General features: G+C 55.2%; 8 pseudogenes; all 8 read left to right on the top strand.

Annotated features, from left to right (window-relative positions):
- The first annotated feature begins 3,480 nt into the window (after positions 1-3,480).
- LOC133053668 (testis-specific Y-encoded protein 1-like) lies at positions 3,481-5,723 on the top strand (annotated as a pseudogene).
- A 4,747-nt stretch (positions 5,724-10,470) lies between these two features.
- On the top strand, positions 10,471-12,707 carry LOC133053654 (testis-specific Y-encoded protein 1-like; annotated as a pseudogene).
- A 4,740-nt stretch (positions 12,708-17,447) lies between these two features.
- LOC133053651 (testis-specific Y-encoded protein 1-like) lies at positions 17,448-19,684 on the top strand (annotated as a pseudogene).
- A 4,740-nt stretch (positions 19,685-24,424) lies between these two features.
- On the top strand, positions 24,425-30,134 carry LOC133053621 (testis-specific Y-encoded protein 1-like; annotated as a pseudogene).
- A 1,269-nt stretch (positions 30,135-31,403) lies between these two features.
- LOC133053519 (testis-specific Y-encoded protein 1-like) lies at positions 31,404-33,643 on the top strand (annotated as a pseudogene).
- A 4,905-nt stretch (positions 33,644-38,548) lies between these two features.
- On the top strand, positions 38,549-40,670 carry LOC133053620 (testis-specific Y-encoded protein 1-like; annotated as a pseudogene).
- An 11,786-nt stretch (positions 40,671-52,456) lies between these two features.
- On the top strand, positions 52,457-54,743 carry LOC133053573 (testis-specific Y-encoded protein 1-like; annotated as a pseudogene).
- A 3,692-nt stretch (positions 54,744-58,435) lies between these two features.
- On the top strand, positions 58,436-66,116 carry LOC133053619 (testis-specific Y-encoded protein 1-like; annotated as a pseudogene).
- The last annotated feature ends 4,318 nt before the right edge of the window (positions 66,117-70,434 follow it).

Raw genomic sequence — 70,434 nt, 5'->3', positions numbered from 1 at the left:
AAGGATACACGTGAGAGGTCCTGGGCCCGTGCTGCCCCGGATCAGCCCGTCAGGCAGCACGCTCCCTCCCGAAGGAGCACACACTGGCATGATCGAACACTACATGTCAGCTGTGCTGAGGTAGGCTGTCCGTGTGAAACCCCAGGCATCCTAGCAGGCACAGGGTGTGAGTGTGGCATGCCACCAGGAAATGCGAGGAGAGCCCATTAGTGCAGTGTACATGGCTGTCCCTCTGCCGGAGTGTGCCTGTGAGGCAGGGAATTGGGAGGACACAAGGATGGTGGGCTGGCTGCTTGTCCCAAGGGACCCTGGGACAGTGGGAGACAAGGAAGGCCCTGGGGTCCGCACAGAGCCTGCTGGTTTTCCGTGGTCCTGCCAAAGATACCTCATGGTTCGTGCTGAACCCGTTGAAGTGAATCCCTTCCCTCCTCTAGGGTCTTGCCCCTGGCTGTAAAGCCAGAGTGGCAAAGCTGACAGTCTGATCTTGAGGGTGGATTCTGGCAGTCTCGCTGGAGCAGAATCTCCAATTTGGTCTTAGGGGATCTGCACCAGGTGACACTCAGTTGGACCCTACTTTCCAGGTGACCGATTTCGATGTCCCTGGGCACTACTGGGGACTGCCTTCCTTAGTGCATGGGCTAGGTAGGCAAGGAGGGATGCCTGTCTTTCCAGAGTCCTACCTGGGCCTAGTGAGAGCAACTGAAATAAAGGCCTGGCATTTATCAAATGATTGAGGCCTTGGGTGCGATCAAGCCCTCTGGGTGCACTTGAGATAGAAATGGTGCTTTCTGCCCAAGAGGGTCATGAGCTGTGGGTCTTAAAGGGCCAGTTTCCCAGGACATCATCTGTTCGGGAACTCCGTGTGTCTGGGGAGTAATAAACTGAAGGGACTCGTTCTAGGGATGCCAGCTTCACTTTCTGGTCTCAGATCCCATGCCTTGTACTGGAAGAGACACTGTAGATGCACGTGCACCTTCTTCATGACATTGTATCTGTCCCAGGCCTGCCACGGTCTCTTGGGCCTGTTGGAGCCTTGGACATCTTGTTGGCCTTTTCCAGCTACAGGGAGGGAACGCTGGGGCACAGGAAGACAGGTGCACACAGAAAGCTCCAAGATAGGGAGCACAGGGACCCTCAGCCAGAATGCTGTGGGCCCTAAGGGATATAGGCATGCAATGGGGCACAGACTTGACAAAGCATGATGTAGAGAGGTGCACGCCAAGAAAGCAGTTTTCCAAGTCAGCTGAGCCCAAAGGCCCTTGTTTTCTGGTTCCCTTAAAGTAAGCACAGGCAATGGAATCATGCCAAGATCACTGGTACTGTGAACCTGCCCAAGGTTATGGGAGAATGTGGAACACAGGCATATATCACTCAGCTGTCCACACTGAGCACTTCCAGGTCTGCCAGATGCTCTGCATGTCCATCCCTGTCATGAACAATGCCAAGATCTTGTTAACGTTGAGCACAAGTCACAGAGATAGATTGAAAGCTGCCAGGATCAACGAGCAAGTGAAGGAAAATAACGGGGACAAAGAATGTCGGGTGCTTATGAAAATCCATGTTCCTGGACAAGAAACCCTGTCCTTCTGCACATGTGTAAGTCTCCTCTCAGGGATGTGAGTGTGGAAATGTGGATATGTGTGAATATTCGTGCGCAGAAGCGCCTACCAGTACACTTGTGAGGGTGAGCAGTCAGAAGACACCTAGCTAGGTGAGGCAAGAAAGGACAGCGGAAACATGAAGGGAACATAGACTCTTGGCAGCAGAAGCAGTGAAGCCAGGGGATCATGCCCTATGATCCCACTGAGTTAGCAAATTCTACATGGAAATAGACGCCTGCAGCCCGGAACTCTGACAGAAAGGAGAGGCAGGAGGAAATCACCTGGGCATGATCGTTGAGTGCAGAGGAGCCGAGACACAGATTGGGCTGTCGTCCCAGGCACAGAAGCTGCGGTGTGTGAGCCAACAGCCCTTTGGACAAAGAGCTATGAGGGGCTTGGCATTCTTCTTCAGTGCGGGGAATTGTTTCCATGTCCTGGCCAGAAGTATGAGCACCCCTTGCTTTTTGTGTAAGGTTTTAGAGATACAGCGCCACTGGAGCATAAGCACCTACTACCTGCACAACCATCGAGTGTGAGACATCTCTCTTTGTACCCTTTGCAGAACACAGATACCGCCTATGAGGACTATGGGAAGGATGGCTTAGGTTGATCGTCTTGCTGGTAGCAGCCCCACAGGTTTGGGCCACCAGGTATGCTGGGATGTGTTCTCACTTGGAGAACAGAACCTCTTTGAAAGGGCCTGGATAGGGTAAACGGGCCATCGTGCTGGCCTCCGGCACTGGTGTGTCGTGGAACTCAACGCGCTGGTGTCCTTAGCCTCTCACTGGTAGGCATTCCAGCAAGGTTCAGGTAGTTCCGTCATGCCAGCAGACCGTGACCCATTTCTCCCTCTGTGCAAGGTGTGGCCATATCGCCAGAGTCCTGTGCAGTGTTCATGTCTGCCCAGCGAGGGAGGGAGGGTCACCCGTCCCCTTCTGTGCTTCAGCAGTAACCACCCACCATGGGCTTTCCAGTTTGAGAGAGAACTCTCCGAACCTGTGGCCCAGAACAGTCTCATCTGCCATGGGTGTGACTCACTGAGGAGGAGAAGGGCTTGCCTTCACTCCAAGGTTAAGCGTCTCTTCTGAGCGCTGGTGTCCGGAGAATGGCAGAGGACCACAGCACCCCTTAGAGAGTCGGAGACACACAGACAGCATTCCCTGGTGCACACACAGCAGCATCACCAGAATCAGTGATAGGTGAGAAGCAGAGACAAAGAGAGAGATCTCTGTCCTATGGCTCTGGTGCCCCTGAAGAGTGGAGGTCAAGTGTTGCAAACGTTGTGGTTTGTACACACTCCCCTACCATCCAGACAGCAGCAGGATCCTGTCCCAGCAAGGAAACTATCCAGCCACTTTGCGCCCCTGCCTATCCTTTAGATACTCAGGGAGAGCTCCGAGGGATGGGCGGTCCCATGGGACACAGCAGTGTGCTTTTGGATTGCAGAGCGAGAACATGGCTTGAAATTCCAGAGGCCAATTCAATGCCAGCGCCTGCAGTAAGGCTAGATGCAATAGCCATGCCCTCCCTGAAGCCGAGTTGTGCCATGTGGGGGCTCTGGAGCCCAGGAAGCGGGGAAGCCACCCTCTGGTCTAGGGAAGTTTCCCTCAGGGTGCCGCACACTACCCTCTCTGCCATTGGTCTCAATTTGACCCAGCAGCCTGAGCCTGATTCACAGGCTACGGGTCCCGCGTGTTGGTCTAACCACCGTGCACCCTGTCGTGTACTGTCCAGAACCCCTTTCTACAACCTAAGGCCACCCGCAACACACCAGGCCCCACCTCCTGACCATTCAAATCTCACACCACCCCAAATAGCTAGCGAGCCACACCCGGTTACTTCAGCTGGGCCGCCATTGCACACAACTTGCTGTGCTATTATGTCCGGTTCTTTCACATCTGCCCCAGCTCGGGGTCACAGCCATGTCCCAGAGGAGCGTGAGAGGCGGCCAGAGGAAGGCGGGAGCGACCCGGGACTCCAGACCTTCTTAGATGGGAGCCCGGTTGCTCAGGGGGCAGTGGCCAGGGGGCATGCCGTCACGATGCCGTGCACGGCTGGAACTTTGCAGCCACCAGGTGGCACAGCAGGCGAAGAAGTCACCCTCTACGTGGTGGAGGCGGTGGAGGACAGTGGCGGGGACCCTGGTGGATGGAGAGCATTCCGGGATCGGGCAGGTGTGCCAGCTGCTGTCGGAAGACGTCATGGATGAGGTGGAGGTTGTGGCAGTTGACAAGCGGGATCAGGGGTCCTCCCAGGAGCTGGAGGAGAAGATGGTGGAGGAGCAGGGCCTGGAAAGACCTGGAGGCCCGAGTGAGAGGCCGGCGCCAAATGGGCTACAGGGACTGAGGGCCCTGCAGTTGGAAGTGAGCTCCCTGCATGAGGAAAACCGTCGGGCCTCCGTTCGCTTCATGCGCATGAACCATCTGAGCAGGAAGCGTCAGTTGGCTCGGAGAAGTGCCATTCTCCAGGGCATCCCTGGCTTCTGGGCCAAAGCTGTATCCATCCTGCTGCTCCTAGGTATTTGCCTGTCGGGAAGAGGAGGAGGAGGTGGAGCAGAAGCAGGTGTATGTGCAGGAGTGTGTGTGTGTGTGTGTGTGGCGAGGGCAGAGGTAGGGTGTTGCAGGCCGCTGACGAAAGTGTGGTCCTGGCATTGGCAGGTTCCAAATGCACAGCCGAGGTGTATCTGGTGAGAGCCATACCTGTAAGTGTCATAGCCGTGACTCAGGGTTTCCCCTTCAGGCCTGCATCTGAGGAGGATCAGTACCCAGGTCCTCTAGGTCAGGATGACCAGAGAGAGTTCACTACAGCAGGAAGTGCAGACATTTATTGTTGTAAATGTGGATGATACCAGGAAATAGCTGAGACATGGGATTTTCCACACACACACACACACACCCAGAGATACACACACATTCAGACACACATAGAAACACACACACACCCCAGTTTCTTTCAGATACAGTAGTCACAAAGACTGCAAGTCCTAACCATGTTACCAGTGACATGCTACAACCCAGCCAACACAGGCCAGGAGGCGGGCCGGAGAGGTGAGAAATAGCCCCTGCTTGTGGATTGCAGACCACCTGAGCTGCAGAACAGCACAGGGAACCCAGAGCCACGAGCAGGTCTGATGGTATGGCAGGGCCTGAAGATGTGAGTTGTGACCGGGCAAGCGGACGTGATCAGCATCCTTGCAGATGCCTGTTCCAGTGTCCTTCTCCAGGCCAGAATAGGGCTGTTGGCCCTGGCTCTTCTTTGCCCGGCATGTGGCCTGAATGTCTCCTTGACCCAAAGCAGATTATGAACCACTCTCAACTGTCAATCATAATCCACGCCCAGGATGAAGATTTTTTTAGGTACATGATTGACTTCAAGGTCAGTGAGGAAGGCTGAGGATGGGTCGGTATGGCACTTGACAGAGAGGTGGGGGATGGTGTTATCCACGGGCCTGTACTGTGAGACTTTGCAGAGGCGTCATGGAGGCTGTTAAGGCCGGCCTGGGAGGCAAGCTGAGGCACTTCAATGCTTGCACCTTTTCCCTCCTCCCTGTGCTGGCAGATGCAGGTGCGGAGCCATCCCTGGTCCCGCTGCAAGCTGATCTTCTCCTTTCGGGACAACCCGTACTTCTGGAACACGGTGATTGTTAAGGAATATTACCTTGACATCACTGGTAAACGTGGCTCCCAGGGTGGTGAGTGTGGGGACGCAAGAGGGCCGGGGTGAGGGTGTAGGTCGATACTTGAGCTGCTGCATCCACCCCTGTCTCCCCTGTCTTTCTACAGGGTATAGGGCACGACATTGCACACCAGTTCACTGGTTCTAGGACTATGAACAGGGAGCACCCAGCCGCAGGCTGGACACCAGGAGCCTGCACTTTCTCAATTGGCTGTCAGGCCACAACTGCCCAGAATCGAACAGGATTGCTGAGGTGGGTTTGGTTTGGGCCTACGCATAGTTGGTGATTGATGTTGGAGCTCTTGGCTTCTCACGGGAGGGTTACGGGCCTGGTCAGCCCCAGGCTGACCTTGCTCTTACTGCCATCAGATCATTGGCCAGGAAGTGTGGCACGATCTGCTGAAGTACAACCCCAGGGAGGAAACTTGTGCCACGAGGGGGAGCTGACAAAAACACAGGTGGTGAGAGGGTCTGCAGCGGGGCCCTGAGGGGACATCCGTGTAAAGGCTGGGGCACTGTCCTTTCCCAGATGGAAATGCTCAGGCTCATGCAAGCTGCCCGGGGAAACTGGGTTTGAGTCATGCACGTAGCAGGTGACGTGCTGAGACTGGAGGCTTGGGGACTCGGTGTGGCCGTGAGTGAAGGAAGTCTCCCTCCAAGGAGCTCTGCTTGCAATGCCAGAATCCTCGGTGATTCTGCTCGAGGCAGGATGAATGCCGTCTGTTTATCAGAATCATCCTTCGGTCAATCGCGCTATCCCCGGCCTTCTGCTGCTCAGAAATTTTGAGATTGTCTGGGTTCTTGCCTCCCGCCACTGCTCCTCGGATAGCCTATGACTGGAAGGGCGTCCTCCCTGGGCTGTCAGTGCACTTACGTACTGACTTTGGAGTCGTCTGTGAATTTCCACATCCACCACTAGCCTTATAACCGCCACCACACAGGCCATGCTGGGACCGACTTCAGGCGGCTTGGGAAAATACGGAAGAGCTGCGGGACGAGGTGGACAGTGGGCCCCAAGGGAAGGACATGGTGCCTTCTGATGCCATTTCCCACATTGCTGGGCACAGGCATCTTCAGCTATTGAGAGAGCTGTGTTCCCTGTTTGTGTTTGTGTCCCCTTGCCCAGAATGCGTGTGTATATACACACGTGGTCTTGTGTCACCTGTGTTAATGTGGGTCTGTGTCTGCGTGTGTGTGTGTTTCTGCCTCAGAGCAGACGCACAGATGAAGTTGTCAGGAGAGGAACTGCCAAGCAACGTGAAGAGGAAGCATGAGGCGTCACCAGACTGAGGGTCACTGTTCGACCTATCTCTGCAGTGATCCTGTCCAGGGTGGCAAAGAGGAAAGGATGGCCAATTCAGAGCATGGCTCCCATGTGTGCAACTAGACCAAAAAGGAAAACACGTTCACATTTTCTACCATGTTATTTTGTGTATTTGGACCAGGTGGAGGGTTGGGTGGTGAGAGCATTCACCCAGTGCCAATCAGGTGGGGTGGGGCTTTGAAACCACTGCCTGTGGACCACTGAGTCTGTGGCAGAGTGGGCCAGCTGATGGAAATGTTGGACGTGGCTATGGCAGGACCCGGGGTGGTGAGGACCCTAAGGTCCTGTAGAGAAGGGCAGAGACCCGAAGGAGGAGGACTCACAGAGAGCCTGCTGCCCTGGAGCCTTGTTCCACACACGTAAGAAGGATGCACGGGAGAAGTCCTGGGCCCATGCTGCCCAGGATCAGCTCTTCAGGCAGCACGCTCCCTACTGAAGGAGCACACACTGGCATGATCGAACACTACATGTCAGCTGTGCTGAGGTAGGCTGTCCGTGTGAAACACCAGGCATCCTAGCAGGCACAGGGTGTGAGTGTGGCATGCCACCAGGCACTTGCAACCTCCCTGGCAGTGCAGAAATGCAAGGAGAGCCCATGTGTGCAGTGTACATGTGTGTCCCTCTGCCGGAGTGTACCTGTGAGGCAGGGAAGTGGGAGGACACAAGGATGGTTGGCTGGCTGCTTGTCCCAAGGGACCCTGGGACAGTGGGAGACAAGGACGGCCCTGGGGTCCGCACAGAGCCTGCTGGTTTTCCGTGGTCCTGCCAAAGATACCTCATGGTTCATGCTGAACCCGTTGAAGTGAATCCCTTCCCTCCTCTAGGGTCTTGCCCCTGGCTGTAAAGCCAGAGTGGCAAAGCTGACAGTCTGATCTTGAGGGTGGATTCTGGCAGTCTCGCTGGAGCAGAATCTCCAATTTGGTCTTAGGGGATCTGCACCAGGTGACACTCAGATGGACCCTACTTTCCAGGTGACCAATTTCGATGTCCCTGGGCACAACTGGGGACTGCCTTCCTTAGTGCATTGGCTAGGTAGGCAAGCAGGGATGCCTGTCTTTCCAGAGTCCTACCTGGGCCTAGTGAGAGCAACTGAAATAAAGGCCTGGCATTTATCAAATGATTGAGGCCTTGGGTGCGATCAAGCCCTCTGGGTGCACTTGAGATAGAAATGGTGCTTTCTGCCCAAGAGGGTCATGAGCTGTGGGTCTTAAAGGGCCAGTTTCCCAGGGCATCATCTGTTCGGGAACTCCGTGTGTCTGGGGAGTAATAAACTGAAGGGACTCGTTCTAGGGATGCCACCTTCCCTTTCTGGTCTCAGATCCCATGCCTTGTACTGGAAGAGACACTGTAGATGCACGTGCACCTTCTTCATGACATTGTATCTGTCCCAGGCCTGCCACGGTTTCTTGGGCCTGTTGGAGCCTTGGGCATCTCGTTGGCCTTTTCCAGCTACAGGGAGGGAATGCTGGGGCACAGGAATACAGGTGCACACAGAAAGCTCCAAGATAGGGAGGACAGGGACCCTCAGCCAGAATGCTGTAGCCCCTAAGGGATATAGGCATGCAATGGGGCACAGACTTGACAAAGCATGATGTAGAGAGGTACACACCGAGAAAGCAGTTCTCCAAGTCAGCTGAGCCCAAAGGCCCTTGTTTTCTGTTTCCCTGAAGGAAAGCACAGGTAATGGAATCATGCCAAGATCACTGGTACTGTGAACCTGCCCAAGGTTATGGGAGAATGTGCAACACAGGCACAAGTCACTCAGCTGTCCACACTGAGCACTTCCAGGTCTGCCAGACACTCTGCATGTCCATCCCTGTCATGAACAATTCCAAGATCTTGTTAACATTGAGCACAAGTTACAGAGATAGAAATGAAATCTGCCAGGATCAACGAGCAAGTGAAGGAAAATAACAGGGACAAAGAATGTCGGGTGCTTATGAAAATCCATGTTCCTGGACAAGAAACCCTGTCCTTCTGCACATGTGTAAGTCTCCTCTCAGGGATGTGAGTGTGGACATGTGGACATGTGTGAATATTAGTGCGCAGAAGCGCCTACCAATACACTTGTGAGGGTGAGCAGTCGGAAGACACGTAGCTAGGTGATGCAAGAAAGGACAGCGGAAACATGAAGGGAACATAGACTCTAGCCAGAAGAAGCAGTGAAGCCAGGGAATCATGCCCTATGATCTCACTGAGTTAGCAAATTCTACATGGAAATAGACGCCTGCAGCTCGGAACGCTGACAGAAAGGAGAGGCAGGAGGAAATCACCTGGGCATGATCGTTGAGTGCAGAGGAGCCGAGACACAGATTGGGCTGTCGTCCCAGGCACAGAAGCTGCGGTGTGTGAGCCAACAGCCCTTTGGAAAAAGAGCTATGAGGGGCTTGGCATTCTTCTTCAGTGCGGGGCATTCTTTCCATGTCCTGGCCAGGAGCATGAGCACCCCCTGCCATTTGTGTAAGGTTTCAGAGATACAGCGCCACTGGAGCATAAGCACCTGCTACCTGCACAACCATCGAGTGTGAGACATCTCTCTTTGTACCCTTTGCAGAACACAGATACCGCCTATGAGGACTATGGGAAGGATGGCTTAGGTTGATCGTCTTGCTGGTAGCAGCCCCACAGTTTTGGGCCACTGGGTAGGCTGGGATGTGTTCTCACTTGGAGAACAGAACCTCTTTGAAAGGGCCTGGATAGGGTAAACGGGCCATCGTGCAGGCCTCCGGCACTGGTGTGTCATGGAAGTCAACGTGCTGGTGTCCTTAGCCTCTCACTGGTAGGCATTCCAGCAAGGTTCAGGTAGTTCCGTCATGCCAGCAGACCGTGACCCGTTTCTCCCTCTGCGCAAGGTGTGGCCGTATCGCCAGAGTCCTGTGCAGTGTTCATGTCTGCCCAGCGAGGGAGGGAGGGTCACCCGTCCCCTTCTGTGCTTCAGCAGTAACCACCCACCGTGGGCTTTCCAGTTTGAGAGAGCACTCTCCGAACCTGTGGCCCAGAACAGTCTCATCTGCCATGGGTTTGACTCACTGAGGAGGAGAAGGGCTTGCCTTCACTCCAAGGTTAAGCGTCTCTTCTGAGCGCTGGTGTCCGGAGAATGGCAGAGGACCACAGCACCCCTTAGAGAGTCGGAGACACACAGACAGCATTCCCTGGTGCACACACAGCAGCATCACCAGAATCAGTGATAGGTGAGAAGCAGAGACAAAGAGAGAGATCTCTGTCCTATGGCTCTGGTGCCCCTGAAGAGTGGAGGTCAAGTGTTGCAAACGTTGTGGTTTGTACACACTCCCCTACCATCCAGACAGCAGCAGGATCCTGTCCCAGCAAGGAAACTATCCAGCCACTTTGCGCCCCTGCCTATCCTTTAGATACTCAGGGAGAGCTCCGAGGGATGGGCGGTCCCATGGGACACAGCAGTGTGCTTTTGGATTGCAGAGCGAGAACATGGCTTGAAATTCCAGAGGCCAATTCAATGCCAGCGCCTGCAGTAAGGCTAGATGCAATAGCCATGCCCTCCCTGAAGCCGAGTGGTGCCACGTGGGGGCTCTGGAGCCCAGGAAGCGGGGAAGCCACCCTCTGGTCTAGGGAAGTTTCCCTCAGGGTGCCGCACACTACCCTCTCTGCCATTGGTCTCAATTTGACCCAGCAGCCTGAGCCTGTCGCACAGCCTACGGGTCCCACGTGTTGGGCTAACCACCGTGCACCCTGTCGTGGCCTCTCCGGAACCGCTTTCTAAACCTCAGGCCACCCGCGACACACCAGGCCCCACCTCCTGACCATTCAAATCTCACACCACCCCAAAGAGCTAGCGAGCCACACCCAGTTACTTCAGCCGGGCCGCCATTGCACACCACGTGCTGTGCTATTATGTCCGGTCCCTTCACATCTGCCCCAGCTCGGGGTAACAGCCATGTCCCAGAGGAGCGTGAGAGGCGGCCAGAGGAAGGCGGGAGCGACCCGGGACTCCGGACCTTCTTAGATGGGAGCCCGGTTGCTCAGGGGGCAGTGGCCAGGGGGCATGCCGTCACGATGCCGTGCACGGCTGGAACTTTGCAGCCACCAGGTGGCACAGCAGGCGAAGAAGTCACCCTCTACGTGGTGGAGGCGGTGGAGGACAGCGGGGGGACCCTGGTGGAGGGTGAGCATTCCGGGATTGGGCAGGTGTGCCAACCTCTGGGAGAAGACATCATGAATGAGGTGGAGGTTGTGGCAGATGACGAGCGGGATCAGGGGTCCTCCCAGGAGCTGGAGGAGAAGACGGTGGAGGAGCAGGGCCTGGAAAGACCTGGAGGCCCGAGTGAGAGGCCGGCGCCAAATGGCCTACAGGGACTGAGGGCCCTGCAGTTGGAAGTGAGCTCCCTGCATGAGGAAAACCGTCAGGCCTCCGTTCACTTCATGCGCATGAACCATCTGAGCAGGAAGCGTCAGTTGGCTCGGAGAAGTGCCATTCCCCAGGGCATCCCTGGCTTCTGGGCCAAACCTGTATCCTTCCTGCTGCTCCTAGGTATTTGCCTGTCGGGAAGAGGAGGAGGAGGTGGAGCAGAAGCAGGTGTATGTGCAGGAGTGTGTGTGTGTGTGTGTGTGTGGCGAGGGCAGAGGTAGGGTGCTGCAGGCCCCTGACGAAAGTGTGGTCCTGGCATTGGCAGGTTCCGAAGGCACAGCCGAGGTGTATCTGGTGAGAGCCATACCTGTAAGTGTCACAGCCATGACTCAGGGTTTCCCCTTCAGGCCTGCATCTGAGGAGGATCTGTACCCAGGTCCTCTAGGTCAGGATTACCAGAGAGAGTTCACTACAGCAGGAAGTGCAGACATTTATTGTTGTAAATGTGGATGATACCAGGAAATAGCTGAGACATGGGATTTCCCACACACACACACCCAGAGATACACACACATTCAGACACACATAGAAAAACACACACACCCCAATTTCTTTCAGATACCGTAGTCACAAAGACTGCAAGTCCTAACGATGTTACCAATGACATGCTACAACCCAGCAAACACAGGCCAGGAGGCGGGCCGGAGAGGAGAGAAATAGCGCCGGCTTGTGGGTTGCAGACCACCTGAGCTGCAGAATAGCACAGGGAACTCAGAGCCACGAGCAGGTCTGATGGTATGGCAGAGCCTGAAGTTGTGAGTCATGACCGGGTAAGCGTGTGTGCCCAGAATCCTTGCAGATGCCTGTTCCAGTGTCCTTCTCCAGGCCAGAATAGGGCTGTTGCCCCTGGCTCTTCTTGGCACGGCATGTGGCCTGAATGTCTCCTTGACCCAAAGCAGATTATGAACCACCCTCAACTGTCAATCATAATCAGCACCCAGGATGAAGATTTTTTTAGGTACATGATCGACTTCAAGGTCAGTGAGGGACGCTGAGGATGGGTCGGTATGGCACTTGACAGGGAGGTGGGGGATGGTGTTATCCACGGGCCTGTACTTTGAAACTTTGCAGAGGCGTCATGGAGGCTGTTAAGGCCGGCCTGAGAGGCAAGCTGAGGCACCTCAATGCTTGCACCTTTTCCCTCCTCCCTGTGCTGGCAGATGCAGGTGCGGAGCCATCCCTGGTCCCGCTGCAAGCTGATCTTCTCCTTTCGGGACAACCCGTCCTTCTGGAACACGGTGATTGTTAAGGAATATTACCTTGACATCACTGGTAAACGTGGCTACCTGGGTCGTGAGTGTGGGTACGCAAGGGGGCCGGGGTGAGGGTGTAGGTCGATACTTGAGCTGCCGCATCCGCCCCTATCTACCCTGTCTTTCTACAGGGTATAGGGCACGCCATTGCACACCAGTTCACTGGTTCTAGGACTATGAACGGGGAGCACCCAGCCACAGGCTGGACACCAGGAGCCTGCACTTTCTCAATTGGCTGTCAGGCCACAACTGCCCAGAATCGAACAGGATTGCTGAAGTGAGTATGGTTAGGGCCTGCGCAGAGTTGGCGATTGAGGTTGGAGCTCTTGGCTTCTCACGGGAGAGTTAGGTTCTAGTCAGCCCCAGGCTGACCTTGCTCTTACTGCCATCAGATCATTGGCCAGGACGTGTGGCACGATCCCCTGAAGTACTATCCCAGGGAGGCAACAGGTGCCACAAGGGGGAGCTGACAGAAACACAGGTGGTGAGGGGTCTGCAGCGGGGCCCTGAGGGGACATCCGTGTAAAGGCTGGGGCACTGTCCTTTCCCAGATGGAAATCCTCAACTCATGCCAGCTGGCCGGGGAACCAGGGTTTGAGTCATGCACGTAGCAGGTGACGTGCTGAGACTGGAGGCTTGGGGACTCATTGTGGCTGTGCGTGAAGGAAGTCTCCCTCCAAGCAGCTGTGCTTGCATGCCAGAATCCTCGGTGATTCTGCTCGAGGCAGGATGAATGCCGTCTGTTTATCAGAATCATCCTTCGGTCAATCGCGCTATCCCCGACCTACTGCTGCTCAGAAATTTTGAGATTGCCTGGGTCCTTCCCTCCCGCCCCTGCTCCTGGGATAGCCTATGACTGGAAGGGCGTCCTCCCTGGGCTGCCAGTGCACTTAGGTGCTGACTTTGGAGTCGTCTGTGAATTTCCACATCCACCACTCGCATTATAACCGCCACCATGCAGACCACGCTGGGACCGACTTCAGGCGGCTTGGGAAAATACGGAAGAGCTGCGGGACGAGCTGGACAGGGGGCCCCAAGGGAAGGACATGGTGCCTTCTGATGCCATTTCCCACATTGCTGGGCACAGGCTTCTTCAGTACTGAGAGAGCTGTGTTCCCTGTTTGTGTTTGTGTCCCCTTGCCCAGAATGTGTGTTTATATACACACATGGTCTTGTGTCACCTGTGTTAATGTGGGTCTGTGTGTGTGTGTGTGTGTTTCTGCCTCTGAGCAGACACAAAGATGAAGTTGTCAGGAGAGGAACTGCCAAGCGACGTGAAGAGGAAGCATGAGGCATCACCAGACTGAGGGTCACTGTTCGACATATCTCTGCAGTGATCCTGTCCAGGGTGGCAAAGAGGAAAGCATGGCCAATTCAGAGCATGGCTCCCATGTGTGCAACTAGACCAAAAAGGAAAACACGTTCACATTTTCTACCGTGTTATTTTGTGTATTTGGACCAGGTGGAGGGTTGGGTGGTGAGAGCATTCACCCAGTGCCAATCAGGTGGGGTGGGGCTTTGAAACCACTGCCTGTGGACCCCTGAGTCTGTGGCAGAGTGGGCCAGCTGATGGAAATGTTGGACGTGGCTATGGCAGGACCCGGGGTGGTGAGGACCCTAAGGTCCTGTAGAGAAGGGCAGAGACCTGAAGGAGGAGGAGTCACAGAGAGCCTGCTGCCCTGGAGCCTTGTTCCACACACGTGAGAAGGATACACGGGAGAAGTCCTGGGCCCGCGCTGCCCAGGATCAGCCCGTCAGGCAACACGCTCCCTCCCGAAGGAGCACACACTGGCATGATCGAACACTACATGTCAGCTGTGCTGAGGTAGGCTGTCCGTGTGAAACCCCAGGCATCCTAGCAGGCACAGGGTGTGAGTGTGGCATGCCACCAGGCACTTGCAACCTCCCTGGCAGTGCAGAAATGCGAGGAGAGCATATGTGTGCAGTGTGCATGTGTGTCCCTCTGCCGGAGTGTGCCTGTGAGGCAGGGAAGTGGGAGGACACAAGGATGGTGGGGCTGGCTGCTTGTCCCAAGGGACGCTGGGACAGTGGGAGACAAGGAAGGCCCTGGGGTCGGCACAGAGCCTGCTGGTTTTCCGTGGTCCTGCCAAAGATACCTCATGGTTCGTGCTGAACCCGCTGAAGTTAATCCCTTCCCTCCTCTAGGGTCTTGCCCCTGGCTGTAAAGCCAGAGTGGCAAAGGTGACAGTCTGATCTTGAGGGTGGATTCTGGCAGTCTCGCTGGAGCAGAATCTCCGATTTGGTCTTAGGGGATCTGCACCAGGTGACACTCAGATGGACCCTACTTTCCAGGTGACCAATTTCGATGTCCCTGGGCACAACTGGGGACTGCCTTCCTTAGTGCATGGGCTAGGTAGGCAAGCAGGGATGGCTGTCTTTCCAGAGTCCTACCTGGGCCTAGTGAGAGCAACTGAAATAAAGGCCTGGCATTTATCAAATGATTGAGGCCTTGGGTGCGATCAAGCCCTCTGGGTGCACTTGAGATAGAAATGGTGCTTTCTGCCCAAGAGGGTCATGAGCTGTGGGTCTTAAAGGGCCAGTTTCCCAGGGCATCATCTGTTCGGGAACTCCGTGTGTCTGGGGAATAATAAACTGAAGGGACTCGTTCTAGGGATGCCACCTTCCCTTTCTGGTCTCAGATCCCATGCCATGTACTGGAACAGACCCTGTAGATACACGTGCACCTTCTTCATGACATTGTATCTGTCCCAGGCCTGCCACGGTCTCTTGGGCCTGTTGGAGCCTTGGGCATCTCATTGGCCTTTTCCAGCTACAGGGAGGGAACGCTGGGGCACAGGAAGACAGGTACACACAGAAAACTCCAAGATAGGGAGGACAGGGACCCTCAGCCAGAATGCTGTGGGCCCTAAGGGATATAGGCATGCAATGTGGCACAGTCTTGACAAAGCATGTTGTAGAGAGGTATACACCGAGAAAGCAGTTCTCCAAGTCAGCTGAGCCCAAAGGCCCTTGTTTTCTGGTTCCCTGAAGGAAAGCACAGGTAATGGAATCATGCCAACATCACTGGTACTGTGAACCTGCCCAAGGTTATGGGAGAATGTGGAACACAGGCACAAGTCACTCAGCTGTCCACACTGAGCACTTCCAGGTCTGCCAGACGCTCTGCATGTCCATCCCTGTCATGAACAATGCCAAGATCTTGTTAACGTTGAGCACAAGTCACAGAGATAGAAGTGAAAGCTGCCAGGATCAACAAGCAAGTGAAGGAAAATAACAGGGACAAAGAATGTCGGGTGCTTATGAAAATCCACGTTCCTGGACAAGAAACCCTGTCCTTCTGCACATGTGTAAGTCTCCTCTCAGGGATGTGAGTGTGGACATGTGGACATGTGTGAACATTGGTGCACAGAAGCTCCTACCAGTACACTTGTGAGGGTGAGCAGTCGGAAGACACCTAGCTAGGTGACGCAAGAAAGGACAGCAGAAACATGAAGGGAACATAGACTCTAGCCAGAAGAAGCAGTGCAGCCAGGGAATCATGCCCTATGATCTCAATGAGTTAGCAAGTTCTACATGGAAATAGACGCCTGCAGCCCAGAACTCTGACAGAAAGGAGAGGCAGGAGGAAATCACCTGGGCATGATCATTGAGTGCAGAGGAGCCGAGACACAGATTGAGCTGTCGTCACAGGCACAGATGCTGCGGTGTGTGAGCCAACAGCCCTTAGGAAAAAGAGCTATGAGGGGCTTGGCATTCTTCTTCAGTGCTGGGCATGCTTTCCATGTCCTGGCCAGGAGCATGAGCACCCCTTGCCATTTGTGTAAGGTTTCAGAGATACAGCGCCACTGGAGCATAAGCACCTGCTACCTGCACAACCATCGAGTGTGAGACATCTCTCTTTGTACCCTTTGCAGAACACAGATACCGCCTATGAGGACTATGGGAAGGATGGCTTAGGTTGATCATCATGCTGGTAGCAGCCCCACAGGTTTGGGCCACCGGGTAGGCAGGGATGTGTTCTCACTTGGAGAACAGAACCTCTTTGAAAGGGCCTGGATAGGGTAAACGGGCCATCGTGCAGGCCTCCGGCATTGGTGTGTCGTGGAACTCAACGCTGGTGTCCTTAGCCTTTCACTGGTAGGCATTCCAGCAAGGTTCAGGTAGTTCCGTCATGCCAGCAGACCGTGACCCGTTTCTCCCTCTGCGCAAGGTGTGGCCGTATCGCCAGAGTCCTGTGCAGTGTTCATGTCTGCCCAGCGAGGGAGGGAGGGTCACCCGTCCCCTTCTGTGCTTCAGCAGTAACCACCCACCATGGGCTTTCCAGTTTGAGAGAGCACTCTCCGAACCTGTGGCCCAGAACAGTCTCATCTGCCATGGGTGTGACTCACTGAGGAGGAGAAGGGCTTGCCTTCACTCCAAGGTTAATCGTCTCTTCTGAGCGCTGGTGTCCGGAGAATGGCAGAGGACCACAGCACCCCTTAGAGAGTCGGAGACACACAGACAGCATTCCCTGGTGCACACACAGCAGCATCACCAGAATCAGTGATAGGTGAGAAGCAGAGACAAAGAGAGAGATCTCTGTCCTATGGCTCTGGTGCCCCTGAAGAGTGGAGGTCAAGTGTTGCAAACGTTGTGGTTTGTACACACTCCCCTACCATCCAGACAGCAGCAGGATCCTGTCCCAGCAAGGAAACTATCCAGCCACTTTGCGCCCCTGCCTATCCTTTAGATACTCAGGGAGAGCTCCAAGGGATGGGCGGTCCCATGGGACACAGCAGTGTGCTTTTGGATTGCAGAGCGAGAACATGGCTTGAAATTCCAGAGGCCAATTCAATGCCAGCGCCTGCAGTAAGGCTAGATGCAATAGCCATGCCCTCCCTGAAGCCGAGTGGTGCCACGTGGGGGCTCTGGAGCCCAGGAAGCGGGGAAGCCAGCCTCTGGTCTAGGGAAGTTTCCCTCAGGGTGCCGCCCACTACCCTCTCTACCGTTGGTCTCAATTTGCCCCAGCAGCCTGAGCCTGTCTCACAGCCTACGGGTCCCGCCTGTTGGGCTAACCACCGTGCACCCTGTCGTGGCCTCTCCGGAACCGCTTTCTAAACCTCAGGCCACCCGCGACACACCAGGCCCCACCTCCTGACCATTCAAATCTCACACCACCCCAAAGAGCTAGCGAGCCACACCCAGTTACTTCAGCCGGGCCGCCATTGCACACCACGTGCTGTGCTATTATGTCCGGTCCCTTCACATCTGCCCCAGCTCGGGGTAACAGCCATGTCCCAGAGGAGCGTGAGAGGCGGCCAGAGGAAGGCGGGAGCGACCCGGGACTCCGGACCTTCTTAGATGGGAGCCCGGTTGCTCAGGGGGCAGTGGCCAGGGGGCATGCCGTCACGATGCCGTGCACGGCTGGAACTTTGCAGCCACCAGGTGGCACAGCAGGCGAAGAAGTCACCCTCTACGTGGTGGAGGCGGTGGAGGACAGCGGGGGGACCCTGGTGGAGGGTGAGCATTCCGGGATTGGGCAGGTGTGCCAACCTCTGGGAGAAGACATCATGAATGAGGTGGAGGTTGTGGCAGATGACGAGCGGGATCAGGGGTCCTCCCAGGAGCTGGAGGAGAAGACGGTGGAGGAGCAGGGCCTGGAAAGACCTGGAGGCCCGAGTGAGAGGCCGGCGCCAAATGGCCTACAGGGACTGAGGGCCCTGCAGTTGGAAGTGAGCTCCCTGCATGAGGAAAACCGTCAGGCCTCCGTTCACTTCATGCGCATGAACCATCTGAGCAGGAAGCGTCAGTTGGCTCGGAGAAGTGCCATTCCCCAGGGCATCCCTGGCTTCTGGGCCAAACCTGTATCCTTCCTGCTGCTCCTAGGTATTTGCCTGTCGGGAAGAGGAGGAGGAGGTGGAGCAGAAGCAGGTGTATGTGCAGGAGTGTGTGTGTGTGTGTGTGTGTGGCGAGGGCAGAGGTAGGGTGCTGCAGGCCCCTGACGAAAGTGTGGTCCTGGCATTGGCAGGTTCCGAAGGCACAGCCGAGGTGTATCTGGTGAGAGCCATACCTGTAAGTGTCACAGCCATGACTCAGGGTTTCCCCTTCAGGCCTGCATCTGAGGAGGATCTGTACCCAGGTCCTCTAGGTCAGGATTACCAGAGAGAGTTCACTACAGCAGGAAGTGCAGACATTTATTGTTGTAAATGTGGATGATACCAGGAAATAGCTGAGACATGGGATTTCCCACACACACACACCCAGAGATACACACACATTCAGACACACATAGAAAAACACACACACCCCAATTTCTTTCAGATACCGTAGTCACAAAGACTGCAAGTCCTAACGATGTTACCAATGACATGCTACAACCCAGCAAACACAGGCCAGGAGGCGGGCCGGAGAGGAGAGAAATAGCGCCGGCTTGTGGGTTGCAGACCACCTGAGCTGCAGAATAGCACAGGGAACTCAGAGCCACGAGCAGGTCTGATGGTATGGCAGAGCCTGAAGTTGTGAGTCATGACCGGGTAAGCGTGTGTGCCCAGAATCCTTGCAGATGCCTGTTCCAGTGTCCTTCTCCAGGCCAGAATAGGGCTGTTGCCCCTGGCTCTTCTTGGCACGGCATGTGGCCTGAATGTCTCCTTGACCCAAAGCAGATTATGAACCACCCTCAACTGTCAATCATAATCAGCACCCAGGATGAAGATTTTTTTAGGTACATGATCGACTTCAAGGTCAGTGAGGGACGCTGAGGATGGGTCGGTATGGCACTTGACAGGGAGGTGGGGGATGGTGTTATCCACGGGCCTGTACTTTGAAACTTTGCAGAGGCGTCATGGAGGCTGTTAAGGCCGGCCTGAGAGGCAAGCTGAGGCACCTCAATGCTTGCACCTTTTCCCTCCTCCCTGTGCTGGCAGATGCAGGTGCGGAGCCATCCCTGGTCCCGCTGCAAGCTGATCTTCTCCTTTCGGGACAACCCGTCCTTCTGGAACACGGTGATTGTTAAGGAATATTACCTTGACATCACTGGTAAACGTGGCTACCTGGGTCGTGAGTGTGGGTACGCAAGGGGGCCGGGGTGAGGGTGTAGGTCGATACTTGAGCTGCCGCATCCGCCCCTATCTACCCTGTCTTTCTACAGGGTATAGGGCACGCCATTGCACACCAGTTCACTGGTTCTAGGACTATGAACGGGGAGCACCCAGCCACAGGCTGGACACCAGGAGCCTGCACTTTCTCAATTGGCTGTCAGGCCACAACTGCCCAGAATCGAACAGGATTGCTGAAGTGAGTATGGTTAGGGCCTGCGCAGAGTTGGCGATTGAGGTTGGAGCTCTTGGCTTCTCACGGGAGAGTTAGGTTCTAGTCAGCCCCAGGCTGACCTTGCTCTTACTGCCATCAGATCATTGGCCAGGACGTGTGGCACGATCCCCTGAAGTACTATCCCAGGGAGGCAACAGGTGCCACAAGGGGGAGCTGACAGAAACACAGGTGGTGAGGGGTCTGCAGCGGGGCCCTGAGGGGACATCCGTGTAAAGGCTGGGGCACTGTCCTTTCCCAGATGGAAATCCTCAACTCATGCCAGCTGGCCGGGGAACCAGGGTTTGAGTCATGCACGTAGCAGGTGACGTGCTGAGACTGGAGGCTTGGGGACTCATTGTGGCTGTGCGTGAAGGAAGTCTCCCTCCAAGCAGCTGTGCTTGCATGCCAGAATCCTCGGTGATTCTGCTCGAGGCAGGATGAATGCCGTCTGTTTATCAGAATCATCCTTCGGTCAATCGCGCTATCCCCGACCTACTGCTGCTCAGAAATTTTGAGATTGCCTGGGTCCTTCCCTCCCGCCCCTGCTCCTGGGATAGCCTATGACTGGAAGGGCGTCCTCCCTGGGCTGCCAGTGCACTTAGGTGCTGACTTTGGAGTCGTCTGTGAATTTCCACATCCACCACTCGCATTATAACCGCCACCATGCAGACCACGCTGGGACCGACTTCAGGCGGCTTGGGAAAATACGGAAGAGCTGCGGGACGAGCTGGACAGGGGGCCCCAAGGGAAGGACATGGTGCCTTCTGATGCCATTTCCCACATTGCTGGGCACAGGCTTCTTCAGTACTGAGAGAGCTGTGTTCCCTGTTTGTGTTTGTGTCCCCTTGCCCAGAATGTGTGTTTATATACACACATGGTCTTGTGTCACCTGTGTTAATGTGGGTCTGTGTGTGTGTGTGTGTGTTTCTGCCTCTGAGCAGACACAAAGATGAAGTTGTCAGGAGAGGAACTGCCAAGCGACGTGAAGAGGAAGCATGAGGCATCACCAGACTGAGGGTCACTGTTCGACATATCTCTGCAGTGATCCTGTCCAGGGTGGCAAAGAGGAAAGCATGGCCAATTCAGAGCATGGCTCCCATGTGTGCAACTAGACCAAAAAGGAAAACACGTTCACATTTTCTACCGTGTTATTTTGTGTATTTGGACCAGGTGGAGGGTTGGGTGGTGAGAGCATTCACCCAGTGCCAATCAGGTGGGGTGGGGCTTTGAAACCACTGCCTGTGGACCCCTGAGTCTGTGGCAGAGTGGGCCAGCTGATGGAAATGTTGGACGTGGCTATGGCAGGACCCGGGGTGGTGAGGACCCTAAGGTCCTGTAGAGAAGGGCAGAGACCTGAAGGAGGAGGAGTCACAGAGAGCCTGCTGCCCTGGAGCCTTGTTCCACACACGTGAGAAGGATACACGGGAGAAGTCCTGGGCCCGCGCTGCCCAGGATCAGCCCGTCAGGCAACACGCTCCCTCCCGAAGGAGCACACACTGGCATGATCGAACACTACATGTCAGCTGTGCTGAGGTAGGCTGTCCGTGTGAAACCCCAGGCATCCTAGCAGGCACAGGGTGTGAGTGTGGCATGCCACCAGGCACTTGCAACCTCCCTGGCAGTGCAGAAATGCGAGGAGAGCATATGTGTGCAGTGTGCATGTGTGTCCCTCTGCCGGAGTGTGCCTGTGAGGCAGGGAAGTGGGAGGACACAAGGATGGTGGGGCTGGCTGCTTGTCCCAAGGGACGCTGGGACAGTGGGAGACAAGGAAGGCCCTGGGGTCGGCACAGAGCCTGCTGGTTTTCCGTGGTCCTGCCAAAGATACCTCATGGTTCGTGCTGAACCCGCTGAAGTTAATCCCTTCCCTCCTCTAGGGTCTTGCCCCTGGCTGTAAAGCCAGAGTGGCAAAGGTGACAGTCTGATCTTGAGGGTGGATTCTGGCAGTCTCGCTGGAGCAGAATCTCCGATTTGGTCTTAGGGGATCTGCACCAGGTGACACTCAGATGGACCCTACTTTCCAGGTGACCAATTTCGATGTCCCTGGGCACAACTGGGGACTGCCTTCCTTAGTGCATGGGCTAGGTAGGCAAGCAGGGATGGCTGTCTTTCCAGAGTCCTACCTGGGCCTAGTGAGAGCAACTGAAATAAAGGCCTGGCATTTATCAAATGATTGAGGCCTTGGGTGCGATCAAGCCCTCTGGGTGCACTTGAGATAGAAATGGTGCTTTCTGCCCAAGAGGGTCATGAGCTGTGGGTCTTAAAGGGCCAGTTTCCCAGGGCATCATCTGTTCGGGAACTCCGTGTGTCTGGGGAATAATAAACTGAAGGGACTCGTTCTAGGGATGCCACCTTCCCTTTCTGGTCTCAGATCCCATGCCATGTACTGGAACAGACCCTGTAGATACACGTGCACCTTCTTCATGACATTGTATCTGTCCCAGGCCTGCCACGGTCTCTTGGGCCTGTTGGAGCCTTGGGCATCTCATTGGCCTTTTCCAGCTACAGGGAGGGAACGCTGGGGCACAGGAAGACAGGTACACACAGAAAACTCCAAGATAGGGAGGACAGGGACCCTCAGCCAGAATGCTGTGGGCCCTAAGGGATATAGGCATGCAATGTGGCACAGTCTTGACAAAGCATGTTGTAGAGAGGTATACACCGAGAAAGCAGTTCTCCAAGTCAGCTGAGCCCAAAGGCCCTTGTTTTCTGGTTCCCTGAAGGAAAGCACAGGTAATGGAATCATGCCAACATCACTGGTACTGTGAACCTGCCCAAGGTTATGGGAGAATGTGGAACACAGGCACAAGTCACTCAGCTGTCCACACTGAGCACTTCCAGGTCTGCCAGACGCTCTGCATGTCCATCCCTGTCATGAACAATGCCAAGATCTTGTTAACGTTGAGCACAAGTCACAGAGATAGAAGTGAAAGCTGCCAGGATCAACAAGCAAGTGAAGGAAAATAACAGGGACAAAGAATGTCGGGTGCTTATGAAAATCCACGTTCCTGGACAAGAAACCCTGTCCTTCTGCACATGTGTAAGTCTCCTCTCAGGGATGTGAGTGTGGACATGTGGACATGTGTGAACATTGGTGCACAGAAGCTCCTACCAGTACACTTGTGAGGGTGAGCAGTCGGAAGACACCTAGCTAGGTGACGCAAGAAAGGACAGCAGAAACATGAAGGGAACATAGACTCTAGCCAGAAGAAGCAGTGCAGCCAGGGAATCATGCCCTATGATCTCAATGAGTTAGCAAGTTCTACATGGAAATAGACGCCTGCAGCCCAGAACTCTGACAGAAAGGAGAGGCAGGAGGAAATCACCTGGGCATGATCATTGAGTGCAGAGGAGCCGAGACACAGATTGAGCTGTCGTCACAGGCACAGATGCTGCGGTGTGTGAGCCAACAGCCCTTAGGAAAAAGAGCTATGAGGGGCTTGGCATTCTTCTTCAGTGCTGGGCATGCTTTCCATGTCCTGGCCAGGAGCATGAGCACCCCTTGCCATTTGTGTAAGGTTTCAGAGATACAGCGCCACTGGAGCATAAGCACCTGCTACCTGCACAACCATCGAGTGTGAGACATCTCTCTTTGTACCCTTTGCAGAACACAGATACCGCCTATGAGGACTATGGGAAGGATGGCTTAGGTTGATCATCATGCTGGTAGCAGCCCCACAGGTTTGGGCCACCGGGTAGGCAGGGATGTGTTCTCACTTGGAGAACAGAACCTCTTTGAAAGGGCCTGGATAGGGTAAACGGGCCATCGTGCAGGCCTCCGGCATTGGTGTGTCGTGGAACTCAACGCTGGTGTCCTTAGCCTTTCACTGGTAGGCATTCCAGCAAGGTTCAGGTAGTTCCGTCATGCCAGCAGACCGTGACCCGTTTCTCCCTCTGCGCAAGGTGTGGCCGTATCGCCAGAGTCCTGTGCAGTGTTCATGTCTGCCCAGCGAGGGAGGGAGGGTCACCCGTCCCCTTCTGTGCTTCAGCAGTAACCACCCACCATGGGCTTTCCAGTTTGAGAGAGCACTCTCCGAACCTGTGGCCCAGAACAGTCTCATCTGCCATGGGTGTGACTCACTGAGGAGGAGAAGGGCTTGCCTTCACTCCAAGGTTAATCGTCTCTTCTGAGCGCTGGTGTCCGGAGAATGGCAGAGGACCACAGCACCCCTTAGAGAGTCGGAGACACACAGACAGCATTCCCTGGTGCACACACAGCAGCATCACCAGAATCAGTGATAGGTGAGAAGCAGAGACAAAGAGAGAGATCTCTGTCCTATGGCTCTGGTGCCCCTGAAGAGTGGAGGTCAAGTGTTGCAAACGTTGTGGTTTGTACACACTCCCCTACCATCCAGACAGCAGCAGGATCCTGTCCCAGCAAGGAAACTATCCAGCCACTTTGCGCCCCTGCCTATCCTTTAGATACTCAGGGAGAGCTCCGAGGGATGGGCGGTCCCATGGGACACAGCAGTGTGCTTTTGGATTGCAGAGCGAGAACATGGCTTGAAATTCCAGAGGCCAATTCAATGCCAGCGCCTGCAGTAAGGCTAGATGCAATAGCCATGCCCTCCCTGAAGCCGAGTGGTGCCACGTGGGGGCTCTGGAGCCCAGGAAGCGGGGAAGCCAGCCTCTGGTCTAGGGAAGTTTCCCTCAGGGTGCCGCCCACTACCCTCTCTACCGTTGGTCTCAATTTGCCCCAGCAGCCTGAGCCTGTCTCACAGCCTACGGGTCCCGCCTGTTGGGCTAACCACCGTGCACACTGTCGTGGCCTCTCCGGAACCCCTTTCTAAACCTCAGGCCACCCGCGACACACCAGGCCCCACCTCCTGACCATTCAAATCTCACACCGCCCCAAAGAGCTAGCGAGCCACACCCAGTTACTTCAGCCGGGCCGCCATTGCACACCACTTGCTGTGCTATTATGTCCGGTCCCTTCACATCTGCCCCAGCTCGGGGTCACAGCCATGTCCCAGAGGGGCGTGAGAGGCGGCCAGAGGAAGGCGGGAGCGACCCGGGACTCCGGACCTTCTTAGATGGGAGCCCGGTTGCTCAGGGGGCAGTGGCCAGGGGGCATGCCGTCGCGATGCTGTGCACGGCTGGAACTTTGCAGCCACCAGGTGGCACAGCAGGCAAAGAAGTCACCCTCTACGTGGTGGAGGCGGTGGAGGACAGCGGGGGGACTCTGGTGGATGGAGAGCATTCCGGGATGGGGCAGGTGTGCCAGCTGCTGGCAGAAGACGTCATGGATGAGGTGGAGGTTGTGGCAGATGACGAGCGGGATCAGGGGTCCTCCCAGGAGCTGGAGGAGAAGACGGTGGAGGAGCAGGGCCTGGAAAGACCTGGAGGCCCGAGTGAGAGGCCGGCGCCAAATGGCCTACAGGGACTGAGGGCCCTGCAGTTGGAAGTGAGCTCCCTGCATGAGGAAAACCGTCAGGCCTCCGTTCACTTCATGCGCATGAACCATCTGAGCAGGAAGCGTCAGTTGGCTCGGAGAAGTGCCATTCTCCAGGGCATCCCTGGCTTCTGGGCCAAAGCTGTATCCTTCCTGCTGCTCCTATGTATTTTCCTGTCGGGAAGAGGAGGAGGAGGTGGAGCAGAAGCAGGTGCATGTGCAAGAGTGGGTGTGTGTGGTTGTGTGGCGAGGTCAGAGGTAGGGTGCTGCAGGCCGCTGATGAAAGTGTGGTCCTGGGCATTGGCAGGTTCCAAAGGCACAGCCGAGGTGTATCTGGTGAGAGCCATACCTGTAAGTGTCACAGCCCTGACTCAGGGTTTCCCCTTCAGGCCTGCATCTGAGGAGGATCTGTACCCAGGACCTCTAGGTCAGGATGACCAGAGAGAGTACACTACAGCAGCAAACTGCAGACATTTATTGTTGTAAATGTGGATGATACCAGGAAATAGCTGGGACATGGGATTTTACACACACACACATACACACCCAGAGATACACACACATTCAGACACACATAGAAACACACACACACCCCAATTTCTTTAGATACCGTAGTCACAAGGACTGCAAGTCCTAACCATGTTACCAGTGACATGCTACTACCCAGCAAACACAGGCCAGGATGCGGGCCGGAGAGGTGAGAAATAGCCCATGCTTGTGGGTTGCAGACCACCTGAGCTGCAGAACAGCACAGGGAACCCAGAGCCACGAGCAGGTCTGATGGTTTGCCAGGGCCTGAATATGTGAGTCATGACCGGGCAAGCGCGAGTGCCCAGCATCCTTGCAGATGCGTGTTCCACTGTCTTTCTTCAGGCCAGAATAGGGCTGTTGCCCCTCGCTCTTCTTGGCACGGCATGTGGCCTGAATGTCTCCTTGACCCAAAGCAGATTATGAACAACCCTCAACTGTCAATCATAATCAGCGCCCAGGATGAAGATTTTTTTAGGTACATGATCGACTTCAAGGTCAGTGAGGGAGGCTGAGGATGGGTGGGTATGGCACTTGACAGGGAGGTGGGGGATGGTGTTATCCACGGGCCTGTACTGTGAGACTTTGCAGAGGCGTCATGGAGGCTGTTAAGGCCGGCCTGGGAGGCAAACTGAGGCACCACAGCTTGCACCTTTTCCCTCCTCCCTGTGCTGGCAGATGCAGGTGCGGAGCCATCCCTGGTCCCGCTGCAAGCTGATCTTCTCCTTTCGGGACAACCCGTACTTCTGGAACACGGTGATTGTTAAGGAATATTACCTTGACATCACTGGTAAACGTGGCTACCTGGGTCGTGAGTGTGGGTACGCAAGGGGGCCGGGGTGAGGGTGTAGGTCGATACTTGAGCTGCTGCATCCGCCCCTGTCTCCCCTGTCTTTCTACAGGGTATAGGGCACGCCATTGCACACCAGTTCACTGGTTCTAGGACTTTGAACGGGGAGCGCCCAGCCGCAGGCTGGACACCAGGAGCCTGCACTTTCTCAGTTGGCTGTCAGGACACAACTGCCCAGAATCGAACAGGATTGCTGAGGTGGGTTTGGTTTGGGCCTGCGCACATTTGGTGATTGATGTTGGAGCTCTTGGCTTCTCACGGGAGGGTTACGGGCCTGGTCAGCCCCAGGCTGACCTTGCTCTTACTGCCATCAGATCATTGGCCAGGAAGTGTGGCACGATCTGCTGAAGTACACCCCAGGGAGGAAACTTGTGCCACGAGGGGGAGCTGACAGAAACACAGGTGGTGATAGGGTGTGCAGCGGGGTCCTGAGGGGACATCCGTGTAGAGGCTGGGGCACTGTCCTTTCCGAGATGGAAATGCTCAGGCTCATGCAAGCTGGCCGGGGAAACTGGGTTTGAGTCATGCACGTAGCAGGTGACGTGCTGAGACTCGACGCTTGGGGACTCGGTGTGGCCGTGAGTGAAGGAAGTCTCCCTCCAAGCAGCTGTGCTTGCAATGCCAGAATCCTCGGATATATTGCTCGAGGTAGGGTGAATGCCATCTGTTTATCAGAATCATCCTTCGGTCAATCGCGCTATCCCCGGCCTTCTGCTGCTCAGAAATTTTGAGATTGTCTGGGTTCTTCCCTCCCGCCCCTGCTCCTGGGATAGCCTATGACTGGAAGGGCGTCCTCCCTGGGCTGCCAGTGCACTTAGGTGCTGACTTTGGAGTCGTCTGTGAATTTCCACATCCACCACTCGCCTTATAACCGCCACCACGCAGGTCACCTTGGGACCGACTTCAGCCCGGCTTGGGAAAATACGGAAGAGCTGCGGGACGAGGTGCACAGGGGGCCCCAAGGGAAGGACATGGTGCCTTCTCATGCCATTTCCCACATTGCTGGGCACAGGCGTCTTCAGCTACTGAGAGAGCTGTGTTCCCTGTTTGTGTTTGTGTCCCCTTGCCCAGAATGTGTGTGTATATACACACATGGTCTTGTGTCACCTGTGTTAATGTGGGTCTGTGTGTGTGTATGTGTGTGTGTTTCTGCCTCAGAGCAGACGCACAGATGAAGTTATCAGGAGAGAAAATGCCAAGCGACGTGATGAGGAGGCATGAGGCGTCACCAGACTAAGGGTCATTGTTCGACCTATCTCTGCAGTGATCCTGTCCAGGGTGCCAAAGAGGAAAGGATGGCCAATTCAGAGCATGGCTCCCATGTGTGCAACTAGACCAAAAAGGAAAACACGTTCACATTTTCTACCGTGTTATTTTGTGTATTTGGACCAGGTGGAGGTTTGGGTGGTCAGAGGGTTCACCCAGTGCCAATCAGGTGGGGTGGGGCTTTGAAACCACTGCCTGTGGACCCCTGAGTCTGTGGCAGAGTGGGCCAGCTGATGGAAATGTTGGTCGTGGCTATGGCACGACCCGGGGTGGTGAGGAGCCTAAGGTCCTGTAGAGAAGGGCAGAGACCCAAAGGAGGAGGACTCACAGAGAGCCTGCTGCCCTGGAACCTTGTCCCACACACGTAAGAAGGATACACAGGAGAAGTCCTGGGCCATGCTGCCCAGGATCAGCCCGTCAGGCAGCACGCTCCCTCCCGAAGGAGCACACACTGGCATGATCGAACACTACATGTCAGCTGTGCTGAGGTAGGCTGTCCGTGTGAAACCCCAGGCATCCTAGCAGGCACAGGGTGTGAGTGTGGCATGCCACCAGGCACTTGCAACCTCCCTGGCAGTGCAGAAAGGCGAGGAGAGCACATTTGTGCAGTGTACATGTGTGTCCCTCTGCCGGAGTGTGCCTGTGAGGCAGGGAAGTGGAAGGACGCATGGACGGTGGGCTGGCTGTTTGTCCCAAGGGACCCTGGGACAGTGGGAGACAAGGAAGGCCCTGGGGTCCGCACAGAGCCTGCTGGTTTTCTGTGGTCCTGCCAAAGATACCTCATGGTTTGTGCTGAACCCGCTGAAGTGAATCCCTTCCCTCCTCTAGGGTCTTGCCCCTGGCTGTAAAGCCAGAGTGGCAAAGGTGACAGTCTGATCTTGAGGGTGGATTCCGGCAGTCTCGCTGGAGCAGAATCTCCGATTTGGTCTTAGGGGATCTACACCAGGTGACACTCAGATGGACCCTACTTTCCAGGTGACCAATTTCGATGTCCCTGGGCACAACTGGGGACTGCCTTCCTTAGTGCATGGGTAGGTAGGCAAGCAGGGATGCCTGTCTTTCCAGAGTCCTACCTGGGCCTAGTGAGAGCAACTGAAATAAAGGCCTGGCATTTATCAAATGTTTGAGGCCTTGGGTGCGATCAAGCCCTCTGGGTACACTTGAGATAGAAATGGTCCTTTCTGCCCAAGAGGGTCATGAGCTGTGGGTCTTAAAGGGCCAGTTTCCCAGGGCATCATCTGTTTGGGGACTCCGTTTCTCTGGGGAGTAATAAACTGAAGGGACTCGTTCTAGGGATGCCAGCTTCCCTTTCTTGTCTCAGATCCCATGCCTTGTACTGGAAGAGACACTGTAGATGCACGTGCACCTTTTTCATGACATCGTATCTGTCTCAGGCCTGCCACGGTCTCTTGGGCCTGTTGGAGCCTTGGGCATCTCGTTGGCCTTTTCCAGCTACAGGGAGGGAACGCTGGGGCACAGGTAGACAGGTGCAACAGAAAGCTCCAAGATAGGGAGGACAGGGACCCTCAGCCAGAATGCTGTGGGCCCTAAGGGATATAGGCATGCAATGGGGCACAGACTTGACAAGGCATGATGTAGAGAAGTGCACACTGAGAAAGCAGTTCTCCAAGTCAGCTGAGCCCAAAGGCCCTTGTTTTCTGTTTCCCTGAAGGAAAGCACAGGTAATGGAATCATGCCAACAAGACTGGTACTGTGAACCTGCCCAAGGTTGTAGGAGAATGTGGAACACAGGCATAAGTCATTCAGCTTTCCACACTGAGCACTTCCAGGTCTGCCAGACCCTCTGCAGGTCCGTCCCTGTCATGAACAATGCCAAGATCTTGTTAACGTTGAGCACAAGTCACAGAGATAAAAGTGAAAGTTGCCAGGATCAGCGAGCAAGTGAAGGAAAATAACACGGACAAAGAATGGTCGGGTGCTTATGAAAATCCATGTTCCTGGACAAGAAACGCTGTACTCCTCCACGTGTGTAGTCTCCTCTCAGGGATGTGAGTGTGGACATGTGTGCATATTCGTGCGCAGAAGCGCCTACCAGTACACTTGTGAGGGTGAGCAGTCGGAAGACACCTAGCTAGGTGATGCAAGAAAGGACAGAGGAAACAGGAAGGCAACATAGACTCTTGCCAGCAGAAGCAGTGAAGCCAGGGTACAATGTACTATGATCTCACTGAGTTAGCAAGTTCTACATGGAAATAGACGCCTGCAGCCCGGAACTCTGACAGAAAGGAGAGGCAGGAGGAAATCACCTGGGCATGATCGTTGAGTGCAGAGGAGCCGAGACACAGATTGGGCTGTCGTCCCAGGCACAGAAGCTGCGGTGTGTGAGCCAACAGCCCTTTGGACAAAGATCTATGAGGGGCTTGGCATTCTTCTTTAGTGCTGGGCATTCTTTCCATGTCCTGGCCAGGAGCATGAGCACCCCTTGCCTTTGTGTAAGGTTTCTGAGATAGAGCGACACTGGAGCATAAGCACCTGCTACCTGCACAACCATCGAGTGTGAGACATCTCTCTTTGTACCCTTTGCAGAACACAGATACCGCCTATGAGGACTATAGGAAGGATGGCTTAGGTTGATCGTCTTGCTGGTAGCAGACCCACAGTTTTGGGCCACCGGGTAGGCAGGGATGTGTTCTCACTTGGAGAACAGAACCTCTTTAAAAGGGCCTGGATAGGGAAAACGGGCCATCATGCAGGCCTCTGACACTGGTGTGTCGTGGAACTCAACACACTGGTGTCCTTAGCCTCTCACTGGTAGGCATTCCAGCAAGGTTCAGGTAGTTCCGTCATGCCAGCAGACCGTGACCCGTTTCTCCCTCTGCGCAAGGAGTGGCCATATCGCCAGAGTCCTGTGCAGTGTTCATGTCTGCCCAGCGAGGCAGGGAAGGTCGCCCGACCCTTTTGTGCTTCAGCAGTAACCACCCACCGTGGGCTTTCCAGTTTGAGAGAGAACTCTCCGAACCTGTGGCCCAGAACAGTCTCATCTGCCATGGGTGTGACTCACTGAGGAGGAGAAGGGCTTGCCTTCACTCCAAGGTTAAGCGTCTTTTCTGAGTGATGGTGTGCGGAGAATCGCAGAGGACCACAGCACCACTTAGAGAGTCAGAGACACAGACAGCATTCCATGGTGCACACATAGCAGGATCACCAGAATCAGTGATAGGCAAGAAGCAGAGACAAAGAGAGAGATCTCTGTCCTATGGCTCTGGTGCCCCTGAAGAGTGGAGGTCAAGCGTTGCAAACGATGTAGTTTGTACACACTCCCCTACCATCCAGACAGCAGCAGGATCCTGTCCCAGCAAGGAAACTATACAGCCATTTTATGCCCCTACCTATCCTTTAGATACTCAGGGAGAGCTCTGAGGGATGGGCAGTCCCATGGGACACAGCAGTGTGCTCTTTGGATTGCTGAGCAAGAACACATGGCTTCAAATTCCAGAGGCCAATTCAATGCCAGCGCCTGCAGTAAGGCCAGATGCAATAGCCCTGCCCTCCCTGAAACCAAGTGGCGCCACGTGGGGGCGTTGGAGCCCAGGAAACCGGGAAGCCACCCTCTGGTCTAAGGAAGTTTCCCTCAGGGTGCCGCCCACTACCCTCTCTGCCATTGGTCTCAATTTGACCCAGCAGTCTGAGCCTGTCTAACAGCCTACGGGTCCCGCGAGTTTGGCTGATCTCCGTGCACCCTGTCGTGGTCTCTCCGGAACCCCTTTCTAAAGCCTCAGGCCACCCGCGACACACCAGGCCCCACCTCCTGACCATTCAAATCTCACACCGCCCCAAAGAGCTAGCGAGCCACACCCGGTTACTTCAGCCGGGCCGCCATTGCACACCACTTGCTGTGCTATTATGTCCGGTCCCTTCACATCTGCCCCAGCTCAGGGTCACAGCCATGTCCCAGAGGAGCGTGAGAGGCGGCCAGAAGAAGGTGGGAGCGTCCTGGACTCCGGACCTTGTTAGATGGGAGCCCGGTTGCTCAGGGGGCAGTGGCCAGGGGGCATGCCGTCGCGATGCCTTGCACGGCTGGAACTTTGCAGCCACCAGGTGGCACAGCAGGCGTAGAAGTCACCCTCTACGGGGTGGAGGCAGTGGAGGACAGCGGGGAATCCCTGGTGGATGGAGACCAGGCTGGGATTTGGCAGGTGTGCCAGCTGCTGGCGGAAGACGTCATGGAGGAGGTGGAGGTTGTGGCAGATGATGAGCAGGATCAGGGGTCCTCCCAGGAGCTGGAGGAGAAGACGGTGGAGGAGCAGGGCCTGGAAAGACCTGGAGGCCCGAGTGAAAGGCCGGCGCCAAATAAGCTTCAGGCACTGAGCGCCCTGCAGTTGGAAGTGAGCTCCCTGCATGAGGAAAACCATCGGGCCTCCGTTCGCTTCATGCGCATGAACCCTCTGAGCAGGAAGCATCACTTGGCTCGGAGAGGTGCCATTCTCCGGGCATCCCTGGCTTCTGGGCCAAAGCTGTATCCTTCCTGCTGCTCCTAGGTATTTGCCTGTTGGGAAGAGGAGGAGGAGGTGGAGCAGAAGCAGGAGCATATGCAGGAGTGGGGATGTGTGGGTGTGTGGCGAGGGCAGAGTTAGGGTACTGCAGGCAGCTGATGGAAGTGTGGTCCTGGGCATTGGCAGGTTGCAAAGGCACAGCCGAGGAGTATCTGGTCAGAGCCATACCTGTAACTGTCACAGCCATGACTCGGGGTTTCCCCTTCAGGCCTGCATCTGAGGAGGATCAGTACCCAGGTCCTCTAGGTCAGGATGACCAGAGAGAATACACTAGAGCAGCAACTGCAGACATTTATTGTTGTAAATGTGGATGATACCAGGAAATAGCTGAGACATGGGATTTTACACACACACACAGACTCACACACCTAGGGATATGCACACATTCAGATACACAGAAACACACACACACACCAGTTTCTTTCAGATATGGTAGTCACGAAGACTGCAAGTCCTAACCATGTTACCAGTGACATGCTACTACCCAGCATACAAGGGCCAGGAGGCGGGCCGGAGAGGTGAGAAATAGCCCGTGCTTGTGGGTTGCAGACCACCTGAGCTGCAGAACAGCACAGGGAACTCAGAGCCACGAGCAGGTCTGATGGTATGGCAGGCCTGAAGATGTGAGTAGTGACCGGGCAAGTGCAAGTTCCCAGCATCCTTGCAGATGCCTGTTCCAGTGTCCTTCTCCAGGCCAGAATACGGCTGTTGCCCCTGGCTCTTCTTGGCCCGGCATGTGGCCTGAATGTCTCCTTGACCCAAAGCAGATTATGAACCACCCTCAAGTGTCCATCATAATCAGCGCCCAGGATGAAGATTTCCTTAGGTACATGATCGACTTCAAGGTCAGTGAGGGAGGCTGAGGATGGGTGGGTATGGCACTTGACAGGGAGGTGGGGGATGGTGTTATCCACGGGCCTGTACTGTCAGACTTTGCAGAGGCATCATGGAGGCTGTTAAGGCCCGCCTGGGAGGCAAGCAGACGCCCCTCAATGCTTGCACCTTTTCCCTCCTCCCTGTGCTAGCATGTGCAGGTGCGGAGCCATCCCCGGTCCCGCTGCAAGCTGATCTTCTCCTTCCTGACAACACTTACTTCTGGAACACGGTGATTGTTAAGGAATATTACCTTGACATCACTGGTAAACGTGGCTACCTGGGTCGTGAGTGTGGGTACGCAAGGGGGCCGGGATGAGGGTGTAGGTCGATACTTGAGCTGCTGCATCCGCCCCTGTCTCCCCTGTCGTTCTACAGGGTATAGGGCACGCCATTGCACACCAGTTCACTCGTTCTGGGACTTTGAACGGGGAGCACCCAGCCACAGGCTGGACACCAGGAGCCTGAAATTTCTCAATTGGCTGTCAGGCCACAACTGCCCAGAATCGAACAGGATTGCTGAGGTGGGTTTGGTTTGGGCCTGCGCACAGTTGGTGATTGATGTTGGAGCTCATGGCTTCTCACGGGAGGGTTAGGGTCCTGGTAAGCCCCGGGCTGACCATGCTCTTACTGCCATCAGATCATTGGACAGGACGTGTGGGCGATCCCCTGAAGTGCTACCCCAGGGAGGAAACTTGTGCCACAAGGGGGAGCTGACAGAAACACAGGTGGTGATAGGGTCTGCAGCGGGGCCCTGAAGGGACATCCATGTAGAGGCTGGGGCACTGTCCTTTCCCAGATGGAAATCCTTAGGCTCGTGCAAGCTGGCTGCGGAGCCTGGGTTTGGGTCATGCACGTAGCAGGTGACGTGCTGAGACTGGAGGCGTGGGGACTCGGTGTGGCCGTGAGTGAAGGAAGTCTCCCTCCAAGCAGCTGTGCTTGCAATGCCAGAATCCTCGGTGATTCTGCTCGAGGCAGGGTGAATGCCGTCTGTTTATGAGAATCGTACTTCGGTCAATCGTGCAATCCCCGGCCTTCTGCTGCTCAGAAATTTTGAGATTGTCTGGGTCCTTCCCTACCGCCACTGCTCCTGGGGTAGCCTATGACTGGAACGGCGTCGTCCCTGGGCTACCAGTGCACTTAGGTGCTGACTTTGGAGTCGTCTGTGAATATCCACGTCCACCACTCGCCTTTTATCCGCCACCACGCAGGCCACGCTGGGACCGACTTCAGGCCGGCCTGGGAAAATACGGAAGAGCTGAGGGACGAGGTGGACAGGGGGCTCCGAGGGAAGGACATGGTGCCTACTGATGCCATTTCCCACATTGCTGGGCACAGGCGTCTTCAGCTACTGAGAGAGCTGTGTTCCCTGTTTGTGTTTGTGTCCCCTTGCCCAGAATGTGTGGATATATACACACGTGGTCTTGTGTCACCTGTCTTAATGTGTGTCTGTGTGTGTGTGTGTGTTTCTGGCTCAGAGCAGACGCACAGATGAAGTTGTAAGGAGAGGAACTGCCAAGCGACGTGAAGAGGAGGCAAGAGGCGTCACCAGACTGAGGGTCACTGTTCGACCTATCTCTGCAGTGATCCTGTCCAGGGTGCCAAAGAGGAAAGGATGGCCAATTCAGAGCATGGCTCCCATGTGTGCAACTAGGCCAAAAAGGAAAACACGTTCACATTTTCTACCGTGCTATTTTGTGTATTTGGTCCAGGTGGAGGGTTCGGTGGTCAGAGGATTCACCCAGTGCCAATCAGGTGGGGTGGGGCTTTGAAACCACTGCCTGTGGACCCCTGAATTTGTGGCAGAGTGGGCCAGCTGATGGAAATGTTGGACGTGGCTATGGCAGAACTCGGGGTGGTGAGGAGCCTAAGGTCCCATAGAGAAGGACAGAGACCTGAAGGAGGATGAGGGACAGAGAGCCTGCTGCCCTGGAGCCTTGTTCCACACACGTGAGAAGGATACACAAGAGAAGTCCTGGGCCCCTGCTGCCCAGGATCAGCCCATCAGGCAGCACGCTCCCTCCCGAAGGAGCACACACTGCCATGATCGAACACTACATGTAAGCTGTGCTGAGGTAGGCTGTCCGTGTGAAACCCCAGGCATCCTACCAGGCACAGGGTGTGAGCGTGGCATGCCACCGGGCACTTGCAACCTCCCTGGCAGTGTAGAAATGCTAGGAGAGCACATGTGTGGGGTGTACGTGTGAGTCCCTCTGCCGGAGTGTGCCTGTGAGGCAGGGAAGTGGGAGGACGCAAGGATGGTGGGCTGGCTGCTTGTCCCAAGGGACCCTGGGGCAGGGGGGAAACAAGGAGGGCCCTGGGGTCGTCAAAGAGCCTGCTGGTTTTCCATGGTCCTGCCAAAGATATCTCATGGTTTGTGCTGAACCCGCTGAAGTGAATCCCTTCCCTCCTCTAGGGTCTTGCCCCTGGCTGTAAGGCCAGAGTGGCAAAGGTGACAGTCTGATCTTGAGGGTGGATTCTGGCAGTCTCACTGGAGCAGAATCTCCGATTTGGTCATAGGTGATCTGCACCAGGCGACACTCAGATGGACCCTACTTTCCAGGTGACTGATTTCGATGTCCCTTGGCACAACTGGGGACTGCCTTCCTTAGTTCATGGTTTACGTAGGCAAGCAGGGATGCCTGTCTTTCCAGAGTCCTACCTGGGCCTAGTGAGAGCAACTGAAATAAAGGCCTGGCATTTATCAAATGATTAAGGCCTTGGGTGCGATCAACCCCTCGGGATGCACTTGAGATAGAAATGGTGCTTTCTGCCCAAGAGGGACATGAGCTGTGGGCCTAAAAGGGCCAGTTTCCCAGGGCATCATCTGTTTGGGACTCCGTTTGTCTGGGGAGTACTAAACTGAAGGGACTCGTTCTAGAGATGCCACCTTCCCTTTCTGGTCTCAGATCCCATGCCTTGTACTGGAAGAGACCCTGAAGATGCATGCACACCGTCCGTACGACATTGTTTCTGTCCCAGGCCTGCCACGGTCTCTTGGGCCTGTTGGAGTCTTGGGAATCTCGTTGGCCTTTTCCAGCTACAGGAGGGAATGCTGCGGGCACAGGTAGACAGGTGCACACAGAAGGCTCCAGAGATAGGGAGGACAGGGGCCCTCAGCCAGAATGCTGTGGGCCCTAAGGGATATAGGCATGCAATGGGGCACAGACTTGACAAGACATGATGTAGAGAGGTGCACACCGAGAAAGCAGTTCTCCGAGTTAGCTGAGCCCAAAGGCCCTTGTTTTCTGTTTCCCTGAAGGAAAGCACAGGTAATGGAATCATTCCCACATCACTGTTACTGTGAACCTGCCCAAGGTTATGGGAGAATGTGGAACACAGGCACAAGTCACTCAGCTGTCCACACCGAGCAATTCCAGGCCTGCCGGACGCTCTGCAGTTCCGTCCCTGTCATGAACAATGCCAAGATCTTGTTAACCTTCAGCACTAGTCACAGAGATAGAAGTGCAAATGACAGGATCAACGAGCAAGTGAAGGAAAATAACATGGACAAAGAATGTCGGGTGCTTACCAAAATCCATGTTCCTGGACAAGAAAACCTGTACTTCCACACATGTGTAAGTCTCCTCTCAGGGATGTGAGTGTGCACATGTGGACATGTGTGTATATTCGTGCGGAGTAACACCTACCAGTACACTTGTGAGGGTGAGCAGTCAGAAGACACCTAGCTAGGTGACGCAAGAAAAGACAGCGGAAACATGAAGGGAACATAGGCTCTGGCCAGCAGAAACAGTGAATCCAGGGAATCATGCAATATGATCTCACTGAGTTAGCAAGCTCTACATGGAAATAGACGCCTGCAGCTTGGAACTCTGGCACAAAGGAGAGGCAGGAGGAAGTCATCTGGGCATGATCGTTAAGTGTAGAGGAGCCAAGACACAGATTGGGCTGTAGTCCCAGGCACAGAAGCTGCTGTGGGTGAGCGAAAAGCCCGTTGGACAAACAGCTATGAGGGTCTTGGCATCCTTCTTGAGTGCTGGGCATTCTTTCCATGTCCTGGCCAGGAGCAAGACCACCCATTGCCTTTTGTGTAAGGTTTCAGAGATACAGCGCCACTGGAGCATAAGCACCTGCTACCTGCACAACCATCGAGTGTGAGACATCTCTCTTTGTACCCTTTGCAGAACACAGATACAGCCTATGAGGACTATAAGAAGAATAGCTTGGATTAGTCATCTTGCTGGTACCAGCCACACAGGTTTGGGCCACTTGGTAGGCTGGGATGTGCTCTCACGTGGAGAACAGAACCTCTTTGAAAGGGCCTCGATAGGGTAAATGGCCATCGTGCAGGCCTCCGGCACTGGTGTGTCGTGGAACTCAACGCGCTGGTATCCTTAGCCTCTCTCCTGTAGGCATTCCAGCAAGGTTCATGTAGATCCGTCATGCCAGCTGACCGTGACCCGTTACTCCATCTGCGCAAGGTGTGGACGTGCCCCCAGAGTCCTGTGCAGTGTTCATGTCTGCCCAGCGAGGGAGGGAGGGTCGCCCATCCCCTTCTGTGCTTCAGCAGTAACCACACACCATGGGCTTTCCAGTTTGAGAGAGCACTCTCCGAACCTGTGGCCCAGAACAGTCTCATCTGCTATGGGTGCGACTCACTGAGGAGGAGAAGGGCTTGCCTTCACTCCAAGGTTAAGTGTCTCTTCTGAGCGCTGGTGTCCGGAGAATGGCAGATGACCACAGCACCACTTAGAGAGTCGGAGACACAGATAGCATTCCCTGTGCACACACAGCAGGATCACCAGAATCAGTGATAGGCAAGAAGCAGAGACAAAGAGAGAGATCTCTGTCCTATGGCTCTGGAGCCCCTGAAGTGTGGAGGTAAAGTGTTGCAAATGTTACAGTTTGTACACACTCCCCTACCATGCAGACAGCAGCAGGATCCTGTCCCAGGGAGGAAAGTATCCAGCCACTTTGCACCCCTGCCTAACCTTTAGATACTCAGGGAGAACTCTGAAGGATGGGCGGTCCCATGGGACACAGCAGTGTGCTCTTTGGATTGCAGAGCGAGAACACATGGCTTGAAATTCCAGAGGCCAATTCAATGCCAGCGCCTGCAGGAACGCCAGATGCAATAGCCCTGCCCTCCCTGAAGCCGAGTGTGGCCAGGTGGGGGCGCTGGAGCCCAGGAAGCGGGGAAGCCGCCCTCTGGTCTAGGGGCGTTTCCCTCAGGGTGCCGCCCACTATCCTCTCTGCCATTGGTCTCGATTTGACCCAGCAGCCTGAGCCTGTCTCACAGCTTAGGGGTCCCGCGTGTTGGGCTGATCTCCGAGCACCCTCTCCTGGCCTCTCCGGAACGCCTTTCTTCAGCCTCAGGCCACCCGCCACACAGCAGGCCCCACCTCCTGACCATTCCGCTCTCACCCCGCCCTAAAGAGCTAGCGAGCCACACCCGGTTACCTCAGCCGGGCCGCCATTCCTCACCACTTGCTGTGCTATTATGTCCGGTCCCTTCGCATCTGCCCCAGCTCGGGGTCACAGCCATGTCCCAGAGGAGCGTGAGAGGCGGCCAGAAGAAGCTGGGAGCGTCCCGGGACTCCAGACCTTCTTAGCTGGGAGCCCGGGTGCTCAGGGGGCAGTGGCCAGGGGCCTGCCATCGCGATGCCGTGCACGGCTGGGGCTTTGCAGCCACCAGGTGGCACAGCAGGCGAAGAGGTCACCCTCTACATGGTGGAGGTGGTGGAGGACACTGGGGGGGCCTGGTGGACAGAGACGAGGCGGGGATCAGGCAAGGGTGCCAGCTGCTGGCGGAAGACGTTATGGAGGAAGTGGAGGTTGTAGCAGATGAGGAGCGGGATCAGGGGTCCTCCCAGGAGCTGAAGGAGAAGACGCTGGAGGAGCAGAGCTTGGAAAGACCTGGAGGCCCGAGTGAGCAGCCAGCGCCAAATGTGCTACAGGCACTGACCGCTCTCCAGTTGGAAGTCAGCTTCCTGCATGAGGAAAACTGCCGGGCCTCCGTTCGTGTCATGTGCATGAACCATCTGAAGAGGAAGCGTCACTTGGCTCGGAGAAGCGCCATCCTCCAGGGCATCCCTGACTTCTGGGCCAAAGCTGTATCCTTCCTGCTGCAACTAGCTGTTTGCCTGTCAGGAAGAGGAGGAGGAAGTGGAGCAGAAACAGGAGCATGTGCAGGTGTGGGCGGTGCGGGTGTGTGGCAAGGGTGCAGGGAGGGTACTGCAGGCCACTGACGGAAGTGTGGTCCTGGGCATTGGCAGGTTCCAAAGGCAGAGCCGAGGAGTATGTGCTCAGAGCCACACCTGTAAGTGTCACAGCCATGACTCGTGGTTTCCCCTTCAGGCCTGCATCTGAGGAGGATCAGTACCCAGGGCCTCTAGGTCAGGATGACCAGAGAGAGTACACTTGAGCAGCAACTGCAGACGTTAATTGTTGTAAATGTGGATGATCCCAGGAAATAGCTGAGACATGGGAGTCTCGCACACACACACACACACACACACACACACACACACACACAAGTGCGCGCATGCACACACACACACACACATCCAGAGATACACACACATTTAGACACACATAGAAACACACACACACCCCAATTTCCTTCAGATTCAGTAATCACAAGGACTACAAGTCCTAACCATGTTACCAGAGACATGCCACACCCCAGCAAACACAGGCCAGGAGACGAGCAAGAGAGGTGAGAAATCGCCCCTGGGTTATGGACTACCTGAGCTGCAAAACAGCACAGGGAACCCAGAGCCATGAGCAGGTCTGATGGTATGGCAGGGCCTGAAGATGTGAGTCGTGGCCGGGCAAGTGCGAGGGCCCAACATCCTTGCAAATGCTTGTTCCAGTGTCCTTCTCCAGGCCAGACTAGGGCTGTTGCCCCTGCCTCTTCTTGGCCCGGCACATGGCCTGAATGTCTCCTTGACCCAATGCAGGTTATGAACCACCCTCAAGTGTCAATCATAATCAGCACTCAGGATGATTTTCTTAGGTACATGATCGACTTCAAGGTCAGTGAGGGAGGCTGAGGATGGGTGGGTATGGCACTTGACAGGGAGGTGGGGGATGGTGTTATCCATGGGCCTGTACTGTGAGTCTTTGCAGAGGCGTCATGGAGGCTGTTAAGGCCCGCCTGGGAGGCAAGCAGACGCCCCTCGATGCTTGCACCTTTTCCCTCCTCCCTGTGCTGGCAGGTGCAGGTGCGGAGCCATCCCCGGTCCCGCTGCAAGCTGATCTTCTCCTTTCGGGACAACCCGTACTTCTGGAACACGGTGATTGTTAAGGAATATTACCTTGACATCACTGGTAAACGTGGCTCCCAGGGTGGTGAGTGTGGGTACACAAGGGGACCGGGGTGGGGGTGTGGGTGTATGCTTCAGCTGCCGCATCCACCCCTGTCTCCCCTGTCTTTCTACAGGGTATAGGGCACGCCATTCCACACCAGTCCCCTGGTTCTGGGACTTTGAACGGGAAGCATCCAGCCGCAGGCTGGACACCAGGAGCCTGAACTTTCTCAATTGGCTGTCAGGCGACCATTGCCCAGAATCAAACAGGAATGCTGAGATGTGTTTGGTTTGGGCCTGCGCACAGTTGGTGATTGATGTTGGGGCTCTTGGTTTCACACGGGAGGGTTAGGCGCCTGGTCAGCCCCGGGTTGACATTGCTCTTATTGCCATCAGATCATTGGCCAGGACGTGTGGGACGATCCCCTGAAGTACTACCCAGGGAGGACATTTGTGCCATGAGAGGTAGCTAACAGAATCAAAGGTGGTGAGGGGTCTGCAGGGCGGCCCTGAGGGGACATCCGTGTAGAGGCTGGGGCACTGTCCTTTCCCAGATGGGGATACTCAGGCTCATGCAAGCTGGCTGCAGAGCCTGAGTTTGGGTCATGCACGTAGCAGGTGACGTGCTGAGACTGGAGGCGTGGGGACTCGTTGTGGCCGTGACTGAAGGAAGTCTTGCTCTAAGCAGCTGTGGTTCCAAAGCCAGAATCCTCGGTGATTCTGCTCGAGGCAGGGTGAATGCCGTCTGTTTGTCAGAATCATCCTTCGGTCAATCGCGCTATCCTCGGTCTTCTGCTGCTCAGAAAGTTTGACATTTTCTGGGTCCTTGCCGCGCGCCACTGCTCCTGAGATAGCCTATGACTGGAAGGGCGTCCTCTCTGGGATCCCAGTGCACTTAGGTGCTGCCTTTGGGGTCGTGTGAATTTCCACATCCACCACTCGCCGTCTCACCGCCACCACGCAGGCCGAGCTGGGACTGGCTTCAGGCCAGCTTGGGAAACTGCAGAAGAGCTGCGGGACGATGTGGACCGGGGACCCCAAGGCAAGGACATGGTGCCTACTGATGTCATTTCCCACATTGCTGGGCATGGGCGTCTTCAGCTACTGAGAGAGCTGGGCTCCCTCTTTGTCTTTGTGTCCCGATGGTGAGCATGTGTGTGTATATACACACATGGTCTTGTGTCACCTGTGTTAATGTGGGTCTGTGTGTGTGTGTGTGTGTGTGTTTCTGGCTCAGGGCAGACACACAGATGAAGGTGTCAGGAGAGGAACTGCCAAGCAACAAGAAGAGGAGGCACGAGCCGTCCCCAGACTGAGGGTCGCTGGTCAAAGTATCTCAGCACTGATCCTGTCCAGGGTGGGAAAAAGGAAAGGATGGCCAGGGATAATTCAGAGCATGGCTCCCATGAGTGCAACTAGACCAAAAAGGAAAACACGTTCACATTTTCTACCGTGTTATTTTGTGTATTTGGACCAGGTGGAGGGTTGGATGGTCAGAGGATTGGCCCAGGGCAAATCAGGTGGGGTGGGGCTTTGAAAGCACTGCCTGTGGACCGCTGAGTCTGTGGCAGAGTGGGCCAACTGATGGAAATGTTGGACCTGGCTATGGTAGGACCCGGGTTGGTGAGGAGCCTAAGGTCCTGTAGAGAAGGGCAGAGACCCGAAGGAGGAGGAGGCACACAGAGCCTGCTGCCCTGGAGCCTTGTTCCACACACGTGAGAAGGATACACAAGAGAAGTCCTGGGCCCGTGCTGCCCAGGGTCAGCCCGTCAGGCAGCATGCTCGCTCCGAAGGAGCACACACTGGCATGATCGAACAGTAAATGTCAGCTGCGCTGAGGTAGGCTTTCTGTGCGAAACCCCAGGCATCCTAGCAGGCACAGGGTGTGAGCATGGCATGCCACCAGGCACTTGCAACGTCCCTGGCAGTGCAGAAAGGCGAGGAGGCACATGTGTGCAGTGTACGTGTGTATCCCTCTGCCGGCGTGTGCCTGTGAGGCAGGGATGTGGGAGGACGCAAGGATGGTGGGCTGGCTGCTTGTCCCAAGAGATTTTGGGACAGTGGGAAACAAAGGAGGGCCCTGGGGTTCGCTCAGAGCCTGCTGGCTTTCAGTGGTCGTGCCAAAAGATACCTCATGGTTCGTGCTGAACACCCTGACGTGAATCCCTTGCCGCCTCTGTGGTCTTGCCCCTGGCTGTAAGGCCAGAGTGGCAAAGGTGACATTCTGATCTTGAGGGTGGATTCTGGCAGTCTCGCTGGAGCAGAATCTCCGATTTGGTCTTAGGGGATGTGCACCAGTCGACACTCAGAGGGACCCTACTTTCCAGGTGACCATTTTTGATGTCCCTTGGCACAGCTGGGGACTGCCTTCCTTGGCACGTGGGCTTGGTATGCAAGCAGGGATGCCTGTCTTTCCAGAGTTCTACTTGGGCCTAGTGAGAGCAACTGAAATAAATGCTTGGCATTTATCAAATGTTTGAGGCCTTGGGTGGGATCAAGCCCTCTGGGTGCACTTGAGATAGAAATGGTGCTTTCTGCCCCAGAGGGACATAAGCTGTGGCCCTAAAACGGCCAGTTTCCCAGGGCATCATCTGTTCAGGGACTCCGTGGGTCTGGGTAGTAGTAAATTAAAGGGACTAGTTCTAGGGATGCCACCTCCCCTTTATGGCCTCAGTTCCCATGCCTTGTACTGGAAGTGACCCTGTAGATGCATGTGCACCTTCTTCATGACATTGTATCAGTCCCGGGGCTGCCACGGTCTCTTGGGGCTGTTGGAGCCTTGGGCATCTTGTGGCCTTTTCCAGCTACAGGAACGGAGAGCTGGGGGCACAGATAGGCAGGTGCACACAGAAAGCTCCAAGATAGGCAGGACACGGGCCCTCAGCCAGAATGCTGTGGGCCCTAAGGGGTATAGGCATGCAATGTGGCACAGACTTGACAAGGCATGATGTAGAGAGGTGCACACTGAGAAAGCAGTTCTCCAAGTCAGCTGAGCCCAAAGGCCCTTGTTTTCTGGTTCCCTGAAGGAAAGCACAGGTAATGGAATCATGCCAACATGACTGGTACTGTGAACCTGCCCAAGGTTATGGGAGAATGTGGAACACAGGCGCAAGTCACTCACCTGTCAACACCGAGCACTTCCAGGTCTGCCAGATGCTCTGCAGGTCCGTCCCTGTCATGAACAATGCCAAGATTTTGTTAACGTTGAGCGGATGTCACAGAGATAGAAGTGCAAGCTGACAGGATCAACGAGCAAGTGAAGGAAAATAACATGGACAAGGAATGTCGGGTGCTTACCAAAATCCATGTTCCTGGACAAGAAAGCGTGTACGTCCGCACATGTGTAAGTCTCCTCTCAGGGATGTGATTGTGGACATTTGGACATGTGTGCATATTTGTGCACAGAAGCGCCTACCACTAAACTTGTGAGGATAAGCAGTCAGAAGATACCTAGCTAGGTGATGCAAGATAGGACAGCCAAAACATGAAGGGAACATAGATTCTGGCCAGCAGAAGCAGTGAATCCAGGGAATCATGCCCTATGATCTCACTGAGTTAGCAAGTTCTACATGGAAATAGACGCCTGCAGCCCAGACCTCTGGCAGAAAGGAGAGGCAGGAGGAAATCACCTGGGCGTGATCAGTGAGTGGGGAGGAGCTGAGACACAGATTGGGCTGCAGTCCCAGGAACAGAAGCTGCAGTGGGTGAGCCAACAGCCCTTTGAACACACAGCTACAAGCGCCTTGGCATCCTTTTTAAGTGCTGGGCATTCTTTCCATGTCCTGGCCGGGAGCATGAGCACCCCTTGCCTTTTGTGTAAGTTTTCAGAGATACAGCTGCACTGGAGCATAAGCACCTGCTACCTGCAGAACCATCGAGTGTGAGACACCTCTCTTTATACACTTTGCAGAACACAGATACCGCATAACAGGACTATAGGAAGGATGGCTTAGGTTGGTCGTCTTGCTGGTACCAGCCCCACAGGTTTTGGCCACTTGGTAGGCTGGGATGTGTTCTCACCTGGTGAAGAGAACCTCTTTGAAAGAGTCTGGATAGGGTAAATGGGCCATCGTGCAGGCCTCCGGCACTGGTGTGTCATGGAACTCAACGCGCTGGTGTCCTTAGCCTCTCACTGGTAGGCATTCCAGAAAGCTTCAGGTAGTTCCATCATGCCAGCAGACCTTGACCCGTTTCTCCCTCTGTGAAAGGTGTGGCCAAATCGCCAGAGTCCTGTGCAGTGTTCATGTCTGCCTAACTAGGGAAGGAGGGTCGCCTGTCCCCTTCTGCGCTTCAGCAGTGACCACCCACCGTGGGCTTTCCAGTTTGAGGGATCACTCTCCGACCCTGTGGCCCAGAACAGTCTCATCTGCCATGGGTGCGACTCATTGAGGAGGAGAAGCACTTGACTTCACTCCATGTTTAAGCATCTCTTCTGAGCACTGGTGTCCGGAGAATGGCAGAGGACCACAGCACCACTTAGAGAGTCAGAGACACACAGACAGCATTCCCTGGTGCACACACAGCAGGATCGCCAGAATCAGTGATAGGCAAGAAGCAGAGACAAAGAGAGAGATCTCTGCCCTATGGCTCTGGTGCCCCTGAAGTGTAGAGGTCAACTGTAGCAAACTTTGTGGTTTGTGCACACTCCCCTACCATCCAGACAGCAACAGGCTCCTATCCCAGTGAGGAAAGTATCCAGCCACTTTGCAACCCTGCCTAACCTTTAGATACTCAGGGAGAGCTCCCAGGGATGGGCCGTCCCATGGGACACAGCAGTGTGCTCTTTGGATTGCAGAGCGAGAACACATGGCTTGAAATTCCAGAGGCCAATTCAATGCCAGCACCTGCAGGAACGCCAGATGCAATAGCCCTGCCCTCCCGGTAGCCGAGTGTGGCCACGTGGGGGCGCTGGAGCCCAGGAAGCGAGGAAGCGCCCTCTGGTCTAGGGGCGTTTACCTCAGGGTGCCGCCCACTACCCTCTCTGCCATTGGTCTCGATTTGACCCAGCAGCCTGAGCCTGTCTCACAGCCTAGGCGTCCCGCGTGTTGGGCTGATCTCCGAGCACCCTCTCCTGGCCTCTCCGGAACCCCTTTCTTCAGCCTCAGGCCACCCGCCACACAGCAGGCCCCACCTCCTGACCATTCCGCTCTCACCCCGCCCTAAAGAGCTAGCGAGCCACACCCGGTTACCTCAGCCGTGCCGCCATTCCTCACCACTTGCTGTGCTATTATGTCCGGTCCCTTCGCATCTGCCCCAGCTCGGGGTCACAGCCATGTCCCAGAGGAGCGTGAGAGGCTGCCAGAGGAAGCTGGGAGCGTCCCGGGACTCCGGACCTTCTTAGCTGGGAGCCCGGGTGCTCAGGGGGCAGTGGCCAGGGGGCCTGCCATCGCGATGCCGTGCACGGCTGGGACTTTGCAGCCACCAGGTGGCACAGCAGGCGAAGAGGTCACCCTCTAGGTGGTGGAGCCGGTGAAGGACAGCGGGGGTCCCTGGTGGACAGAGATGAGGCGGGGATCAGTCGAGGGTGCCAGCTGCTGGAGGAATACGTTATGGAGGAGGTGGAGGTTGTGGCAGATGAGGAGCGGGATCAGGGGTCCTCCCAGGAGCTGAAGGACAAGACGGTGGAGGAGCAGGGCCTGGAAAGACCTGGAGGCCCGAGAGAGCGGCCGGCGCCAAGTGTGCTACAGGCACTGAGCGCCCTGCAGTTGGAAGTGAGCTCCATGCATGAGGAAAATGGCCGGGCCTCCATTCGTTTCATGTGCATGAACCATCTGAGGAGGAAGCCTCACTTGGCTCAGAGAAGCGCCATCCTCCTGGCTTCTGAGCCAAAGCTGTATCCTTCCTGCTGCAACTAGCTGTTTGCCTGTCAGGAAGAGGAGGAGGAAGTGGAGCAGAAGCAGGAGCATATGCAGGAGTGGGCGGTGCGGGTGTGTGGCGAGGGCAGAGGTAGTGTGCTGCAGGCCACTGACGGAAGTGTGTTCCTGGGCATTGGCAGGTTCCAAAGGCACAGCCGAGGAGTATGCGGTCAGAGCCACACCTGTAAGTGTCGCAGCCATGACTCGTGGTTTCACCTTCAGGCCTGCATCTGAGGAGGTTCAGTACCCAGGGCCTCTAGGTCAGGATGACCAGAGAGAGTACACTACAGGTGCAACTGCAGACGTTAATTGTTGTAAATGTGGATGATACCCGGAAATAGATGAGACATGGGAGGCTCGCACACACACACACACACACACACACACACACACACATGCACACAGACACACACATGCACACGCACACACACATCCAGAGATACACACACATTCAGACACACATAGAAACACACACACACCCCAATTTCCTTCAGATTCGGTAGTCACAAGGACTGCAAGTCCTAACCCTGTTACCAGAGACATGCCACACCCCAGAAACATGGGCCAGGAGGCGGGCAAGAGAGGTGAGAAATCGCCCCTGCTGTTGGGTTGCAGACTGCCTGAGCTGCAAAACAGCACAGGGAACCCAGAGCCACGAGCACGTCTGATGGTATGGCAGTGCCTGAAGATGTGAGTCGTGGCTGGGCAAGCGCGAGTGCCCAGCATCCTTGCAAATGCTTGTTCCAGTGTCCTTCTCCAGGCCAGACTAAGGCTGTTGCCCCTGCCTCTTCTTGGCCCGGCACGAGGCCTGAATGTCTACTTGACCCAATGCAGGTATGAACCACCCTCAAGTGTCAATCATAATCAGCACTCAGGATGATTTTCTTAGGTACATGATCGACTTCAAGGTCAGTGAGGGAGGCTGAGGATGGGTGGGTATGGCACTTGACAGGGAGGTGGGGGATGGTGTTATCCATGAGCTTGTACTGTGAGTCTTTGCAGAGGCGTCATGGAGGCTGTTAAGGCCCGCTTGGGAGGCAAGCAGAGGCCCCTCGATGCTTGCACCTTTTCCTTCCTCCCTGAGCTGGCAGGTGCAGGTGCGGAGCCATCCCCGGTCCCGCTGCAAGCTGATCTTCTCCTTTCGGGACAACCCGTACTTCTGGAACACGGTGATTGTTAAGGAATATTACCTTGACATCACTGGTAAACGTGGCTCCCAGGGTGGTGAGTGTGGGTACACAAGGGGGCCGGGGTGGGGGTGTGGGTGGATGCTTCAGCTGCCGCATCCGCCCCTGTCTCCCCTGTCTTTCTACAGGGTATAGGGCACGTCATTCCACACCAGTCCACTGGTTCTGGGACTTTGAACGGGGAGCACCCAACTGCAGGCTGGACACCAGGAGCCTGAACTTTCTCAGTTGGCTGTCAGGCCACCACTGCCCAGAATCAAACAGGAATGCTGAGGTGCGTTTGGTTTGGGCCTGCAAACAGTTGGCGATTGATGTTGGAGCTCTTGGCTTCTCACGGGAGGGTTAGGGGCCTGGTCAGCCCCGGGCTGACCTTGCTCACATTGCCATCAGATCATTGGCCAGGACGTGTGGGACGATCCCCTGAAGTACTACCCCAGGGACGACATTTGTGCCATGAGAGGTAGCTTACGGAAACAGGTGGTGAGTGGTCTGCAGGGGGGCCCTGAGGGGACATACGTGTAGAGGCTGGGCACTGTCCTTTCCCAGATGGGGATCCTCAGGCTCATGCAAGCTGGCTGCGGAGCCTGGGTTTGGGTCATGCACGTAGCAGGTGACGTGCTGAGACTGGAGGCGTGGGGACTCGGTGTGGCCGTGAGTGAAGGAAGTCTCCCTCCAAGCAGCTGTGGTTGGAATGCCAGAATTCTCGGTGATTCTGTTCAAGGCAGGGTGAATGCCGTCTGTTTGTCAGAATCATCCTTCGGTCAATTGCACTATCCCCGGCCCTCTGCTGCTCAGAAATTTTGAGATTTTCTGGGTCCTTGCCTCCCGCCACTGCTCCTGGGATAGCCTATGACTGGAAGGGCGTCCTCTCTGGGATCCCAGTGCACTTAGGTGCTGACTTTGGGGTTGTCTGTGAATTTCCACATCCACCACTTGCCGTCTCACCGCCACCATGCAGGCCGAGCTGGGACCGGCTTCAGGCCGGCTTGGGAAACTGCGGAAGAGCTGCGGGACGATGTGGACCAGGGGCCCCAAGGCAAGGACATGGTGCCTACTGATGCCATTTCCCACATTGCTGGGCATGGGCGTCTTCAGCTACTGAGAGAGCTGTGTTCCCTCTTTGTGTTTGTGTCCCCATGCCGAGCATGTGTGTGTATATACACACGTGGTCTTGTGTCACCTGTGTTAATGTGGGTCTGTGTGTGTGTGTGTGTGTTTCTGGCTCAGGGCAGACACACAGATGAAGGTGTCAGGAGAGGAACTGCCAAGCGACAAGAAGAGGAGGCACGAGCCGTCCCCAGACTGAGGGTCGCTGGTCGAAGTATCTCTGCACTGATCCTGTCCAGGGTGGGAGAGAGGAAAGGATGACCAGGGATAACTCAGAGCATGGCTCCCATGTGTGCAACTAGACCAAAAAGGAAAACACGTTCACATTTTCTACCGTGTTATTTTGTGTACTTGGACCAGGTGGAGGTTTGGGTGGTCAGAGGGTTCACCCAGTGCCAATCAGGTGGGGTGGGGCTTTGAAACCACTGCCTATGGACCCCTGAGTCTGTGGCAGAGTGGGCCAGCTGATGGAAATGTTGGTCGTGGCTATGGCACGACCCGGGGTGGTGAGGAGCCTAAGGTCCTGTAGAGAAGGGCAGAGACCCAAAGGAGGAGGACTCACAGAGAGCCTGCTGCCCTGGAACCTTGTCCCACACACATAAGAAGGATACACGGGAGAAGTCCTGGGCCATGCTGCCCAGGATCAGCCCGTCAGGCAGCACGCTCCCTCCCGAAGGAGCACACACTGGCATGATCGAACACTACATGTCAGCTGTGCTGAGGTAGGCTGTCCGTGTGAAACCCCAGGCATCCTAGCAGGCACAGGGTGTGAGTGTGGCATGCCACCAGGCACTTGCAACCTCCCTGGCAGTGCAGAAAGGCGAGGAGAGCACATGTGTGCAGTGTACATATGTGTCCCTCTGCCGGAGTGTGTCTGTGAGGCAGGGAAGTGGGAGGACGCATGGATGGTGGGCTGGCTGTTTGTCCCAAGGGACCCTGGGACAGTGGGTGACAAGGAAGGCCCTGGGGTCCGCACAGAGCCTGCTGGTTTTCTGTGGTCCTGCCAAAGATACCTGATGGTTCGTGCTGAACCCCCTGAAGTGAATCCCTTCCCTCCTCTAGGGTCTTGCCCCTGGCTGTAAAGCCAGAGTGGCAAAGGTGACAGTCTGATCTTGAGGGTGGATTCCGGCAGTCTCGCTGGAGCAGAATCTCCGATTTGGTCTTAGGGGATCTGCACCAGGTGACACTCAGAGGGACCGTACTTTCCAGGTGACCGTTTTCGATGTCCCTTGGCACAGCTAGGGACTTCCTTCCTTGGCATGTGGGCTAGGTAGGCAAGCAGGAATGCCTGTCTTTCCGGAGTCCTACCTAGGCCTAGTGAGAGCAACTGAAATAAATGCTTGGCATTTATCAAATATTTGAGGCCTTGGGTGCGATCAAGCCCTCTGGGTGCACTTGAGATAGAAATGGTGCTTTCTGCCCCAGAGGGACATGAGCTGTGGTCCTAAAACGGCCAGTTTCCCAGGGCATCATCTGTTCAGGGACTCCGTGGTTCTGGGTAGTAGTAAATTGAAGGGACTAGTTCTAGGGATGCCACCTCCCCTTTCTGGCCTCAGTTCCCATGCCTTGTACTGGAAGAGACCCTGTAGATGCATTTTCAGCTTCTTCACGACATTGTATCAGTCCCAGGCCTGCCACGGTCTCTTGGGCCTGTTGGAACCTTGGGCATCTCGTTGGCATGTTCCAGCTACAGGGAGGGAGCACTGGGGGCACAGGTAGGCAGGTGCACACAGAAAACTCCAAGATAGGGAGGACAGGGTCCCTCAGCCAGAATGCTGTGGGCCCTAAGGGATATAGGCATGCAATGGGGCACAGACTTGACAAGGCATGATGTAGAGAGGTGCACACCGAGAAAGCAGTTCTCCAAGTCAGCTGAGCCCAAAGGCCCTTGTTTTCTGGTTCCCTGAAGGAAAGCACAGGTAATGGAATCATGCCAACATCACTGGTACTGTGAACCTGCCCAAGGTTAGTGGAGAATGTGGAACACAGGCGCAAGTCACTCAGCTGTCCACACCGAGCACTTCCAGGCCTGCCAGATGCTCTGCATTTCCATCCCTGTCATGAACAATGCCAAGATTTTGTTAACCTTGAGCAGATATCACAGAGATAGAAGTGCAAGCTGACAGGATCAACGAGCAAGTGAAGGAAAATAACATGGACAAAGAATGTCAGGTGCTTACCAAAATCCATGTTCCGGGACAAGAAAGACTGTACGTCCGCATATGTGTAAGTCTCCTCTCAGGGATGTGAGTGTGGACATGTGGACATGTGTGCATATTTGTACGCAGAAGCGCCTACCAGTACACTTGTGAGGATAAGCAGTCGGAAGATACCTAGCTAGGTGACGCAAGAAAGGACAGCCGAAACATGAAGGGAACATAGACTCTGGCCAGCAGAAGCAGTGAAGCCAGGGAATCAGGCCCTATGATCTCACTGAGTTAGCAAGTTCTACATGGAAATAGACGCCTGTTGCCGGGACCTCTGGCAGAAAGGAGAAGCAGGAGGAAATCACATGGGTGTGATCGGTGAGTGGGGAGGAGCCGAGACACAGATTGGGCTGCAGTCCCAGGAACAGAAGCTGTGGTGGGTGAGCCAACAGCCTTTTGTACAAACAGCTACGAGGGCCGTGGCATCCTCCTTAAGTGCTGGGCATTCTTTCCATGTCCTGGCCAGGAGCATGAGCACCCCTTGCTTTTGTGTAAGGTTTCAGAGATACAGCGGCACTGGAGCATAAGCACCTGCTACCTGCAGAACCATCGAGTGTGAGACATCTCTCTTTGTACACTTTGCAGAACACAGATACCGCATGAGTGGACTATAGGAACGATGGCTTAGGTTGATCCTCTTGCTGGTAGCAGCCCCACAGGTTTGGGCTACCGGGTAGGCTGGGATGTGTACTCACCTGGAGAACAGAACCTCTTTGAAAGGGCCTGGATAGGGTAAACGGGCCAACGTGCAGGCCTCCGGCACTGGTGTGTCATGGAACTCAACGCGCTGGTGTCCTTAGCCTCTCACTGGTAGGCATTCCAGAAATGTTCAGGGAGTTCCGTCATGCCATCAGACTGTGACCCGTTTCTCCCTCTGCGCAAGGTTTGGCCATGTGGCCACAGTCCTGTGCAGCGTTCATGTCTGCCCAGCCAGGGAAGGAGGGTCGCCTGTCCCCTTCTGCGCTTCAGCAGTGACCACCCAACGTGGGCTTTCCAGTTTGAGAGAGCACTCTCTGACCCTGTGGCCCAGAACAGTCTCATCTGCCATGGGTGCGACTCATTGAGGAGGAGAAGGGCTTGCCTTCACTCCAAGGTTAAGCGTCTCTTCTGAGCACTGGTGTCCGGAGAATGGCAGAGGACCACAGCACCACTTAGAGAGTCAGAGACACACAGATAGAATTCCCTGGTGCACACACAGCAGGATCAACAGAATCAGTGATAGGCAAGAAGCAGAGACAAAGAGAGAGATCTCTGCCCTATGGCTCTGGTGCCGCTGAAGAGCGGAGGTCAAATGTTGCAAACGTTGGGGTTTGTGCACCCTCCCCTACCATCCAGAAAACAGTAGGCTCCTATCCCAGGGAGGAAAGTATCCAGCCACTTTGGGCGCTGCCTAACCTTTAGATACTCAGGGAGAGCTCCCAGGGATGGGCAGTCCCATGGGACACAGCAGTGTGCTCTTTGGATTACAGAGCGAAAACACATGGCTTGAAATTCCAGAGGCCAATTCAATGCCAGCACCTGCAGGAACGCCAGATGCAATATCCCTGCCCTCCCGGTAGCCGAGTGTGGACACGTGGGGGCGCTGGAGCCCAGGAAGCGAGGAAGCGCCCTCTGGTCTAGGGGCGTTTACCTCAGGGTGCCGCCCACTACCCTCTCTGCCATTGGTCTCGATTTGACCCAGCAGCCTGAGCCTGTCTAACAGCCTAGGCGTCCCGCGTGTTGGGCTGATCTCCGAGCACCCTCTCCTGGCCTCTCGGGAACCCCTTTCTTCAGCCTGAGGCCACCCGCCACACAGCAGGCCTCACCTCCAGACCATTCCACTCTCACCCCGCCCCAAAGAGCTAGCCAGCCACACCCGGTTACCTCAGCTGGGCCGCCATTGCACACCACTTGCTGTGCTATTATGTCCGGTCCCTTCGCATCTGCCCCAGCTCGGGGTCACAGCCATGTCCCAGAGGAGCGTGAGAGGCTGCCAGAGGAAGCTGGGAGCGTCCCGGGACTCCGGACCTTCTTAGCTGGGAGCCCGGTTGCTCAGGCGGCAGTGGCCAGGGGGCCTGCCGTCGTGATGCCGTGCACGGCTGGGACTTTGCAGCCACCAGGTGGCACAGCAGGCAAAGGGGTCACCCTCTACGTGGTGGAGGCGGTGGAGGACAGCGGGGGGGGGGGGACCTGGTGGACAGAGAGGAGGCGGGGATCAGGTGAGTGTGCCAGCTGCTGGAGGAGGACGTTATGGAGGAGGTGGAGGTTGTGGCAGATGATGAGCGGGATCAGGGGTCCTCCCAGGAGCTGAAGGAGAAGACGCTGGGGGAGCCGGGCCTGGAAAGACCTGGAGGCCCGAGTGAGCGGCCAGCGCCAAATGTGCTACAGGCACTGACCGCCCTGCAGCTGGAAGTGAGCTCCCTGCATGAGGAAAACCGTCGGGCCTCCGTTGGCTTCATGCGCATGAACCATCTGAGGAGAAAGCGTCACTTGGCTCGGAGAAGCTCCATCCTCCAGGGCATCCCTGGCTTCTGGGCCAAAGCTGTATCCTTCCTGCTGCAACTAGCTGTTTGCCTGTTGGGAAGAGGAGGAGGAGGTGGAGCAGAAGCAGGAGCATGTTCAGGAGTGGGTGAGGCGGGTGTGTGGCGAGGGCACAGGGAAGGTGCTGCAGGCCACTGACGGAAGTGTGTTCCTGGCATTGGCAGGTTCCAAAGGCACAGCCGAGGAGTATGCTGTCAGAGCCACACCTGTAAATGTCGCAGCCATGACTCGTGGTTTCCCCTTCAGGCCTGCATGTGAGGAGGATCAGTACCCAGGGCCTCTAGGTCAGGATGACCAGAGAGAGTACACTAGAGCAGCAACTGCAAACATTTATTGTTGTAAATCTGGATGATCCCAGGAAATAGCTGAGACTTGGGAGTCCCGCACACACACACACACACACACATAAGCGCACACACACACACACACACAGAAACACACACACATCCAGAGATACACATACATTCAGACACACATAGAAACACACACACACCCCAATTTCCTTCAGATTCGGTAGTCACAAGGACTGCAATTCCTAACCATGTACCAGTGACATGTCACACCCCATCATACATGGGCCAGGAGGCGGGCAAGAGAGGTGAGAAATCGCACCTGCTTGTGGGTTGCAGACCACCTGAGCTGCAAAACAGCACAGGGAGCCCAGATCCACGAGCAGGTCTGATGGTATGTCAGGGCCTGAAAATGTGAGTCATGGCCGGGCAAGCGCGAGTGCCCAGCATCCTTGCAAATGCCTGTTCCAGTGTCCTTCTCCAGGCCAGAATAGGGCTGTTGCCCCTGCCTTTTCTTGGCCCAGCACGTGGCCTGACTGTCTCCTTGACCCAAAGCAGATTATCAACCACCCTCAAGTGTCAATCATAATCAGCACTCAGGATGATTTTCTTAGGTACATGATCGACTTCAAGGTCAGTGAGGGAGGCTGAGGATGGGTGGGTATGGCACTTGACAGGAAGGTGGTGGATGGTGTTATCCATGGGCCTGTACTGTGAGACTTTGCAGAGGCGTCATGGAGGCTGTTAAGGCCGGCCTGGGAGGCAAGCAGAGGCCCATCGATGCTTGCACATTTTCCCTCCTCCCTGTGCTGGCAGGTGCAGGTGCAGAGCCATCCCCGGTCCCGCTGCAAGGTGATCTTCTCCTTTCGGGACAACGCGTACTTCTGGAACACGGTGATTGTTAAGGAATATTACCTTGACATCACTGGTAAATGTGGCTCCCAGGATGGCGAGTGTGGGTACACAAGGGCACCAGGGTGGGGGTGTGGGTGGATGCTTCAGCTGCTGCATCCGCCCCTGTCTCCCCTGTCTTTCTACAGTGTATAGGGCACGTCCTTCCACACCAGTCCACTGGTTCTGGGACTTTGAATGGGAAGCACCCAGCCTTAGGCTGGACACCAGGAGCCTGAACTTTCTCAGTTGGCTGTCAGGCCACAACTGTCCAGAATCGAACAGGATTGCTGAGATGGGTTTGGTTTGGGCCTGCACACAGTTGGTGATTGATGTTGGAGCTCTTGGCTTCTCATGGGAGGGTTAGGGGCCTGGTCATCCCCGGGCTGACCTTGCTCTTATAGCCATCAGGTCATTGGCCAGGACGTGTGGGACGATCCCCTGAAGTACTACCCCAGGGACGACATTTGTGCCATGAGAGGTAGCTGACAGAAACATAGGTGGTGAGGGGGTCTGCAGGGGGGCCCTAAGGGACATACGTGTAGAGGCTGGGGAACTGTCCTTTCCCAGATGGGGATCCTCAGGCTCATGCAAGCTGGCTGCGGAACCTCTGTTTGGGTCATGCACGAAGCAGGTGATGTGCTGAGACTGGAGGCTTGTGGACTCGGTGTTGCCGTGAGTGAAGGAAGTCTCCTTCCAAGCAACTGTGCTTGCAATGCCAGAATCCTCGGTGATTCTGCTTGAGGCAGGGTGAATGCCGTCTATTTATCAGAATCATCCTTCGGTCAATCGCGCTATCCCCGGCCTTCTGCTGCTCAGAAATTTTGAGATTGTCTGGGTCCTTCCCTCCCGCCACTGCTACTGGGATAGCCTATGACTGGAAGGGTGTCCTCTCTGGGATCCCAGTGCACTTAGGTGCTGACTTTGGGATCATCTGTGAATTTCCACATCCACCACTCGCCGTCTCACCGCCACCATGCTGGCCGAGCTGGGACCGGCTTCAGGCTGGCTTGGGTAAATACGGAAGAGCTGCGGGACGATGTGTACACGGGGCCCCAAGGCAAGGACATGGTGCCTACTGATGCCATTTCCCACATTCTTGGGCACGGGCGTCTTCAGCTACTGAGAGAGCTGTGTTCCCTCGTTGTGTTTGTGTCCCCATGCCGAGCATGTGTGTGTATATACACACGTGGTCTTGTGTCACCTGTGTTAATGTGGGTCTGTGTGTGTGTGTGTGTTTCTGGCTCAGGGCAGACACACAGATGAAGGTATCAGGAGAGGAAGTGTCAAGCGACGAGAAGAGGAGGCACGAGCCATCCCCATACTGAGGGTCGCTGGTCGAAGTATCTCTGCACTGATCCTGTTCAGGGTGGGAAAGAGAAAAGGATGACCAGGGATAATTCAGAGCATGGCTCCCATGTGTGCAACTAGACCAAAAATGAAAACATGTTCACATTTTCTACCGTGTTATTTTGTGTATTTGGACCAGGTGGAGGGTTGGGTGGTCAGAGGATTCGCCCAGGGCAAATCAGGTGGGGTGGGGCTTTGAAACCACTGCCTGTGGACCCCTGAGTCTGTGGCAGAGTGGGCCAGCTGATGGAAATGTTGGACGTGGCTATGGCAGGACCCGGGGTGGTGAGGAGGCTAAGGTCCTGTAGAGAAGGGCAGAGACCCAAAGGAGGACGAGGCACACAGAGCCTGCTGCCCTGGAGCTTTGTTCCACACACGTGAGAAGGATACACAAGAGAAGTCCTGGGCCCGTGCTGGCCAGGGTCAGCCCGTCAGGCAGCACGCTCCCTCCCGAAGGAGCACACACTGCCATGATCGAACACTACATGTCAGCTGTGCTGATGTAGGCTGTCCGTGCAAAACCCCAGGCATCCTAGCAGGCAAAGGGTGTGACCGTGGCATGCCACCAGACACTGGCAACCTCCCTTGCAGTGCAGAAAGGTGAGGAGGGCACATGTGTGTGGTGTACGTGTGTGTCTCTCTGCCGGCATGTGCCTGTGAGGCAAGGAAGTGGGAGGACGCAAGGATGGTGGGCTGGCTACTTCTCCCAAGGGACCTTGGGACAGTGGGAAACAAGGAGGTACCTGCGGTCCGATCAGAGCCTGCTGGCTTTCAGTGGTCCTGCCAAAAGATACCTCATGGTTCGTGCTGACGCCCTGATGTGAATCCCTTCCCTCCTCTGGGGTCTTGGCCCTGGCTGTAAAGCCAGAGTGGCAAAGGTGACAGTCTGAACTTGAGGGTGGATTCTGGCAGTCTCGCTGGAGCAGAATCTCCGATTTGATCTTAGGGGATCTGCACCAGGTGACACTCAGAGGGACCCTACTTTCCAGCTGACCATTTTTGATGTCCCTGGGCACAGCTGGGGACTGCCTTCCTTGGCACGTGGGCTAGGTAGGCAAGCAGGGATGCCTATATTTCCAGAGTCCTACCTAGGCCTAGTGAGAGCAACTGAAATAAATACTTGGTATTTATGAAATGTTTGAGGCCTTGGGTGGGATCAAGCCCTCTGGGTGCACTTGAGACACAAATGGTGCTTTCTGCCCCAGAGGAACATGAGCTGTGGGCCTAAAACGGCCAGTTTCCCAGGGCATAATCTGTTCAGGGACTCGGTGGTTCTGGGTAGTAGTAAATTGAAGGGACTAGTTCTAGGGATGCCACCTCCCCTTTCTGGCCTCAGATCCCATGCCTTGTACTGGAAGAGACCCTGTAGATGCATGTGCAACTTCTTCACGACATTGTATCAGTCCCGGGCCTGCCACGGTCTCTTGGGGCTGTTGGAGCCTTGGGCATCTTGTTGGCATGTTCCAGCTACAGGGAAGGAGCACTGGGGGCACAGGTAGGCAGGTGCACACAGAAAGCTCCAAGATAGGAAGGACAGGGGCCCTCAGCCAGAATGCTGTGGGCCCTAAGGGGTATAGGCATGCAATGGGGCACATACTTGCAAGGCATGATGTAGAGAGGTGCACACCGAGAAAGCAGTTCTCCAAGTCAGCTGAGCCCAAAGGCCCTTGTTTTCTGGTTCCCTGAAGGAAAGCACAGGTAATGGAATCATGCCAACATCACTGGTACTGTGAACCTGCCCAAGGTTAGGGGAGAATATGGAACACAGGCGCAAGTCACTCAGCTGTCCACACCGAGCACTTTCAGGCCTGCCAGATGCTCTGTAGGTCCGTCCCTGTCATGAACAATGCCAAGATTTTGTTAACGTTGAGCAGATGTCACAGAGATGGAAGTGCAAGCTGACAGGATCAACAAGCAAGTGAAGGAAAATAACATGGACAAAAAATGTCGGGTGCTTACCGAAATGCATGTTCCAGGACAAGAAAGCCTGTACGTCCGCACATGTGTAAGCCTCCTCTCAGGGATGTGAATGTGGACGTGTGGACATGTGTGCATATTCGTGCGCAGAAGCGCCTACCAGTACACTTGTGAGGATAAGCAGTCGGAAGATACCTAGCTAGGTGACGCAAGAAAGGACAGCCGAAACATGAAGGGAACATAGACTCTGGCCAGCAGAAGCTGTGAAGCCAGGGAATCATGCCCTATAATCTCACTGAGTAAGCAAGTTCTACATGGAAATAGACGCCTGCAGCCCAGAACTCTGGCAGAAAGGAGAGGCAGGAGGAAATCACCTGGGCGTGATCAGTGAGTGGAGAGGAGCCGAGACACAGATTGGGCTGCAGTCCCAGGCACAGAAGCTGCAGTGGGTGAGCCAACACCCCTTTGGACAAACAGCTACGAGGGCCTTGGCATCCTTCTTAAGTGCTGGGCATTCTTTCCATGTCCTGGCCAGGAGCATGAGCACTCCTTGCCTTTTGTGTAAGGTTTCAGAGATACAGTGGCACTGGAGCATAAGCACCTGCTACCTGCATAATCATCGAGTGTGAGACATCTGTCTTTGTACACTTTGCAGAACACAGATACCGCATAAGAGGACTATAGGAAGGATGGCTTAGGTTGGTCATCTTGCTGGTACCAGCCACACAGATTTGGGCCACCGGGTAGGCTGGGATGTGTTCTCACCTGGAGAACAGAACCTCTTTGAAAGGGCCTGGATTGGGTAAACAGGCCATTGTGCAGGCCTCCGGCACTGGTGTGTCATGGAACTCAATGCGCTGGTGTCCTTAGCCTCTCACTGGTAGGCATTTCAGCAAGGTTCAGGTAGTACCGTCATGCCAGCAGACTGTGACCCGTTTCTCCCTCTGCGCAAGGTGTGGCCGTGTGGCCACAGTCCTGTGCAGCGTTCATGTCTGCCCAGCAAGGGAGGCAGGGTCGCCCGTCCCCTTCTGTGCTTCAGCAGTGACCACCCACTGTGGGCTTTCCAGTTTGAGAGAGCACTCTCCGAACCTGTGGCCCCGAACAGTCTCATCTGCCATGGGTGCGACTCATTGAGGAGGAGAAGGGCTTAACTTCACTCCAAGGTTAAGCATCTCTTCTGAGCGCTGGTATCTGCAGAATGGCAGAGGCCATAGCACTACTTAGACAGTCGGAGACACACAGACAGCATTCCATGGTGCACACACAGCAGGATCACCAGAAACAGTGATAGGCGAGACGCAGACACAAAGAGACAAAGAGAGAGATCTCTCTCTTATGGCTCTGATGCCCCTGAACAGTGGAAGTCATCTGATGCAAACGTTGGGTTTTTGTACACACTCCCCTACCATCCAGACAGCAGCAGGCTCCTATCCCAGGGAGGAAAGTATCCAGCCACTTTGCTCCCATGCCTATCCTTTAGATATTCAGGGAGAGCTCCCAGGGATGGGCGGTCCCAAGGGACACAGCAGTGTGCTCTTTGGATTGCAGAGCGAGAACACATGGCTTGAAATTCCAGAGGCCAATTCATACCACCGCCTGCAGGAACGCCAGATGCAATAGCTCTGCCCTCCCAGAAGCCGAGTGTGGCCACGTGGTGTCACTGGAGCCCAAGAAGCGAGGAAGCCGCCCTCTGGTCTAGGGGCGTTTCACTCAGGGTGCCGCCCACTACCCTCTCTTCCATTCGTCTTAATTTGACCCAGCAGCCTGAGCCTGTGTCACAGCCTAGGGGTCCCGGGTGTTGGGCTGATCTCCGAGCACCCTCTCCTGGCCTCTCCGGAACCCCTTTCTTCAGCCTCAGGCCACCTGCCACACAACAGGCCCCACCTCCTGACCATTCCGCTCTCACCCCGCCCCAAAGAGCTAGCCAGCCACACCCGGTTACCTCAGCCGTGCCGCCATTGCGCACCACTTGCTGTGCTATTATGTCCGGTCCCATCGCATCTGCCCCAGCTCGGGGTCACAGCCATGTCCCAGAGGAGCATGAGAGGCGGCCAGAGGAAGGTGGGAGCGTCCTGGTCTCTGTGAATTTCCACATCCACCACTCGCCATCTCACCACCACCAAGCACGCTGTGCTGGATCTGGCTTCAGGCAGGCTTGGAAAAATACGGAAGAGCTGCGGGATGAGGTGGACAGGGGGCCCCAAGACAAGGACATGGTCCCTACTGATACCATTTCCCACATTGCTGGGCATGGGCGTCTTCAGCTACTGAGAGAGCTGTGTTCCCTCGTTGTGTTTGTGTCCCCATGCCGAGCATGTGTGTGTATATACACACGTGGTCTTGTGTCACCTGTGTTAATGTGGGTCTGTGTGTGTGTGTGTGTGTTTCTGGCTCAGGGCAGACACACAGATGAAGTTGTCAGGAGAGGAACTGCCAAGCGACGAGAAGAGGAGGCACGAGACGTCCCCAGACTGTGGGTCATTGGTCGATGTATCTCTGCAGTGATCCTGTCCATGGTGGGAAAGTGGAAAGGATGGCCAGTGATAATTCAGAGCATGGCTCCCATGTGCGCAACTAGACCAAAAAGGAAAACACGTTCACATTTTCTACCGTGTTATTTTGTGTATTTGGACAAGCTGGAGGTTTCTGTGGTCAGAGGATTCGCCCAGGGCAAATCAGGTGGGCTGGGGCTTTGAAAGCACTGCCTGTGGACCCCTGAGTCTGTGGCAGAGTGGGCCAGCCAATGGAAATGTTGGACTTGGCTATGGCAGGACCCGGGGTGGTGAGGAGGCTAAGGTCCTGTAGAGAAGGGCAGAGACCCGAAGGAGGAGGAGGCACACAGAGCCTGCTGCCCTGGAGCCATGTTCCTCACATGTTAGAAGGAAACACGGGAGAAGTCCTGGGCCAGTGCTGCCCAGGGTCAGCCCATTAGGTAGCACGCTCCCTCCCGAAGGAGCACACACTGGCATGATCAAACACTAACTGTCAGCTGTGCTGAGGTAATTTGTCCGTGTGAAACCCCAGGCATCCTAGCAGGCACAGGGTGTGAGCGTAGCATACCACCAGGCACTTGCAACCTCCCTGGCAGTGCAGAAATGCGAGATCACATGTGTGGGGTGTACTTGTGTGTCCCTCTGGCGGCTTATGCCTGTGAGGCAGGAAAGTGGGAGGATGCAAGGATAGTGGGCTGGCTGGTTGGGGTAGTGGGAGACAGGGAGGGCCCTGCGGTCCATTCATAACCTGCTGGTTTTCAGTGATCCTGCCAATAGATACCCCATGGCGGGTGCTGAATGTCCTGACATGAATTTCTTCCCTCCTCTTGGGTCTCATCCCTGGCTGTAAGGCCAGAGTGGCAAAGGTGACAGTCTGATCTTGAGGGTGGATTCTGGCAGTCTCGCTGGAGCAGAATCTCCGATTTGGTCTTAGGGGATCTGCACCAAGCGACACTCAGAGGAACCGTGCATTGCAGGTGACCGTTTTGCATGTCACTCGGCCTAGCCAGGGACTGCCTTCCTTGGCATGTGGGCTGGGTAGGCAAGCAGGGATGCCTGTCCTTCCAGAGTCCTACTTGGGCCTAGTGAGTCCAACTGAAATAGAGCCTTGGCATTTATCAAATGAGTGAGGGCTTGGGTGGGATCAATCCCTCTTGGTGCACATGAGATAGAATCGGTGCTTTTTGCCCAAGAGAGGCATGAGCTGTTTGCCTAAAAGGGCCAGTTTCCCAGGGCATCATCCGTTCAGGGACTCCATGAGTCTGAGCAGTGGTACACTGAAGGGACTATGTCTAGGGACGACACCATACCTTTCTGGCCTTATCCCATGCCTTGTACTGGAAGAGACCATGTAGATGCATGTTCACATTCTTCACAACATTGTATCAGTCCCAGGCCTGCCATGGTCTCCTGGGGCTCTTGGAGGCTGGTGTATCTCATTGACCTTTTCCTGATACAGGGAGACAGCGCTTGGTGGCACATGTAGACAGGTGCACACAGAATGCTCCAGAGATAGGAAGGACAGGGGACCTCAGCCAGAATGCTGTGGGCCCTCACAGTTGATAGGCTTGCAAGGGGGCACAGACTTGACAAGGCATGACGTAGAGAGGTGCACACCATGAAAGCAGTTCTCCAAATCAGCGGAGCCCAAAGGCCCTTGTTTTCTGGTTCTCTGAAGGAAGGCACAGGTAATGGAATCATGCTAACGTGACTGGTACTGTGAAGCTGCCCAAGGTTATGGGAGTATGTGGAACACAGGCGCAGGTCACTCAGCTGTCCTCGGCGAGCACATCCAGGCCTGCCCAACGCTCTGCAGGTCGGTCCGTGTCATGAACAATGCCAAGATTTTGTTAAGCTTGAATGCAAGTCACAGAGTTAGAAGTGCAAGCTGACAGGATCGACGAGCCAGTGAAAGAACATAACAGGGACAAATAACGTCAGTGCTTACCAAAACTCATGTTCCTGGACAAGAAAGCCTGTACTTCTGCATAAGTGTAAGTCTCCTCTCAGGGATGTGAGTGTGTACACGTGGACGTGTGTGCACATGCATGCACAGAAGCGCCTGCCAGTACACTTATGAGTGTGAGTAGCCAGAGGGATCCAGGCTAGGGGACGGAAAAATGGACAGTGGAATCCAGAAGGTTCTCATGAAAAGTACATAGACTCTTGCCAGCAGAAGCAGTAAAGCCAGGGAATCATGCCCCGTGATCTCACTGAGTTAGAAGGTTCTGCATGGAAATAGATGCTTGCAGCCAGGACCCGTGACAGAAAGCGAGGCAGGAGGAAATGACCTGGGGGCGATCCGTGAGTGCAGAAGAGCCGAGACACAGATTGGGCTGCAGTCCAAACCACAGTGGGTGAGCCGACAGCCCTTTGGACATCCAGCTACAAAGGCCTTTGCCTCCTTCTCAAGTGCAGGGTATTCTTTCCATGTCCTGGCCAGGAACATGAGCACCCCTTTCCTTTTCTCTAAGGTTTCAGAGATGCAGTGGCAGTGGAGCATAAGCACTTGCTACCTGCAGAATCTTCCAGTATGAAACGTCACTCTTTGTACTCTTGGCAGAACACACATATCGGGTATGAGGACTATAGGAAGGATGGTTTAGGTTGATCATCTTGCTTCTCCCAGCCACACAGGGTTGGGCCACTGGGTAGGATGGGATGTGTTCTCACCTGGAGAACAGAACCTCTTTGAAAGGGGCTCTATAGGGTAAACGGGAAAATGTGCAGGCCTCCAGCACCAGTGTGTCATGGAACTCAACACGGTGGTGTCCTGACCCTTTCAGTGTCCGCATTCCAGCAACGTTCAGGGAGTTCCGTCACATCAGGAGACTGTGATCAGTTTCTCCCTCTGTGCAAGGTGTGGCCATGCCGCCAGCGTCCTGGGCAACGTTCATGTCTGCCCAGCGAGGGAGGGCATGTCGCTGGTCCCCTTCTGCAGTTCAGCAGTGAAAACCCACCATGGCCTTTCCAATTTGACAAAGCACTCTCTGCCCCTGTGGCCCAGAACAGTCTCATCTGCCATGGGTGCGACTCACTGAGGAGGAGATGAGCTTGCCTTCACTCCAAGGTGAAGCATCTCTTCTGAGCGCTGGTGTCTGGAGAATGGCAGAGGCCCACGGCAGCACTTAGAGAGCCAGAGACACACAGACAGCAGCCCCTGGTGCACACACAGCAGGATCGGCAGAAACAGTGCTATGCGAGAAGCAGAGACAAAGAGAGAGATCTGTACCCTATGGCTCTGGTGCCCCTGAACAGTGGAGGTCAAGTGTTGTAAACGTTGGGGTTTGTACACACTCCCCTACCATCCGGACAGCAACAGGCTCCTGTCCCATTGAGGAAAGTATCCAGTCACTTTACCTTCCTGCCTATCCTTTGGCTACTCAGCAAAAGCTCCCAGGCATTGAAAGTCCCATGGGACATGGGAGTGTGCTCTTTGGATTGTGGAGCGAGAACACATGGCTTGAATTTCCAGATGCCAATTCGATGCCAGTGCCTGGGGTAGAACCAGATGCAATAGCCGTGCCCTCCATGAAGCTGAGTGGCGCCAAGTGGGGGCTCTGGAGCCCAGGAAGTGGGGGAGTGTCCCTCTGGTCTAGGGGCATGTCCATTAGGGTGCCGCTCATTCCCCTCTTGGCCCTCAGTCTAGATTTGGAACAGCAGCCTGAGCATGTCTCAGAGCAGACGAAGTTCTCGTGTTTGGCTGATCTCCGTGCACCTTCTCCTGGCCTCTCCAGAACCCCTTTCTTTAGCCTCAGGCCACCCGCCACACACCAGGCCCCGTCTGCCGACCATTTCACTCTCACCCCGCCCCAAAGAGCTAGCGAGCCCCACCCGGTTACTGCAGCCCGGGCCGACTTTGCGCACCACTTGCTGTGCTATTATGTCCGGTCCCTTCGCACCTGCCCCAGCTCGGGATCACAGCCAGGTCCCAGGGGAGCGTGAGAGGCGGCCAGAGGAAGGTGGGAGCATACCGGGACTCCGGACCTTCTTAGCTGGGAGCCCGGGTGCTCAGGGCGCAGTGGTCACGGGGCCTGCCGTCTGGATATTGTGCACGGCTGGGACTTTGCAGCCACCAAGTGGCACAGCAGGCGAAGAGGTCACCCTCTACATGGGGGGAGGCGGTGAAGGAGAGTGGGGGGCGGGGCCTGGTGGACGGAGACGAGGTGGGGATCGGATGGGAGTGCCAGCTGCTGGCAGAAGACGTCATGGAGGAGGTGGAGGTTGTGGCGGATGAGGAGCAGGAAGAGGGGTTCTCCCAGGAGCTGGAGGAGAAGACAGTGGAGGAGCAGGGCCTGGAAAGTCTCGGAAGCCCAAGTGAGCAGCCGGCACTAGATGAGCTACAGGTGCTGGCCACCCTGCAGGTGGAACTGAGTTCCCGGCATGAGGTTAACTCCCGGGCCTCCGTTTGGTTCATGTGCATGAACCATCTGAGCAGGAAGCGTCACTTAGCTTGGAGAAGCGCCATCATCCAGGGCATCCATGGCTTCTGGGCGAAAGATGTATCCTTCTTGCTGCTCCTAGGTGTCCTCCTCTTAGGAGGCAGAGGTGGAGGAGGAGGAGCAAGCTGGGGGGCAGAATCAGGAGGATGTGAAGGGGGCCGTGGCGAGGTCACAGGAAGGGCGCTGGAGGCCCCTGAGGGAAGTGTGGTCCAGGCCAGAGGCATTTTCCAGAGGCACAGCCAAGTAGAATCAGGGCAGAGCCACACCTGTAAGTTTCACAGCCATGACTCTGGGTTTGTCCTTCAGGCCTGCATCTCTGGAGGACCAGTAGTCGAGGCCTCTATGTCAGAAATGACCAGAGAATGTACACTAGAGCAGCAAGTGCAGACACTTATTGTGGTAAATGTGGATGATCCCCAGAAATAGCTGAGACATGGGAGTCTCGCACACACACAAAGATAAACACACATTCAGACACACATAGAAACACACACACACCCCAGTGTCTTTCAGATACGGTGGTCACAAGGACTGTAAGTCCTAAGCATGTTACCAGGGACATGCCACTATGCAGCAAACACGGGACAGTAGGCGGGCAGTAGAGGTCAGAAATAGCCCCTGGTTGAGATGCAGATCACCTGAGCTACAGAACAGCCTAGTGAACCCAGAGACACGAGCGTGTCTGATGGTATTGCAGGGCCTGAAGACGTCAGTGGCGACTGGGCAAGTGGGAGTGCGAAGCATCTTGGCAGATGCCTGTTCCACTGTCCTTCTCCAGACCAGACCAGGGCTGTTGCTCCTGGCTCTTCTTGGCCAGGCCTGTGCCCTTAATGGCTCCTTGACATAAAGCAGATTATGAACCGCTCTCAAGTGTCCATCATAATCAGCACCCAGGATGAAGATTTTCTTAGCTACATGATGTACTTCAAAGTCACCGAGGGAGGCTCAGGATGGGTGGGCTTGGCACATGACAGGGAGCTGGGGAATGTGTTATGCATGGGCCTCTTCTGTAAGAATTTGGAGAGGCGTCATGGAGGCTGTTAATGCCTGCCTGGGAGACAAGCTGAGGCCCCTAGAAGCTTGCAACTTTTGCCTCCTCCCTGTGCTGGCAGGTTTAGGTGCGGAGCCATCCATGGTCCCGCTGCAAGCTTATCTTCTCCTTTCGGGACAACCCGTATTTCTGGAACACAGTGATCGTTAAGGAATACTACCTTGAAATCACTGGTAAACATGGCTCCCAGGGTGGTTAATGTGGGTGTGCAAGGGGGCCGGTTTGGGGGTGGATGCTTCAGCTGCGGCATCCGCCCCTATCTCCGCTGTCTCTCTACAGGGTATAGAACACATCATTCCACTGCAGTCCACTGGTTCTAGGACTTTGAACGGGGAGCACCCAGCTGCAGGCTGGACACCAGGAGCCTTAACTTTCTCAGTTGGCTGTCAGGCCACAACTGCCCAGAATCAAACAGGATTGCTAAGGTGGGTTTGGTTATGGCGCGCGCACAGTTGGCGATTGATGTTGGAGCTCTTGCCTTCTCATGGGAGGGTTAGGGGCCTGGTCAGCCCTGGGCTGACCTTGCTCTTATTGCCATCAGATCATTGGCCAGCACGTGTGGGACGATCCCCTGAAGCACTACCCCCCAGGGAGGAAATTTGAGAGTTAGCTGACAGAAACACAAGTGGTGAGGGTGTCTGCAGGGGGTCCCTGAGGGAACAGCCCTGTAGAGGATGGGGAATGGTCCTTGCCCAGATGGGGATCCTCAGGTTCATGCAAGTTGGCTGCGGAGCCTGGGTTTTTGTCATGCATGTAGCAGGTGACGTGCTGAGACTGGAGGCTTGGGGACTCCATGTGGCCGTGAGTGAAGCAAGTCTCCCTTCAAGCAGCTGTGGTTTCAGAGCCAGAATCCTCGGTGATTCTGCTCGAGGCAGGGTGAATGACATCTGTTTGTCAGAATCATCTTTCGGTCAATCTCGCCAACCCCGGCCTCCTGCTGCTCAGAGAGTTTTTGATTGTCTGGGTCCTTCCCTCCCGCCCCTGCTCCTGGGATTGCCTATGACTGTAAGGGCGTCCTCCCTGGGCTGCCAGTGCACCTGAGTGCTGACTTTTGGGTCTTGTTGAATTTCCACATCCACCACTCGCCGTCTCACTGCAACCACACAGGCCGCACTGGAACTGGCTTCAGGCCGGCTTGGGAAACTACGGAAGAGCTGCGGGACGATGTGGACAGGAGGCCCCAAGGCAAGGACATGGTGCCTACTGATGCCATCTCCCATATTGCTGGGCATGGGCAACTTCAGCTACTGAGAGAGCTGTGTTCCCTCTTTGTGTTTGTGACCCATGCTGAGCATGTGTGTGTATATATACACGTGGTCTTGTGTCACCTGTGTTAATGTGGGTCTGTGTGTGTGTGTGTGTGTGTGTGTGTGTGTGTGTGTGTGTGTGTGTTTCTGGCTCAGGGCAGACACACAGATGAAGGTGTCAGGAGAGGAACTGCGAAGCGATGAGAAGAGGAGGCATGACGCTTCCCCAGACTGAGATTGTTGGTCAACGTATCTCTGCCTTAATCCTGTCCAGGGTGGGAAAGAGGAAAGGATGGCCAGGGATAATTCAGAGCATGGCTCACATGTGTGCAACTACACCAAAAAGGAAAACACGTTCACATTTTCTACCATGTTATTTTGTGTCTTTGGACCAGGTGGAGGGTTGTATGATCGGAGGATTCGACCAGGGCAAATCAGGTGGGGTGGGGCTTTGAAACCACTGCCTGTGGACCCCTGAGTCTGTGGCAGAGTGGGCCAGCCGATGGAAATGTTGGACGTGGCCACGGCATGACTCGTGGTGGTGAGGAGTCTAAGGTCTTGTGGAGAAGGGCAGAGACCTGAAAGAGGAAGAGGCACAGAGAGCCTGCTGCCCTGGAGCCTTGTTCCACACACGTGAGAAGGATACACAGGAGAAGTCCTGGGCCCGTGCTGCCCAGGATCAGCCCGTCAGGCAGCTCGCTCCCTCCCGAAGGAGCACACACTGGCACGATCGAACACTACATGTCAGCTGTACTGAGGTAGGCTGTCTGTGTGTAACCCCAGGCATCCTAGGAGGCACAGGGTGTGAGCGTGGCATGCCACCAGGCACTTGCAACCTCCCTGGCTGTGCAGAAGGGCGAGGAGAGCACATGTGTGGGGTGTACGTGTGTGTCCCTCTGCCGGAGTGTGCCTGTGAGGCAGGGAAGTGGGAGGACGCAAGGATGGTGGGCTGGCTGGTTGGGATAGTGGGAGACAGGGAGGGCCCTGGGGTCCATTCAGAGCCTGCTGGTTTTCAGTGGTCCTGCCAAAAATACCCCATGGCGCATGCTGAATGCCCTGACGTGAATTCCTTCCCTCCTCCTGGGTCTTGTCCCTGGCTGTAAGGCCAGATTGGCAAAGGTGGTGGTCTGACCTTGAGGGTGGATTCTGACAGTCTCACTGGAGCAGAATCTCTGGTTTTGTCCTAGGGGATTGGCCCCAGGCAACACTCAGATGAACCTTTCATTCCAGGTGACTGTTTTCGATGTTCCTTTGCACAGCTGGGGACTGCCTTCCTTGGCGTGTGGGCTGGGTAGGCAACAGGGATGCCTGGCTTTCAAGAGTCCTACCTGTGCCTAGCGAGAGCAACTGAAATAGAGCCATGGCATTCACCAAATGTGTGGAGTCTTGGGTGGATCAATCCCTCTTGGTGCACATGAGACAGAAACGGTGCTTTCTGTCCAAGAGAGACATGCACTGTGGGCCTAAAAGGGCCGGTTTCCGAGGGCATCATCCCTTCGGGGACTCCGTGGGTCTGGGTAGTAATAAGCTGAAGAGACTACATCTAGGGACACCACCTTCCCTTTCTGGCCTCAGATCCCATGCCTTGTACTGGAAGAGACCCTTAGATGCATGTGCACCTTCCTCACAACACTGTATCAGTCCCAGGTCTGCCATGGTCTCTTGGGGCTCTTGGAGGCTTAGACATCTCATTGGCCTTTTCCTGCTACAGGGAGACAGCGCTTGGGGGCACAGGTAGACAGGTGCACAAAGAATTCTCCAGACATAGGGAGGACAGGGGTCCTCAGCTGGAATATTGTGGGCCTTAATGGATGATAGGCTTGCAACGGGGCAGAGACTTGACAGGGCATGACATAGATAGTTGCATACCGAGAAAGTGGTTCTCCAAGGCTGCTAAGCCCAAAGACCCTTGTTTTCTGGTAAAGTAATGTACAGGTAGGGGAATCATGCTAACATGACTGGTACTGTGAAGGTGCCCAAGGTTATGGGAGAATGCGGAACACAGGCGCAGGTCACTCAGCTGTCCACGGCGAGCACATCCAGGCCTGCCCGACGTTCTGCAGGTCAGTCCCTACAATGAACAATGCCAAGATTTTCTATCCTTGAGGACAAGTCACAGTGTTAGATGCACAAGCTGACAGGATTGAAGAGCAAGTGAAAGATAATCACCGGAACTAAGAATGCTGTGTGCTTACCAAATTTCATGTTCCTGGACCACAAAGCCTGTACTTCTGCATATGTGTAAGTCTCCTCTCAGGGATGTGATTGTGTGCACATGGACGTGTGTGCACATGTGTGCACAGAAGCACCTGCCAGTACACTTGTGAGTGTGAGCAGCCAGAAGAGACCTGGCGAGGTGACAGAATAATGGACAGCAGAAACATGAAGGTACTAGTGAAAGGTACATAGAATCTTCCCAGCAGAAGCAGTGAAGCCAGGGAATCATGCCCCATCCATGATCTCACTGAGTTAGCAAGTTCTACATGGAAATAGATGCCTGCAGCCAGGACCCCTGGCAGAAAGGAGAGGCAGGAGGAAATCACCTGGGGTGATACGTGAGTGCAGAGGAGCCGAGACACAGACTGGGCTGCAGTCCCAGGCACAGAAGCCGCGGTGGTTGAGCCTACAACCCTTTGGATACCAATCTATGAGGGCCTATGCGTCCTTTTCGAGTGCAGGGCATTATTTCCATGACCTGGCCAGGAGCATGAAAACCCCTTGCCTTTTATTTAAGGTTTCAGTGATGCAGCAGCACTGGAACATAAGCACTTGCTACCTGCAGAATCTTCCAGAGTGAAACATCACTCTTTGTACTCTTTGCAGAACACACTTATCGTGTGTGAGGACTATAGGAAGGATGGTTTAGGTTGATCGCCTTGCTGCACCCGGCCACACAGGTTTGGGCCACTGGGTAGGCTGGGATGTGTTCTCACCTGGAAAACAGAACCTCTTTGAAAGGGGCTCGATAGGGTAAATGGGCCAACGTGCAAGCCCCTGGCACCAGTGCTTCATGGCTCTCAATGCAGTGGTGTCCTGACCTTCTCCCTGGCACGCATTCCAACAACTTTCAGGGAGTTCCGTCATGCCAGCAGACCGTGACCCGTTTCTCCCTCTGCACAAGGTGTGGCCGTGCCACGTTAGTGCTTTGCAGCATTCATGTCTGCCCAGTGAGGGAAGTAGAGTCACTAGTACCCTTCTGCGGTTCAGCCGTGACCACCCACCGTGGACTTTCAGATCTGACAAAGCATTCTCCGCCCCTGTGGCCCAGAACAGTCTGATCTCCCATGGGTGCGACTCACTGAAGAGGAGAAAGGCTTGCCTTCACTCCAAGGTTAAGCGTCTCTTCTGAGCACTGGTCTCCGGAGAATGGCAGAGAACCACGGCACCACTTAGAGAGTCGGAGACACACAGACAGCATTCCCTGGTGCACACACACCAGGATCGCCAGAATCAGTGATAGGCGAGAAGCAGAGACAAAGAGACAAAGAGAGAGATCTCTGCCCTATGGCTCTGGTGCCCCTGAAGAGTGGAGGTCAGGTGTTGCAAACTTTGGGGTTTGTACACACTCCCCTACCATCCAGACAGCAGCAGGATCCTGTCCCAGGGAGGAAAGTATCCAGCCACTTTGTGCCCCTGCCTATCCTTTAGATACTCAGGGAGAGCTCCCAGGGATGGGCAGTC

Source organism: Dama dama, chromosome Y (assembly GCF_033118175.1).
Source record: "Dama dama isolate Ldn47 chromosome Y, ASM3311817v1, whole genome shotgun sequence".
Lineage (NCBI taxonomy): Eukaryota > Metazoa > Chordata > Mammalia > Artiodactyla > Cervidae > Dama > Dama dama.
This window is presented reverse-complemented; position numbering and strand designations above follow the sequence as displayed.